This window comes from Glandiceps talaboti, chromosome 21 (genome assembly GCF_964340395.1).
Source record: "Glandiceps talaboti chromosome 21, keGlaTala1.1, whole genome shotgun sequence".
In the NCBI taxonomy this organism is placed as follows: domain Eukaryota; kingdom Metazoa; phylum Hemichordata; class Enteropneusta; family Spengelidae; genus Glandiceps; species Glandiceps talaboti.
The window spans coordinates 5,158,112-5,230,200 of NC_135569.1; the positions used below are offsets into that span (position 1 = coordinate 5,158,112).

The 72,089-nt window shown below is 35.3% G+C and overlaps 5 protein-coding genes across 5 annotated transcripts in view; 4 read left to right on the top strand and 1 right to left on the bottom strand.

Moving 5' to 3' along the window:
• The window catches only part of LOC144451739 (uncharacterized), a 19,842-nt gene extending 11,254 nt beyond the window's left edge, over nucleotides 1-8,588 (top strand). The window contains exons 13-23 of the mRNA XM_078142642.1: nucleotides 2,857-2,958; nucleotides 3,295-3,455; nucleotides 3,877-4,001; nucleotides 4,168-4,283; nucleotides 4,676-4,835; nucleotides 5,390-5,577; nucleotides 6,056-6,169; nucleotides 6,546-6,647; nucleotides 7,339-7,420; nucleotides 7,929-8,056; nucleotides 8,454-8,588. Of these exons, the coding sequence (XP_077998768.1) occupies nucleotides 2,857-2,958; nucleotides 3,295-3,455; nucleotides 3,877-4,001; nucleotides 4,168-4,283; nucleotides 4,676-4,835; nucleotides 5,390-5,577; nucleotides 6,056-6,169; nucleotides 6,546-6,647; nucleotides 7,339-7,420; nucleotides 7,929-8,056; nucleotides 8,454-8,588 (1,413 nt within the window). The remainder of the gene's footprint in view (nucleotides 1-2,856; nucleotides 2,959-3,294; nucleotides 3,456-3,876; nucleotides 4,002-4,167; nucleotides 4,284-4,675; nucleotides 4,836-5,389; nucleotides 5,578-6,055; nucleotides 6,170-6,545; nucleotides 6,648-7,338; nucleotides 7,421-7,928; nucleotides 8,057-8,453) is intronic.
• A 15,028-nt stretch (nucleotides 8,589-23,616) lies between these two features.
• Nucleotides 23,617-40,344, bottom strand: LOC144451740 (solute carrier family 2, facilitated glucose transporter member 1-like). The gene is made up of 12 exons (XM_078142643.1): nucleotides 40,264-40,344; nucleotides 29,971-30,072; nucleotides 29,523-29,677; nucleotides 29,081-29,205; nucleotides 28,428-28,543; nucleotides 27,673-27,832; nucleotides 26,931-27,118; nucleotides 26,279-26,392; nucleotides 25,689-25,790; nucleotides 24,868-24,943; nucleotides 24,355-24,482; nucleotides 23,617-23,913 (listed from the first exon to the last, which is right to left on the bottom strand). Exons 1-12 carry the CDS (start codon nucleotides 40,342-40,344, stop codon nucleotides 23,617-23,619), a joined length of 1,644 nt encoding a protein of 547 aa, XP_077998769.1.
• A 4,447-nt stretch (nucleotides 40,345-44,791) lies between these two features.
• Nucleotides 44,792-52,216, top strand: LOC144451741 (solute carrier family 2, facilitated glucose transporter member 1-like). The gene is made up of 12 exons (XM_078142644.1): nucleotides 44,792-44,851; nucleotides 45,806-45,907; nucleotides 46,371-46,528; nucleotides 47,051-47,175; nucleotides 47,660-47,775; nucleotides 48,410-48,569; nucleotides 48,783-48,970; nucleotides 49,830-49,943; nucleotides 50,319-50,420; nucleotides 51,132-51,213; nucleotides 51,520-51,647; nucleotides 51,980-52,216. Exons 1-12 carry the CDS (start codon nucleotides 44,792-44,794, stop codon nucleotides 52,214-52,216), a joined length of 1,572 nt encoding a protein of 523 aa, XP_077998770.1.
• Nucleotides 52,217-53,878: 1,662 nt separating this feature from the next.
• On the top strand, nucleotides 53,879-69,220 carry LOC144451742 (solute carrier family 2, facilitated glucose transporter member 1-like). The gene is made up of 12 exons (XM_078142646.1): nucleotides 53,879-53,917; nucleotides 55,241-55,342; nucleotides 56,193-56,350; nucleotides 56,828-56,952; nucleotides 63,637-63,752; nucleotides 64,987-65,146; nucleotides 66,042-66,229; nucleotides 66,819-66,932; nucleotides 67,054-67,155; nucleotides 67,546-67,627; nucleotides 68,234-68,361; nucleotides 68,993-69,220. The coding sequence occupies exons 1-12, from the start codon at nucleotides 53,879-53,881 to the stop codon at nucleotides 69,218-69,220; spliced, it is 1,542 nt and encodes a 513-aa protein (XP_077998772.1).
• A 2,505-nt stretch (nucleotides 69,221-71,725) lies between these two features.
• The window catches only part of LOC144451743 (solute carrier family 2, facilitated glucose transporter member 1-like), a gene marked incomplete at its 5' end in the record, with an annotated part of 6,903 nt that continues 6,539 nt past the window's right edge, over nucleotides 71,726-72,089 (top strand). The window contains one exon of the mRNA XM_078142647.1: nucleotides 71,726-71,833. Coding sequence (XP_077998773.1) covers nucleotides 71,726-71,833 — 108 coding nt within the window. The remainder of the gene's footprint in view (nucleotides 71,834-72,089) is intronic.

Sequence of the window (72,089 nt, forward strand, 5' to 3'; positions counted from 1 at the left end):
TATATAATTCACAACTATGGAGATGCATCGATCAATCTACATTGATCTATGTGCGATAGACACCATTCAGTTCTTCTGCTATCATCTGGCTGACGTCACTTCCTTGCAATTGCAATGGTCAGAAAAAAAAGCCTGTGCTTACACATAGGGATGGTTATGGTCATACCTAATCACATTTTCGGGTTCGGTTGTTGTCAGAAGAATACTGTGTACAACATGGATGTACCTTTTTACGGCGATTTTACGACGATACTGTCAGACTGAGGACAGGAGGCCGTGGCATCGCACCCTGTCATCCGATCAGTGTCATATATTATTTTGTTTTCAAATCTAGCCACGAAGGGTTTGTACCCCAAAATGGGTTCGATTGGGTCATGTGAAACAGAAAGATATTGACCATTATTCTCTCTGTGACTCCTCAGTAGCAATCAATTCCTATATCTTTCACATTGTCGGTGATATTCTTATTCATAAATTAAAACGAAGACACATACATACATACATACATACATACATACATACATACCTACCTACCTACCTACCTACCTACCTACCTGTAGACCTACCTACCTACCTACCTACCTACATACCTACCTGTAGACCTACCTACATACATACATACATACATACATACATACATACATACATACATACATACATACGGACAATGACACTTTCACACAGACACAGGGACAGAAATACACATACACAGAGAATCACACAGCTATATTCAATGGCTAATTTTAAAGCTTACGAATGTACTAAATGCCATACGTGGCATAAATCTAATTTCCATTTAATTATCAAGTTTATAAAGTTGACAATAGTATTATTGTGTTTACCTTTCATCTAGTATGGCATTAGTCAGTAGCAGGTTGCCACCCATGCTTTCATGTTATCAATCGTATGGTTGCATCATTAACTAGTATTGGTAAAATGTATCATTACCTAAATCATTCCCAGTGTACCTGCTCAAGTCATATCAATCAGTTCGTTGCGGGTTACTGTTCAGTGTATTTTCTGGTTATATACATGTAGCCACCACACAAAAAACCAATTAGGACCACCACACAAAAACCAATAGGAAACTTAACTGCACATGCTAAATTTTGAGACAGCAAGATTGAACGAATACAGTTTCTTGTTACAGTTTGTTCTAATGAAATTAAACTAATATGCCACCATGCAGCCTTCAACAGGGTGGATGTACCAAGGAGTGTGAGTGAACAGTAATATGCAATGTATAGTACTAGTAATTCTTGGTTGACACTGACACTAAGACTTATCGCTGCATTTATAGGTTAAGCATTTTACACATTTCAGTGTAAAGCATATCTTAACGTAATATATGTTCATCTGTTCGTTAAAACAACGTACGTTATTTGACCAGATGGACCCTACATACGAATTAGTAAACAGTCTAACGAAGATTTTATCGTAACTATGTATACGTTTTCAAAGTGAACATGATTCACAACTGTTCAGGTGTTCTTGAATGGGTAGTAGTAATTCAATACCTGTCCTCTTATCTCTAGTAAGTGCCTATTTTCGTATAGATGAAAATCTCGATGATGACATGCGACACAACACGTGAGTGTATGAGCCTGTTAAGATTAAGAATTCATGAGTGCTGCTTGAAAGCTAAATTAACTCTAATGGTAGTCAAAAAGGATATATAAGACCACCTATCTAATCTAAGACTTTTTGAATGAAGAATGTCTTATCAGCTTATGTGACATAATATACTATTTATAAACATTAAAATCTATGGAGCTTCAACTTTTGGACTTTGTTTTTTCCCCTGCTAATTATAACATTACGTCAGAGTTGTATTCGCTGAACTAAATCTTTGATAAAAATAGACTGAGTCGATTTGTTTCTAGATTCTTAAGACAAATTCATCCCCTTACTGTACAAGGGGAGGGAGGCGGCAATGACCCGTACAGAAAGGCATACTCACTGTCTGTTATGTCCCGCCCCAATGGGTCGACATTTCATCTGGAAAATCACAAATTATGAGGTCAATAACATAGAAACGTCCTCACACTTTAGAAATACCTTCAAAACATCAGAATAAAGGTATTTGACCGGATGGTTGTGGCTGGAAATCAATAACTATGGGCGTCTTCTTAGTCTGAGTACCCCCCCCCCCCTCACCGAGCTAAACAATATTTTAGTTCATATCTGGAATTTGAAATGAAAATGACATGTACTGTATACAAAATGTATCTAAAATAGTAAGCAATTATATTGAGTGTGAAACTAAATACAAATTAACAAGCAATGCAAAGTTGAAGGTTAACTGTGTTTTCAGTAAAGTTTGATTGATTTCAAAAAACAGTAGTCGTTTGTGGATGCTTATAGCTCAACAAAGTAGACATCATCAAATGAAATAAATAATTCTAGCTTCCGAGTAACATGGACATAGCTTGGATGAGATTACTTCGGTTTTCCCAGGTTCCCAGGTTCTTTTAATATTAATAGTCATTCTCATTTTTAGCATTCGACATTATTTAAGTAGGAAACTAGCAGTGTTGCAGCTGTAACTATACAGATTATATTTTACCGCTCTTCATATACACTTAGTAGTCTTTGAAATCAATATCCTTATATAGAATATAGATCTTAAAGTTGACCAACGTTTTTAACATAATTTCGATTATTAGTTGATCACTTTGTTGTGTATACATTATGATGGATGGGGTATTTCATTTCGAAATTCCGAAAACACACAAATATTGCTACCGATATCAAAATAAAACAAGTCATTGATTGCGCCACACTACCCATAGTTCTAAGATGTGATGCACCCTGTACTTTGAAGAGATAATATATCTATTTTCTTGTCTATTTCAGGGTCGTCTTACTTTAATTTTATTCGTAACGTCACTCGTTGTAGCTATTGCTGGATCAGGTACATATGGATATGGTACAGGTGTCATATCAGCTCCCTCAAAGGTGAGTAATCAGCCAGGAAACCTGGTATTAAGATATTAGGCTCAAAATCTTTTACCATACCGCGGGAAAATTGATTCTTTTTGAAAGAGAGAGGCGCTACATGTACGCCAAGTTCGGGCCTTTTGACCAAGATATTATTGAACAATGGTAATATCTATCTAATAAGCGATTTCGTAGAAAATGGTTTTCGCATAGCTCTTATTCAATATTTAAAGAATTTATTAAAATACCCTGTAGATTTTCCTAGGAGGTCTTTCCTCATATCGTAGAAAAAATGCCCCACTTACTATCCTAGTTACCTATCATAGTAACGTCATCGATTTATTTATTCAACAGTACATCCAGCACTTTTACAATGACACTTTTGCGATTAGAAATGGTGAAGAAATAAGCGACAATGGGTTGCTATGGTTATGGTCAACTACAGTTTCTGTGTACTGTATAGGTGGTGCGTTTGGTGCACTCATAGCAGCGCCCTGTGGCGACAGATTTGGCAGGTAAGATTTGAACAGCTGGATGGCTGGTTTTATTTGGTACTCGCTTGGCTTGATGTCGGTTGGTCGGTTAAGGGAGTAAATGTTTAGTTAATGCATAGGTCGTTACCATGGTTACTGAACTTATCATTGGTTTGTAGATGGTAAGTCATTAGGAAGATATAAATATCACTTACAACTCATTTCATGTCAGTGTTCACTCTCTGTCTGTGGCATGGTACAACCCTACAGACACTAAAAAGAAACCGCACATTCTACACTTTGAGATATCAAGATTGAATGAATACAATTTTTTGCGACATTTTGTTTAAATGAAATGAAGTAAAGTTGTCACAAAAGAAGTACTAACAAAGGGTTGGTATTAAAATACACATATTTGTAAATATATGTCAGAACGATAGCATGTTCATTTGATTTTTTTCAGGAAAGGATTTCTCCTCATCAACAGTATATTTTCCATCATCGCATCATTATTCATGGGTTTAAGTGAAGTAGCTACCAGTTATGAAATGATTGTAGTAGGAAGAACTATTCTTGGTTTCTACGCAGGTTGGTATCTGCAATTATGTCATCACTGCATATTTTACCTCACCCAATTAAATTTTAAATAATGTACATTCCTCACATCTAAATTTCTCCTTTGTCACAGATGTACTTCTTTTGAAATCAAAACTATTATTACTAAAATTATTTTATTTTTATTTTGTTCATATAGGAGCAGGCATTACTATTGTTCCTGTCTATTTATCAGAAATAGCACCGAAAAATCTTCGTGGTGCTATCGGAATCATGCATCAGTTGGCTATAACTATTGGTATCCTGCTTGCCCAGGTTTGTCGTCCTTTGAGCACATCACTTACAAGTACAGAGTTTATAAATAACCATAGACGTTGAGAAAAATCTCTCTCCAACATCTTTGGAATAACAGTTTAAATAACATGTACATACTCTACAAATGATGTGGCTTTAACATCATATGTGCATCGTCAAACAATTCCATAGCCGAAAGAAAACAAGAATCTTTTCATTTTAAAAAGAAAAATCAAAAAATAATCTGTTCATCCGTATATTAACACACATAGCTTAAATGCCCCGAGTGTTATCCTGCTATCTTTTATTCATGTAAAGTTTGGTACTATTAAATAAAAAATATACATAAGATTGCAAAGACGAAGCATGTTTATTATATTTTTACCTTCAAACGTCTGGATTTCTGTCTACAGATTTTTGGTATCTTTGTTTTCAATACCGAGGAGACGTGGCCAATACTTCTAGCATTTTCTGCTGTCTTTGCCATCTTGCAATTAATTGTACTACCCTTCTGCCCAGAAAGTCCACGCTGGTTGTTGATCACAAAAGGGAACACAGAAAAAGCTAGAAAAGGTATGTAGTGCCTCTAATATGTCAATTTGATGTGTTTAAGGCCGCATTAGCTGCAAGGCAGTTAACTTTTTCTCAAACTTGTTGTGTATCATTCGAGTGTAAACGTATTTGTATAGATGTACACACAATAAGGTACTATAAATCATAAATCGAACCAAATAAATTTTTGGGCTAGCACCTTAACGTCCGTGCCTGTTGTACTAGATGTGGAGTAAAAGATATCCTTAATGAACATGTAAAATGTCTAATTATTGGTATTTTAAAAATATTCAGTGGAAAGTATTGTTGATTGTCCGGGTGCAAAAAATAATGCTCCAGGTACAGCCAGTACAATTGTAAGAATATTTGTCACCTATTCTTCAATTGATCATCCTTTTACACTTACAAAACATCAATAAAGTCCAGTTTCTTTTTTTGATCTAAAATTTCCATAACTCAAATTCTAATTCTACAGACGTGCATGGGCATACAAATGTAGGTATTTTTTAAATGGTATATTTTACTTGGAATGGTAGATATTTTCGCCAATTGACAGGAATGCATTTTTTCTTCAGCGCTCCGACGATATAGAGGGGAACATGATGTTGCTCACGAAATTCGCGAGATGAGAATAGAATATGAAGAAGAGTCTAAAGAAGAAAAAGTTGGAATAAAAGGGTTATTCACGAACATAAATTACAGGAAACCCATGATGATTAGTATTCTACTACAGGCTGGCCAACAATTTTCAGGAATTAATGCGGTAACATTTGCTGATAGATTAATTTTCAAATGCAATCATACAAGTTTATTTATTTTATCCATTTGACTGATTGATTGATCAATTGGTCGGTCGGTTGGTTGGTTGGTTGATTGGATGGATGGATGGATGGATGGTTGGTTGGTTGGTTGGTTGGTTGGTTGGTTGGTTGGTTGATTGATTGATTGATTGATTGATTGATTGATTGATTGATTGATTGATTGATTGATTGAGCGAGTGAATGAGCGAGGGAATGAATTAGTGGGTGAGGGAGGGAGCGAGAGTTTGACTATTCCAACAGCCAATATAGTTTGATTAACGTTTGTATTATTACATGTAACCCTTGAAACTTCAATTACAAATATGGCGATTTTCCACGGCAAAACCCGGACCAGGAAAATATTGAGACCTTCAAAATGATAAAAACGCATTTGTGTTTTTTCAACTAAATGCTACTCTTAATGATTATTGTTTTTCTCAGATATTCTTTTATGCAACAGAGATATATTTTATGATTTGGCCAAGCAATGTTACAGCCGTGATGTATGCTACTATTGGCAGTGGTGTCGTGAATGTAGCTGTTACCCTGGTTGCTGTAAGTTTGAAAAGTAACACATTTCGAAGTATTCATTTCTTAAGTAATGATGTAAAAGTTATTTCAACAGTAAATATACCATTACTTACTTTTATTGGTTTGAGGCTGGTTGTACTTGAGCCCTATCGTACATGTTTCGTATAATCTCTTTATTTGAAAAAAAAGTAACGTGACTGAGGTCCATTGCTCTTAATGGCCACCGGGCCAAATCATATTTTGCACAAACATGAAAAATGCAATGTTATAGAATGCAGAAAAATTAAAGTATGTTTGAATTTTTAACATCATTTTCCTTTTGTTAGTCTAAACGTTTCGTGTACAAATATTTTAAATCATCATTGATTTTCAATATTCTTTATTTTATGTTATACTATAGATTGCTATTGTTGAGAAAATTGGAAGACGCCCGTTGCTGATATATCCATACATTGTAATGTCTTTGTCTACAGTGATGATAACGGTGTCATTGAACTTGGCTGTGAGTCAACTCTAATAGATATACACCTCCGGTATACATCACACTTTACGTTTCAACATATGATGAAATACATCAAACAACATTTAACTATACACGACACTATACTATACTACACTTTCAACATTTAGTATTTCTGGTCAAAATGGGTGGTGTGTGCAATGGGATCACATGGATTTTCAATCTATTGCAATTAACCTCACTTTTAAAAAAATGGCGGATGTCCTTCATTCTTAAATTGACGAAGCCAATGGTCATGCTGAATTGTGTTTACTTCGATATAAGGGCTGTTTCGTGTTCCACTGACTATTTGCGATTACAACAATTCTGCCAATGAATTATGCAAATGTAGTGCGTAAAACAACAACGTAGGATACATGAACGAAAACTTACCCACAGCTAAAAATAAAAAACAAAGTAATGGCGCCACTTTCATCGTTATAGCTATAACCTTTGACCCGTCACTGTGACGTTATTCTCGCCCGGGCCCTCGCCTTATCTATTAGTGGTCTCTATTAGCTATCAGTCTTGTCTTGTATGATTATTCAGGGTTCTCTCTTTTTCTCACTTTGCTGTGGATGTGTTACTTATCAAAAAGATTCCGTACAATCAGTAACCATTTCTTAAGGTAGCAGTCGCTAGTCGTGTGAGCCCGACTACCATGTTTTTGACCTCTGACCTTTTCATCTTCCAGGTACCTAACGTCAAAGACGCCTGGGACTACATTAGCTTGATCTGTGTTTATGGTTATATTGTCTGTTTCGCAGTGGGACCAGGTAATGTATAGTAGTTTCTAAAGGATAAATTCTGGTAAAATAAAGTTGCTTCCATATTAAACCCTTCCTATTGTTCTCAGTCATCTATATTCCGTTATTACGGTACCCCACGTGTACTTTCTTGACTGTGTTACATTAAAGTACAAAACTGTAGCACAAGGTGTGATAATGGGAGACACACTTTATTACTTTTCAAAATAAAAGTCCCGAATGATATTTGAAAGTACATGTACAATACAAATATGCAATCCATGACAATTTGCGGCCAACCCTTCTGCAACTTTAATACCACATAATACATAAATAACATCACCGAGTTGGAGTTGCTGAAGGTTTTGCTGCAATTTGTTACGTATTGCATATATTGCCTACATGTTATATTCTAGGTGATCATCAAACTATGAAGCAGCCTTCATAATTTTAATAGATTTAATTACTTCTTCCAGTAGGTTGATAGTGATAACTCTTATTATATTACCTTTATTCACTGTGACCATTTCCCTTGTAGGGCCACTTGCATTTGTTGTGATTTCGGAGATCTGGTCACAAGGACCCCGTCAAAGTGCCATGAGTGTGGCAGTCCAGACCAATTGGTGGTGTAATTTTATTGTTGGTATAACCTTTCCCTATATACAGGTAAATGGATTAATAGCTCCTTTAATACCTCGGCTGCAGTTATTAAAAGTGTATATATAACATATTCAAGTAAGATATCAGCATGACATGGATACATTATATGCATTCATGATCATACATTTTATATGTCTTGCCTTGCCGGTCACCAAAGCTGTCAGCTTGTGTGCCACTTAACAGGGCTGTCTGGGTTCGATAATTTACCAGATTGATATAAGAAGGGTGATGCTCAGTTTGACCCTACCAAACGACACAGGTTTCCCTGGTTACTCCGGTTTCTTCCCGCTTTAACACTATGGCACTTGAATACTAAGATACTGAGAGCAATCATGATATTTCTTTCATCTCTTTTATCAAATTATCTATTCAGTATCATTATAATTGTTTTATTTCTTTTCAGGCAAGTATCGGTGCATACACATTCCTTGTGTTTACAGCTCTGTTAACATGTACTAGTATCTTGGTTGTCATTCTGATACCAGAAACTAAGAACAGAACGTTTGAAGAAATCGTATCCTCATTCCGTGTAAAATAATGGCGTGCATAGCCTCAGAGGAGGCAGAAGACAGTCAAAAATATACAAGACTGATTGAGTAAATGACATGTTTATTCAGATATAGTTTACTTTTAACAATAACTTAAAGACCAGTTAAGAACAATCTCTTATATGTCACACTTTTCGGAACAACTTGCTCTCACCAAGTTGAAAAAAATGTCACCCGATTCTATCTTAATAAACCTATTTAAGATTCAAAATTTAATGTATTATAGTGTATTTTATTTATGTGCTTTTTTGTGGAAGCGGAATACAATGAACTAGTGTGTGCTGCTCTTGTCAAAGTATGCTTCAATAGTATTGCTATTACTTACATCTCCTTATTTAAAAAACAAACAAAAAACTTTTCACCACTGGAGGGGGTTGGCCCCCTCCCATTCCCTCTCCGCCAGCAGCAATCAAGCCCTGAGGGCAAGTATCTCAAAGTATACACTGTAGGATCTTAGGGACTCACCAGCAAATAAAATACTGTGAGTACCTGTTCAGAAAAAAGTACACCCCCAAAATATGTGAACTCAGATTATGTCCCTTTAAAGATGACTCACTAGTATTACGTCATAACATGACACTTAGTAATTTGATCAATATTATATCGTACTTAGATACGAATAGATCTACATGTATGCGTATATGAATCCAAGTGTTTGCACGATCAAATTCAAGCCTTGGTATCCACTCAACATCGGAATGCTACCTCCGTTGTCGCCATCTAGAACAAAGAAAAAGAAACATTTTTATTGTTTGAACTTCTGAATAGTCTGTGGTGTGTTTTAGTCAGCTTTGATAACATTATTCATTTCTACTGAGAAATACTAAATAAAAAGATTACTGGTGCTGGTGCTGCTGGTGATAAAGGTGATGGTGATGGTGGTGGTGGTGGTGGTGGTGGTGGTGGTTGTGATGTGTGGTAGTGTGGTGTGTGTCTCTGTCTGTGGCTATATGTGCTTGTGTTTGTGTTTGTGTATGAGTCTCTGTGTATATATGTGCCTGAGGTGTGCCTTTGTGGCTGTTTCGGGTCAGTGTAGGTGTCTGTGTACACATGTCTGTGTCTGATTATCTGTGTTTGGGTAACAGTTTGCATTTGTCTATCTTTATGCATGCAAAAGTATTCATTTCGAATAGTCAAGTACGTATGACATGATGATGAATTACCTTGCTCACATGTACCGATAGCACTATCCCACTGACCATCTCCAGTACATGTTAAAACAGACTGGCCAGTCAGTGAATAGCCATCGTTGCATGTAACCATCACAGTGCCCACTTCTTTGGTCCTGGACAGAGTTCCATTCTCTGGGGCTATCAGTTCTGAACAGTTTGTCCCAGAATCGAACCGAGCTATATTGGAAAGGCAAAGGCCGTGTAAGTAAAACTTGAAAACGTTTTGGAGAATGGATGGATGGATATATATATATATATATATATATATATATATATATATATATATATATATATATATATATATATATATATATATATATATATATAGATAGATAGATAGATAGATAGATAGATAGATAGATAGATAGATAGATAGATAGATGGATAGATAGATTTTTAGGCATACATACAGACAAATAGACAGACAGACAGACAGACAGACAGACAGACAGACAGACAGACAGACAGACAGACAGACAGACAGACAGACAGACAGACAGACAACAACAACAATGACAACAACACACGACTGTTATTTATTATGGAAACAAGTGGTTATGTCACTTATAATATAGTAGATAATAAAAATGTAAACAATCACCTGCAACACAGGTGCCAACAGTGCTACTCCAATCACCCAAGATACATGCTAATGTAGATTGACCATTCAGTTCAAAACCATTATTGCATGTAACTGTAACCGTTGAACCAACGACGACCTCTCCACTCGACAGAGCTCCATTTTCTGGTGCTGTTAACACGCCACAGTCCCGATCATTTCCAAACCCTGAGATATTATTGGGAGAAAAATCGCATAAGTCAAAAGTCATCAGAGAAACATCATTACCACCTTTACTGAGTTAGAAGTATTATATGATATTTTGAGCACTTTTTATGTATTGTGTATATCGTGCATGGAGTCATAAACATAATGTACTTGTACATAATAGTATAGAATTGAAATACGTGACACATTGTGTACAATCATTCTTAACTACAACACTACATACATCATACATGGCTTGCAGTTGCAGTGTGGTTGGACGCAAGTTGCCATGGACTATATCATATTACGTTTTACCTCCCATTCAAGTACCAAAGGTGTCACTCCAATGACAATGTAATATCACCAACGCCATTTAATTGTCATTTCTATGTCATTCAGACTGTTAATAAAGTACAATTGTGAATTAACAATATCACCATCGTGTACTCATACACTACTATAACTCTTTTTACTGTTTTTATTCTTAACGGACCTACCGACCGACCGACTGACCAGTTTAAAGTGTTACGATGAGAAACATAGAAATTAAGTACGAAGACTCTTATAATACTTTATAATTACAAACAACCACAATTAATCTACAGATTATAGAACTGTAGGTGTCGTTTAATACAGTTTTTCCTCGTGTTGTGCCCGAAGTCACTTTGTACACATCTGTATGACTAGAGGCACATTGCCATGGTAACCAAGTATGCAAATCATTTACCTCCTCCCAATGTGCTACAGGTTCCTACATCACCACTCCATTCTCCATCATTGCAAGTTATTAAAGAACCCCCAGGGTTTAACGAACTGTCATCGCAGGTTACGCGAACTCTTGTACCATGAACGACTTCCGTGGTCGATAGAGATCCACCTTCCGGTGATGTCAGCCTACTGCAATCTGAGATATAGACCAAGAGAATGACACTTAGAAAGCTGAGAAATCATTTATCACAGAGCATTTAATAAACCACGAAATGAAACAATAAAGTCGTCAGCTGCAGCAAAGGAGTGCCAAATGCTAATGTGGTCAAGGTCCCTCTATGTCATGGAATGTGTCATTGAACAAACAGTAACAGAAAAGTACAAACAACAAAAACTAATGGAAGAAACTCGCAACCCAAAATAGACCCAAGGAAACACTTGGTATACGACTTATATATGGGATATAAGATATCAATCGATATCACCACTTACCTGCCATGCAAGTACCAACAGAGTCACTCCATTGACCATCAGTACATGTTAGTGTAGTCTCACCAGTCAGTGAATAACCATTATTGCATGTAACAGTAACATGTGTACCAGTTGCGACGGCAGTTGTTGATAGATCTCCGTTTCCAGGTGCTGTTAACACTGCACATTCTCGTTCAGACCCAGCTATATTTTGGGAGAACAATCGAGTACAAAAGAATAATGATGCATACAGAATAAATCTATGCCTTATTAATAAGTGATCATCTTACAAGAACAAGAGTGAAATAAAGCAAGCACATTATGCTTTGGCTCAGGGGGGAGGTTTGTGTTTAGATTAAAGAACTGTTTATCATCATATCATACCATAGTTCTTTATTAGGGAGAACAAATGGTTATCTCACTTATAATATAGTAGGTAATATAAATGCAAATAATCACCTGCAACAGAGGTGCCAACAGTGCTACTCCAATCATCCAAAATACATGCTAATGCTAGAGTCCGCATCCAAAATCAGGACCCCAGTGGATCCCAAATTCAACTTATTACTATACGACTTGTAAATCAATACATCTCAAATGAACATGCACAATTTCTCATTATTGATATTAAACCATTTTTCAGTTAGAATATTATTGGTTGTATAATAAAAAAAATACCACAGGTACAGCCAGTGCAGGTTTAAAGGAACAGGAGTAATAGAGATGGTAGACTATGCACGAAGACGATTAGTAACTGAGATGTTTTGGTAACCAAAATATTACATCATAGCGTGATTTACATGCCAAGTCTGAACACCGAGTGAGTTCTACTATTTGCCAAATATAATTCAACAGCATTCAGAGGGTATATAGATATTTTAATTATATATATGAAACGATAGAGTTACAGACATTGTCATTTCAATATATGAATATCTCACACCCTTCAAAACTGGATTAAACAATCCAAACATAACGTACAGGTTGTGAAATGGCAAACCCCATGAGGGTGGCTCTAGGCAGAAATTACGGAAATTTAATAAAACACGATCAAAGCTTTCTTTCGATGTTTCATTGTCATTTCTATGTCATTCAGACTGTTTAAAGTACAATTATGAATTAACAATATTACTAACGTGTACTCATACACCTAATCTTTTTACTGTTTGTATTTTTTACAGACCTACTGTCCAACCGATTTAAGGTTACGATGAGAAATAATAGACTTAACTGCCAATTCTCTTTTAACATTTTAAGCCATAGACCCTACACGGAAGTAGGGTCTATGTTTTAACAAACAATCACAATTAATCTACACATGAAAGAAACAGAGGTGTCATTAATATCGTTTTTCCTCGTGTAGTGCTCTAAGTCACGTTGTGCACATCTGTATGACTCGGGTCAGTTGTATATGCAAATGGTAACCAAGTGTGCAAATCATTTACCTCCTCCGGGTGTGCTACAGGTTCCTACATCACCACTCCATTCTCCATCATTGCAAGTTATTAAAGAAATCCCAGAGTTAAACGAACTGTCATCGCAGGTTACGCTAACTCTTGTACCATGAACGACTTCCGTGGTCGAGAGAGATCCACCTTCCGGTGATGTCAGCCTACTGCAATCTGAGATATAGACCAAGAGAATGACACTTAGAAAGCTGAGAAATCATTTATCACAGAGCATTTAATAAACCACGAAATGAAACAATAAAGTCATCAGCTGCAGCTAAGGAATGCCAAATGTTAATGTGTGTGGGCCAACATTGAACAAACAGTAAAAAGTACAAAGAACAACTTTGAAAAACTAATGGAACAAACTCGCAACCCAAAAAAAGGCCCAAGGAAACACTTGATATTCGACTTATATAAGGAGTATAAGATATTAAATCGATATCACCACTTACCTGCCATGCAAGTACCAACAGAGTCACTCCATTGACCATCAGTACATGTTAGTGTAGTCTCACCAGTCAGTGAATAACCATTATTGCATGTAACTGTAGCAATTTTACCAGCTACGACCTCGACGGCTGTGGTCGATAGATTTCCATTTTCTGGTGCTGTCAGTTCAGAACAGTGTTGTCCGTTGGGAGCTGAGGAGGACGGGAGAGAAGAAAAGTTACAAAATATAATGAAATTATGAAATAGAGCCAACAAATGATTAATCTCAAATGCACATTGATTTAACTTTAAGGCACCAAACCACACAAAATGAGTTGTCACATTTGTTGCGTTTTCATTTGATGTTATTTATTACGTTAAACACACATTTAAACATACATTTTTAGAAAGTTATTGATCTCGCCTATGTAGAGACGCCAATGAAATATTAAAATATTCACATTCAGTCTTGTGAACTTAAAACAAACTGAAATGGACCATCTTTGTTTAGGAATATACCCCCCCCCCCCCCGGATAGTCGTGTGATAGATATATGACATACACGCCAAAACATTCATATCATCCAGGTCTACAAAACCATTACAGGGATTTTTTTATAGACTCTTTAATATTTGCACAATGACAACATAAAGTTTAACCTTGTTAAAACATATGATGTCTTTCCCCAGCCGATCACAGATCTTATGCAAAGCAAACAACCATGAAAAGAAGGTTCTGGTGACCAGCATACATGGAACATCTGGGAGAAATTTTAGGCCAGCCACTACATACATGTATGTATGTGAATATGTGCTCCTTAGAAGTCAATATTATTTATTTATATCGAAGATGAGAATATTATTTATTTATATCGAAACTGACAATACATACTTGTCTAGACTATTATCATTTCAAAAATTAGTAATTATAACCAATGATGATGAATGGTAATAAGAAAAATATTATTGTCAAGGCATTATTTGAATACTGATGATGAGGTGCAGCAGGTGTTAAATTGTGGAAAAATAGCTATACTATTGTTTGGGTAATGAAAAGGTAGAATTCAATGGGATTCATTTTTTTTATTGGGATGAATAGAGGAATGTGATTATTCAGGGAGAAGCCTGGCACAACAACAACTATCTGCCAATCACTTTTCTCACATTAAAGTTTTATATGAATTACAAACAAGACAGGATACTAGTTTTCACAACAAAACTGTGTGCTTTTTTGGTGGTTTATACATTTGTTGACATTTGTTGGCTCAAGTTATGGGCATTTCCACAAAGGTCATGACGAACGCTGCTTTTTTGATGGTTATAGACTTCAGGAAAAATCCTCCCGAAATTCCAAGCCTTTTTATTGATGGTACTAGAGTGGACCGTGTATAAATACTTGGGTACTAATTTAGACAGAAAACTGAACTTTAAAGTACATATCAAGTTTATTAATAACAAATGTCAGTCTAGAATGTATTGTTTACAGAAACCTAGTTACTCGGTGTTAACCTGGATATTTTAAGACATTTTTTACGGTAGCTTCTTATTTTTACATATGTTTATCCAAAATATCAAATTTCCGTATAAATGGCACTATACGATCACGTGCTTTCGAGTAGAACGAACGATATTACAGTTTCATGCAGGTATTCAATAATCCTGCATGTTTTTGGTATTACACTGCAGTGCAAATACCACTAGTATGCGCGCGCACCGGCACAAGTGATCTGAATATGTGATGATAATCATTTTTAGGACACAACCGAATATTACCTTCTTGTCCATCACATGTTCCTACGTCACTACTCCAATCTCCATTGGTGCAAATGATCTCGATTTCACCACTTGGTTGAGAATTGTCATCACAGGAGACGGTTACATGAGTATCGTGTAAAACCTCATTCGTCGATAGAGATCCACCATCGGGTGCTGTCAACGATCTGCAGTCTATATAACATTTCATTCAAAAAGAATATTATAGAATAGAATTTAATGCAATTGTTTGTATTGTAATAACACTCATTATCTTAACACCAATGAATAGAAGAACGATGATTGTGAATTTTATGAAAACAAACATTCATGTTTCTATAGAAACGTATTACTTTGTATTTGAATTATTTGTATAGCATTTATGGTCGATGAATCTCCATTCATTGATGACGTCACAAGTCGCCCCCAGAGAGAACTGTAATTGAGGTCGATTGTGTACAGCATTTGAAAAAACCCAGAAAATTGAAACCAAAAGCTGTCAGCCACGACAGTACATACATACATACATACATACATACATACATACATACATACATACATACATATGCATTCATACATACATTCATACATACATACATACATACATACATACATACATACATACCTGTAGTACATGAACCTAATTCACCACTCCAAGTATCAGACTTGTCACCATTACAAGTTACTATGGCATCACCGACCGGTGTCGAGCCGTCAGTGCATGTGAGAGTTACTTCTGTTCCAGTTGTAACATCTTGGGTGGACAAACTTCCACCGGTTGGTACTGTCAGCACAGGGCAGTCTGAATACGAAATGATAACAAACGTCCAGGATATCAATGTGGAATCATAAACTTTGGGTTCTGGAGAGTCAATTTAATGATTGAGAGCCCATAATTGTTGATTGTTGCCAAGAAACACGAAATCAAAACCCCTTTTATTGTTCTTTCAGTAGAACGCCATTGCAACATGACTCTTAGCTATGATTATGTATTAGATATACACTGAATATTCATCACTCCTAAAAGCTTAATTTCTTTAGATAAATAGTCATGAATATTTTCACATTGAATATTCACCATTATACATGTATATTTGAAGGAAATAAGCATTAAGAGACAGCCGGACAGACAGACAGACAGACAGACAGACAGACAGACAGACAGACAGACAGACAGACAGACAGACAGACAGACAGACAGACAGACAGAGAAAGAGACAGACAGACAGACAGACAGACAGACAGACAGACAGACAGACACACACACACACACATACATACATACATACATACATACATACATACATACATACATACATACATACATACATACATACACACACACACACACACACATGCGCGCGCGCGCGCGCGCGCGGAAAGGATTGAAATTAAATAAGGACAGGCGCCTTACCGGCCTCTACTAGGTATGGCAATACAAGGAACGTGGTGAAGAACAAGACAATCCAGACTGACCTGTAAAGTAACACAATTCAAGTGTTTACATACTGACAGCAATATAGGTCTAATTGTCACTGTATTTCATTCAAGCTAAATATTTACCTTAATCAAAGATTCTACAGAGCAGAGGATATTTTAAGAAAACAGAACTTATGTTGTCATTTTGCAATTTTTATAATGGATTTATGGTTGAAAATCTTGAAAAGTATCGTCACATTGCTTACCTTTTCATCTTGCCCTTTATTCTGAATCGAACTGAAATCCAAGCAAACATATCAAATGTCATTATTTGACATTTTTCCTGCACTTTCTGGTTCTAATAAAATTGGAATTGACACGCTTGCTTGTTATGAAGAAAATAACAATAGATGAAGGCTATTGAATACTAATAGGTGCAAGCATTAACCATAAAATTGTCAGACAATTCACCAAAGTATTGGTATAAATATCTTGTATTGTATTTGTTTGTCCAACTCACGAAAGTATTGGTATAAATATCTTGTATTGTATTTGATTTTCCAATTCACCAAAGTATAGGTATATTGTATTATATATTTTGTCCATTTTCAATATGTAATCGCGATAAGTATAATAATGATCCTACAAACGTTATCGTGTTTTGGATGGCTGTGTTGACAGTTCAAGATTAATTAAAACTATTTTGACAGTTCAATGAAATCGTCACATGTAGACATTGGTGACTCTTTCTTCATTGAAGACAGTGCACAAAAAGTGGGAATAATACATTAAAGTCATCAACAAGGTGAAACCATCATTATTTTCATAATTAAATTAATGTTGACATGACATATACGTAAATTGTTACAGCTGAACAATTTTAATTTTGGGTTGACATTCAACAGGATGCCCCCCCCACACACACACACATACATACATACATACATACATACATACATACATACATACATACATACATACTAGTTTATACACACATACATACATACATACATACACACATACATACACACACACACACACACACACACACACACCATAGTTGCTCAGTGAGCTCTAGGGTTATGTTCTTGCTCTTTTTACATGTAGACATTGGTGATTCTTACGGACATTTAAAACAGTGAAAAAAGTCGGAATAATACATCAACGTCATCAAAAAAGGTGAAAACATCATTATTTTCATAGTTGAATTAATGTTGACATGCAATATACGCAAATTGTTACAGTTGAACAATTTTAATTTTGTTTTAACACTCAACAGGATTCCTAATCAGTATGAAAATATCAGTCTAAACCCTTGAGGCCTTTATAAAGGTTACTTTTTATTATTGAAGAACATTAACAATTATATTAATTGGGTATTTGGTATGCGAACACCTACAATATAGTTCGCTGTCATGTTTTTCAAATAAAAAGCTCTTAAACTCGGCTTGTGTTGTGTCAATTTAAATTCCTTCGTTGCCATAAACGGCCCATAAACCATACTACCCAAAAGAATAACAACTCAGGCACAAAACCCAAAATACGTACTTCATCACTACCAGTTAGTCTAGCACGATGGTGATCATTGGGTACTATTCAAATGGTGCAAAATGTCGGGCACAATTAGAATTTTCGATATTTGCAAATCACAAGAATACTTGTTGGGTGCTTATCAATTAATTGCGAAAAAGTCAAATTCTCATTATATACGTCAACGAAAACACAGCGGACGACTTTATTATACTTTGCATTACTACCAAACCAGAGTGACTATAGAGTTTCAAATAGACAGCACCGTAAAGATGTGTAAATCTCATAACGTCTTTGTTACATAAAATAATTGTTACTCAAAAACACAGACACTGATATCGTGCAACCATACAAAATGATACATTTTATCTTACTGTGAGCAAACGCAAAACTTGTTTATTTTTGTTCATAGTGAAATAAAATGTAATATTTCACGTGTTTGCGCGCGCTATCAGAGCTCTGTAGTTTGTTTGTGTAACAGAAAATAGTGTTTGAGATGTTAAAAACAGCATGGTTCCGAATTGAAACCCAAATAGTCTCCCGGTTTGGCAGTAAACGTCTAATGCGCAAAATGTTGTAGAAGTTGGACTACATCAAAATGTGATATTCTTGACAACATTATAGAGAAACTCTCTGGTCTATTTTAGAAGTGGAATTAAATGAAGTAACAAAGCGAAGACAGTTAACGTAAAGGTTGGGTATGTTAGAAGTCTGGAGGAAACTACAGTGTATCGTTTACAGGTAACCTGCCATCTTTCAGGTACGACATATTTTTATCTCAAACATTTCAAAAAGTGAAAAAAAAACCATATAGTTCGTAAAGAATGACAAGACAATGACTTGAGAACCATACTCATTTTGCTATGAAGAATCTGCCAGCGGTTCATTTTCAAAATAATTACTATTTTCAATATGATTTTAATTTTATACAAGACAACAGCGATGAAGATATTTAAGATGGGACAATGTGAAAACAAGCGGATGCTGGAGTAGTTCGCATTATGAAGACACGTTCAGCTGAAGGTAAGAAAAATACCTTGCATTTTTGACAAGATTGAAGAAAATAGATTCACTGAATACTCAACATATTTACTTAATTTGATATTCCAAACACAAAATGGAGAATCGTTTCTGAAATGAGAAAAATGTATATCCGAAGGTTTCACACTTACCTGGCCGTTGTATTATCTAGATGCACACAGTCGAACACACGGACACCAAGTATGATTGGTGATACGACCGATGTCAGTATACTATACTTAGAAGGATCGGCTGTGTGCAAAATTCATTATTATAATGAATTAAATTCGAATACAATCAATATTTATAACAGATCTTTCTATGGAAGGTTGGTTTGCTATGATAACAAGAGAAATCGTTAGAAACAAAATTCAACATAACCCACGGCTTCTCATTTCCTTACTGGTATATCTTTTTCACAGACTGCGATGAATGACTAATTGCTAAACAGTGCAATCGATCTAAATGAAAAGCGTGCTAATTTGGCATACACCCCATGGCCAAGTTCGCTGAAAATCAAAGTTCCATCTTTCCAGACGTTTCAATATGAAAGCTTCTTCCTCGTCCTTTTGAAATTGTGACAGAAATTTGGTGGTTCACTGTCTTTTTTAAAGGAAATCGACAGTCTATATTTTACTAAATAGAGTTAACACAATATCTGGCGTCCATATTGGATTCTTCAATTGTTTAGTATATTTGTCTGTTCTACTATGTTTGGTACAATTTTGGCTACGGTTTCGAAAGTTTTTACAGTGATCCCAACCTCCTCTTTTTTATTTCCATCCTGAGAGTTTTATTGACAAAGAATAATCTAAAACAGTTCCCCGACGCATATACTAAGTTGATGGAAGTCGTGGTAAGGACTTTAACTGTAGTATTTAAAAAAACAACCTGTAAGATGGTCACTATGACATGATGAATGAGAACAAGGCATCATTGGGGATGGTTATTATTTACTGCTGTGAGGGAGGGGGAGTCACATGTAAGAATTGGGAGGGTCACTGTACTGGAAAATGGCACATGTACATGAGAGGCTTGGTCAATAAATTGTGCTATATAGAGTGGTTAGTCTGAGTCATATTTTAACAAGGTTGGCGGAGGTACTCCAATTTTAACAGTTCCTAAACAAGTCCTCCGACCCCCTCACCCCCTTTTCCTTGCTCATAAAATGACGACTCCTTTGAAATAAGGTTTCTGTAAGAATACTACCCAAACAGGAAACAACAGGAGATGATCACATTTCGCCATTTATTGGTCTTGTGAACACATTTACATTAAGATAACAAACTTACAAGTAAATAAACATTATAGTAAGTTTCTATTAAACCTGCACAATCAAGATTTTTTGTAAACTTATGTTTTACATAATTTAAGGCTATTCACACCATTTAGCTTACGAAACCACACCTACTAAGAGTCAAATCTAATCACGTGACTTCTGCTTTCAACGTCGTATCCCACGTTTAGCTTATAATGATTAGTAGTCTGTAAAGGATCCTTCCATGTTGGAATAATGTCAATAACTTTGAGATCGACAATATAACAATATCAAGGTAGAATTGACTGCACCCTTGGGACTAATATCTCACTAAAAATCAAGTTATTCAAAAAATTTCAAACTTGACCAGATGAAACCTAGTTCAAAGTACTTTTGAAATAATGGCATACATTATTTTCAAGGACGTCAATGATATTTTTATTTCCCTATAGATATAGAGTTAACAAAATATTTGGCGCCCATTTTGGAATCTGAAATAACTTAATTTATAAATTGTTTTGATAACTACTTCAATTCCCCAGAGGCCATCTTTGTTCACATTACTGTTCTAATTACAGACAATACCTTCATGTTAACTCTTTCCTTTATTACAATGTAAATTGGCAACAATTCCTTTACATAAAAAAGCTTACCTAAACACACAAAAAACATGTCACTATTGCCAAAGAGTTGTGTATTGGTCGTGTATTCGCAAGAATCAAATAAATCAAACATTAACAGAAATTACAGACTTTAATTACAATGACATCAACATCAAAATAACGATAATAGGAAATACACCAAAATTATTTTATTTCATTATTTCACCTACACATTTCAAGTAGCAAACGTTTCCTTCTGACTGACTCACTGTAAAGATTTGAAGCTCCCAAAGACTCGGTCGATTCCTGAGCATTTTGTATAGGTTGAACAACTCAGCATAATTTGCCCGAGGAATAAAACAATTCGAATCTTTAGTTAGTTGGATACCTGTTCGATACATCACATCTTCTTGCAGTTAAATGAATGCAGAAAGATTGTCAACAGTCTCATTGTAGTTATTACTTTTGGACAAGATAAAAGCAGTTGGTATTATAAATGCATCAAATTGATCAATACTTATAAGAACTATCTTTAAATATCAAACCAATTTCTGATTATACATAGAAATAGCCTACCTGTAGTCTTGAAGGGTTAATTCTACTACAATATTTCAGCTAGCCTAACTGCCACTCTCATTTAGTCTTTAGATCAAGTAATGTGTAAGCCATACTCCACCACACATAACAGTTGCAACAAATTAGAATAAAACTTCTCATGGTGACATCTAATTATAGATTCCTGATGTGAGCTGATTTCGATTTAAATATGCTAATTACGATTTCGACCAATCAGGTTATGTGTAGGGATGTCAGGGAAACACTATCGAATCTACAGTCTGTTTGTTGACGAGATGGATGAGCGAAAATTCAAAAAATCAAAACTAACAGTTAGGATAGCTGAAATTGTGTAGTAGCGTTAGTCCTTCATGGCTACAGGTAGCCTATACAGAGAGAGACAAATGAAAGAAAAAGACCTGAATATCTATGAAGCACATAAAATTCATAGGAAATATAATATACGACATGTACACACTGAACATTTATACAAATCATGGTTCATTAATTTACAAATGTCTGATTTGTTAAAAACTCGGTTATATGCATATTCACATCAAACAAAGTCTTTTTAATTCTAAAACTTAAAGTGGCCATATGGTTGAGGATTGGGTATTTATTTTGGGTTTTCAAGTTATAAAACAATTTTCATGATGTTTCCTACTTGAAAAATCAATGTGAAAGAACATTGACCAAGTCTGTGTTTGTAACTCAATACATTGCAAAAAGCTACAAAGTGTACATGTAAAAAAGTTTGTTATTGTACGTACAATAGCAAACATTTTACACATTTATTAATCTTTTGCAATTTATTGACTTACAAACATAGACTTAATCAATGTTGTTTCACATTGATTTTTCAAGTAGGAAGCTACGATAAAATTGTTTTGTAAATTAAAAATCCAAAATAAATACCCAATCCTCATCCACATGGGCACTTTAACAACACAACATAATACAACACACAGAAAGTCACAACTGAAAATGTACATAATTACCTTTCTGAATTTGAATTAGGACTCCAGGAATGGAAACTTTCTCAAATATTTTAGTTACTATAAGTGTGTGTTAAACAATACATCCATATTTTAATCATTACAATGGAGGGGAGTCTAAGCGAGCGCCCACCTACCACTTTGAGGAAAGGTTATAATGAAAGCGTCCAGGGCGCTAACATGATTAAAAGTACGGTATATGTATATTCACGTCAAACAACCCGTAAAAAACCCACTAACACCAAAAGTTACGTTATTGGACCCGTTTTTCAAACAACCAATACTGTTCAAACAAGTACTGAGTGAAAAAGCAATTCTTGATTAATAAAACAAACCATATTTAAGTTTGCTTTGACTAATTGTATAACTACATCTAATCTAGCTAACCCAGTCAGTACAAAAATGGCAAAAGCATACCATAATTTAGACACAATATGTAAATGATTTGTATAACAAAATTTGACATTGTCATAAAGTCAATATCAAGCAAATATAAATTTAAATATTCGATTTAATGAATATTTATTACGATTCTTTCATTTCTTATTTTTCTTGTTTTATTGACGGGTTGAAGATAACCAACTTGAGTCGTAGTGGTCGTAAAACAACGCACATTGTGACGACATGTTAACCTATACTTCACTCTAAAATCTCATTAATTCTCTTTAATATTGATTAATGTAATATTATATCATTTGTTATAATACATTATATACAAGTCGCAGATTCTTTCACTTTTCATTTCGAACGCCCACCATAATTGCATTTCGCAACAAACAATGACGGATGTTGAGAATTCCAAAGGACACATTGTTGGAAACGCAAATTCATATCATTTCTTTGTATTCTTCGTTCACACAGATTAAGAAGGATTTTTGTATTTTGTAACTTTTAGAATGTAAGTCCCTCATTGTCAAACACGTCATCATCGTAGCCCATTTGCTGTAAGTCAGCCGCAGATGGCGACATCGTTACATTTGGTGGAAGATCCCCTAGTGAGGCAAACGATGAATCTCTTCTGAGGAGATCGGCGTACGGTACGGTGTCTATGCGGTCCTCTACACGGAATCCAGCCACGATCTCTTCAAACGACTTGCCCATTGTCTCCGGTACATAAAAGTATGTGAATATTAACGCAATGAGGGAGAACATCATGAAGATAGCGAACACGTACTCTCCCATAGAAGTCTGAAAATGAGATTAAATATGAAAACGAAAATGATAAATATATAGAAAGTGTGGATGGTAGACTATCAGATAGATAAAATGGTACGATTGCATGTGTATGTGTGAGGGGTGTATGTATGTATGTATGTATGTATGTATGTATGTATGTATGTATGTGTGTGTGTGTGTGTGTATGTATGTATGTATGTATGTATGTATGTATGTATGTATGTATGTATGTATGTATGCATGCGGGTAGGTGGGTGGGTGTTTGGGTCGGGTGGGTGGGTAGGTAGGTAGGTAGGTAGGTAGGTAGGTAGGCAGGCATATTGGGCAGGTAGGTAAATAGGTAACCACACGTATATAGATGCCGGACAGACAGACAGACAGACAGACAGACAGACAGACAGACAGACAGACAGACTCCTCAAAAATAAAAGTTATTAATATTGCCACACTTACCTGCAGAATTGGAAAGAAAAACTGAATAATAAAATTACACCACCAATTGACTTGAAGTGAAACACTAGTTGCGGTAGGACGTGGGCCCTGTGACCAGACTTCAGTTACTAACACATACGGCACAGGCCCTGTACAGTGATATCAATGATAATGAAGTTAATATCAGCATACTGTACTGTCGAAATTGTGTCACTTGTTAGACATAATTTGGCTTTTGTACGTGTGTACGAGATCTAAAATGATTTATACTTATCAGGTCAGTCGTCTCATCACTCAGTCGTGTTGTTAAATAGGAAGAGTTGAATGTAGACGTTGAAAATCTAAGATATTATTGAAACATTTGAAATCACTGAATTTTATTAATACTGAAAATTTCAAATAAATTATTGAAAACAATTGAAACATTTGTTTTTCAATGTGTGTGGTGGTTGAAATGTCGTGCTGATATTGTAGCATTATGAACGTCAACTTAAAATTTTAATTCAGCAAATATTGAAATATTAATTATTATACCTGGGCCTATGGCAAAGTTGATGATGTATCCATATACGCAAACCAGTGCCATGTAATTCACAGCCTCGCCTTCTTCCTAATTGAATACAGTTAATGGCAAATAATATTAATTTATGTGTTCACCACCACTTTAGCACACTCTCGGACACAATCCAAAATGTACATCCCGTTTCATGTTAGTGTTCACTGGCTACAGTGTGTGAAGATTGAATGAATAGTTTCTTGCGACATTTTGTCTAAAATGAAGTGAACGAAAAGGGCTACCATGCAGACATCAAATGCAGACATCAAACCATTGGCGTCCGTGTGTCTGGCCCAGTGGAAGTATTTTTAAATGGTCCATTTCATTTGAATATAGCCGGAAATTGCGATGTTGTTTTTAAAGTGTAGCGTGTAATGTTAGACTTTCCTATTGGTTTCTGTATGTTTGTATCAAACAGAGCCAGTGAGCACTTATATGAAACGGGCTGTATTTTTGTCATATGGTATTGCCATAGATATGTCACCCATCTTAAAGGTCAGTTGGTTGTCAGATGCGCATTTCCGGTTTTGTGTTTTATAACAAAAACAATGCGTTAGCTCTTCTTACCCAGCCAGAGTACCAACAATGTCGTTGATTGCTTATTTGCCTGGCGTCAGAATTCATTTTTTTTCAAATGTCTTCAATAAATCATGTCAATTTATGTTCGGAGCCAAATGAATTAATTATGCATAATTAATTAAACAACTTAATTTTTGACGTTCAAATTCATAATGAAAATAGCATAGCAATAAAAAAACAAGAGAGTGTGTCAGATTTGTAGAGATAAAAGGAAACATACCACGATGACCAGGAAAAACACAAGGAAGGCGGTGAAGAACACCATAAGGGCGTAGGGATAGATAAGCAATTGACGTCTTCCAACTTTTTCAATGACTGGTATCTGAAATCATGGAAAGGAGAGATATAATGCATATTCATTTGTTCATAAGATTCAATAAATACAGCTTGTCTCCTTGTATAGGTTGACTATTGCATATGGTCGCAATAAGTCAATTTGAAAAGTGTAACGGTTTCGTGACCATAATGAAAAGCGCCATCTATCAATGTGTGTAAGACTGCAGTCAAAAGTTCTCAGCTATCAACTCATATTGTGTACTTTAGGTAAATTTCTCATTCTGACTTAGATTTATATTGTTCATTATTTGAATGTTATTTAGGTAACTGGGTCTATTTTGTGAGGAAAATCACAGTGTTGTTTTCATATCATGTGAAATTGTATTGTGGAAGGAATACATTGCCTCCCTCTTCCTCCACCTGTAAACACAGCGATGGGCATTTGAGCATCCGTATTCTAGGTTCAATAAGAAGCATGTTGCAACTCCTCCGATCCACTACAGCAACACAGATGTGTTCTAACTTTATACTTACAGCTGCAATATTCGCTAACACATTGATAGTTCCAATTCCTATTGTAGCCAAGTGTACACGGTCATGGTCGTCAGGCCAAATCATATAACAAATTTCAGTTGCATAGAAAAAGAACTGCAAGGAAGGATAATTGGTAAAAATGATATTTTTAAAAACTTTCGAAGCGCATACACTGATGCGTTCATTTTTTGTGATTACACAAATGTTCGACCAACTTCAAATTGCTTGTGAAATGAAGTGACATGTTGTAATACACCCTCCGAATGTAATTTCGAGAATTTATGTTGCCATAGTAATACTCAAATAAGCAAGTTTTACGTAAAAAGTACACAAACTTAATACGTATCCCAGTAAAAATGAACACCACAGCTGGGGTTTGAATCAGATACATGCAGATTATTGAATTGATTATTTGTGGTTGCAAACAATGTAACAGTATTGTTTACACTACAAAACCATTAGCATTTATTATCACATTTCCCATGATGCAACATTCAACATGGCGGGTTTGCCAGTTCCCTATTCAAAAAAGATCCCAGTTGCAGCTAGTGCAGCTTTAAGTTTTACTGAACGATAAAACATTCTTCCCAAAGCATCGCCACTGAAATTTTACAAACGCTTTATTGATAGAAACAACTGGAGGTGTACTTACAGCGTGACTTCCTACCAGTTGATGAAAAGCATGGCTCATTGTACTAATGATAAGGGGCATTCTGTAGTTCTTATTTGAAAATAGTTGTTTGAGAGACACAGGAGGTTCTTTTAGCTCTTCAACGTATTCATATTTTATCTCATCTATAGCAAACTTGACGTCGTCCTCACCAGTGCAAACTTTGAGGGCTGAAACATATGTATGGTTACAATCAGATATCAACCATAATCAAGCAATGCACACAGCTTTTGCAGATGCACTAGTATACTTAGTGGTCATATGAATGACAAATGACTATTTATTTTTGATTTGTACAAATTGGTTAAACATTTTGTTTAATTGTTGCAATTTATTGAGCTACAAACCCAGACTTTGCATATATTGTGTCACATTATTTTTTTTTATGTAGAATCGAATTAAAGATCCAAAATAAATTCCCCATCCATATGGCGAGCACTAGTACATAAACTCTTTAAAAAGTGTAAGAACAAGTTGGTTTTCATTACTTACATACAGCACATCGTGTTCAGTGTATACATTGACTGAGTGTAGTGTTTACCCATGTGTTATGATTTGATTGAAAGCAACGTGGCGTCACTCACTCACTAGACGTACATACATGATTTAGTACCAGTCCGGATTTGCTCCGCCTAATACGCTTAATTAAATACCCGCCCCTAATTAGTGCTTTTACAGTATACAGTTTCAAAACTAAAACATTCGTTTAGCAATTGATACTTACACTTCTCAGCTGATTCTATATCCTTATCAACAACAAGCTGCCAGCGAGGACTTTCAGGGCATATAGGGAAAAATATGAACATGGCGATGGAAAACACACCCGTTAGTGCTAGCAATATATGCCAATTATCTTCGTCATTTAGCACGTATATACTGATAACCTGTAATGAAACGTAAGATGACCTCTAGATGATTATTTTGAAAAACATCAAATATCACACATTTGCAGACTTTCACTTTAAATGAAATTAACCACCAAAGGCGGTACAGTTACAGACTGTGTCCCTTTAAACAAAAGTAACCACCAAGAAACATAAAGCTACAGACTGTGTCCCTTTAAACAAAAGTAACCACCATGGAGCATAAAGCCACAGACTTCGTCCCTTTAAACAAAAGTAACCACCATGGAGCATAAAGCTACAGACTTCGTCCCTTTAAACAAAAGTAACCACCAAGAAACATAAAGCTACAGACTGTGTCCCTTTAAACAAAAGTAATCACCATGGAGCATAAAGCTACAGACTTCGTCCCTTTAAACAAAAGTAACCACCAACGAATTTAACGTTACAGGCTGTGCCCCTTTAAACAAAAGTAACTACCATGAAACATAAAACTACAGCCTGTGTTCCTTTAAACAAAAGTAACCACCGTGGAACATAAAGCTACAGACTGTGTTCCTTTAAACAAAAGTAACCACCATGGAACATAAAGCTACAGACTGAGTCCATTTATTAACCAATGTCATGTAATACTCACTTCAGCTACCAATACTCCTAAACAGATGGCCAAATGATGATTTACGCCAACCGCACCACGGATATGTTTTGGAGAGATTTCTGCCAGGTACAGTGGTATGATTGTATTAACGATACCTAGTAAAAAAATAGAGGCAAACATCAATCACTTATGGTCTGCCTTTTATGTTAATTAAACTTGACATTTAGTTATACAAGAATCTTCAGATTTTGTCTACCGTTTAGTGGTTGGGAGATTTGACATAGAAGAAACATACCATATAATAAATACACATTTCACACAGCTATGACACACACACAACATATACGTAACCACTGTCTAACATATGCGTAACACACACACACACACACACACACACACACACACACACACACACACACGTATGGAGAGAGACGGACGGACAGACAGACAGACAGACAGACAGACAGACAGACAGACAGACAGACAGACAGACAGACAGACAGACAGACAGACAGACAGACAGACAGACAGACAGACAAACAGACAGACAGACAGACAGACAGACAGACAGACAGACAGACAGACAGACAGACAGACAGACAGACAGACAGATAGTATGGAACCGTTTTAGCCATCACCAGCTAAATGAGATTAATACGCTTATAATATTGAGGCTGCATTCGTGTACGTACCGATATAGAAACCTACGATTAGTCTTGCCATTAATACCATTTCGAAATTGTTTGATATAATGCAAGCCCCAAACATCAATGCTGCTGTTAGGTTCCATACATTAGATATCATAGATCCCCATTTCCTGAAATGACAATATAGAATTCGAAGTAACACACTGCGGCAACCGCTGTTCATGTAATGTGTGTTATTTATATCCATCTCTTCAAGGTGACTACCTCCATATGATATTCTCTGAAAACATTTTCTTGCATGCTACATATGGTACAAGCTGAGATAACGGTATGGTAAAGAGCCCTACATAGTTATGTGTGGGGAGGAGATTAATACCAAGGTCAAGATGACAGAAGCTGTATATGAACAGATTAGACATCACTATTCAAATAGTATAATACATCTATGAGACACCCCCCCCCCCCTGCACAAATAGCAATCTCCTACCTGCCCATAATGTCACCAATAGGAGCGGACGCGATTGCCCCAATAGCGCCGCCAATGGCCAAAAATGAGATGGACCATGCGTACAACCATGTAAGCCCGTCGTCAGATATGCCACCATAGCGTTCAGCCGATGAGTTGTAGAAATCGATAATGTACTGGTAGACGGAAAACAAAACAAGGAACATGTATATTTAATTTGTAAGGTAAATAAATTAAAACAAATACAGCACATTTCATTAGAAATGTTAAATTAATAAAAACTTGCTGTAATAAAGAAACACAAATTCGGACGTGGTCGTTATAAGAAACACACATGAAGGTATATATTTTTTAGCATGTGATACCTTCTTTGAAGAGAAAAGATATACTGGTAGTAAATCCTAGACGTCTCTGTATAAATATACATAGAGATTAACATGTATTCCATCATCTACATGACTGTACCTACCGATGAGGGCGCTGACATAACCCCGGTGTTCCATCCGTCCACAATGGAGCCAGTGAGGCAGGTGACAACCGTTGCGTATATTACCATACATGTTAACTTGCCCTGGAACGTAAATTGAACATGTTATGTACTTTCAAAAACATGTATAGTAATTTATACAGTACATTAGGACACCAGCCCCTTTTGTACAAAATGAAAATATATATAAGAATATATATATATATATATATATATATATATATATATATATATATATATATATATATATATATATATATATATATATATATATATATATATATATATATATATATATATATATATAACAACCGGAATAGAGCGTTATTAGCGAAATAAAAATCACAGAAGCTCAACTACATGTTTCAGACGACAGTAAAGATAACATCAACATCACAGAAGCTGAATTACATGTTTATGATGATCTTGTTCCTACAAATTTGGCTAGATTCTGGATTGGGTTGTCCGATAGTACATGACATTAAAATTTAAAATGTTAAAGGTGAAGGATAAACGATAATTATATTGAGCAATAAATTTAAATCTAATATCTTTAAATGCAGGACAAACTAGACAAAAATGACATCTTCCACAAGATTAAGATCGCAATGTTGGCATATACGTTCGTTTCTTGACATATTGACATTTCGTCCACTCTCAATACAGAGATTGTGGTCAGAGACACGAAATTTGCCAAGTGCCCTCCTGAGAAATTCTGTATCAATAACAGAAAGGTATTTCTCAGGCGATAGATTGGTTTTGTAAAGACGTCTTCAAAAACATGGCAACTAAAGTAAATATGATCAGTCTGTATTGTGATTTTGCTATGGTTTTAAACCTGAATTAGCTGTTACTATGACATTGTTTTCATCAAGTTCAAGTAATCAACGATATATTTACTTAAACTTTGTCAATTATCAATCAAGTACTTATACAAAAAATACTGTATCTGTTAATTAGTGGCCAGTACTATCAACAGGTAGTATAGAGACAATTTTAAATCTTGAGTGACAGCTTGCTTTTGAATCTGTATATAACCATGTTAAAACTGCACTAATTGTAACTGTAGTATCATTTTCGACAGGCAACCATAATAGATTCATTGAAAACTGTTTTAAATGTAAATATCTAGACACTATACATATTATCTTGATCAAATTTACTACAGCATCAGGTTGAAATCATGATCGCCGTTGAGGGCGCTGGTTGTAGGGTGCGGAACCAAAATCAAGGTTTTTTGTTTTATTTACTGTACCAAATCATGTATACCACTACAAAATATGTTTACGCACAGATGATACTGTTAACCAGATGTTAACATTGACATTGGGTGAATTTTTTAAAATTTGGTTACCCTGAAGATTGGAAATGACTGGGGTTTTTTGTGTGTACTGTTAGAACATCAGAAAGGTTAACATGTTTTTCGAAATAGAATAACATCTTTTCAGTAGCTCCTGTTAGATAAGGTTTAAAAAAATTAGCATGCCAAAGCATTGGCCATGAACACGAGAATGCTCATATCAAATTCATCTATAAGATACCACTAATGTGAGAACTTGGGATTGAATTGTGAGTCATTGTATGTTGTGTTCCTTATTTAATAAAATATCACATTAGTCTTCCGAATCGTTGTTTTGTAAATTTACAAAATGAAGTTACTTGAGCACAATCAACTTCAGATAGTGACCGATCACAAACAAATTACACAGTGCAGTGGGTTTTCAGTACATATTTGACGTTCTGCGCATGTGCTTGTGACGTGTAACATCATAGACATCCTCGTTCTCTCCCGTTTTGCAGTTAGATGAAAGTTTGTATTGACAATCCAGCGAACCTTGGAACGCGATAACCTATTTTCAACAATTTTAGTGAACACTATTTTCGTTAATGAGATATATCAGCTGATCATATGGTACCAGCTGACACTGTGAACTGGGGGCCATTCAATCAGCTGCTACAAGACCCACACTAAGTACCGCACTGCACCCCCGGGACCTGCACCATAGGTCAACCCAGGCGTTTTTGTGTCAGTAGGCCTAATGTCAACGTTTGAAGCTATCACCTAGCTTACATCTACAATGGTGAAATCTTTTCATCGTCCTACACTCCGACTTTGAAACCAGGTGAGGTCATATAGAACATAAATTTATTAAAACAATCAACAGTTTACGTCTTCCTTCTTGGCACATTAATAAGTCAGATACTTTACCCAGATTTGGTGTCACTCAGCATTAAGATGATATCGCAAGGGAAAATTTGCATTTCTGTTGCAAAATTAGATTCTGAAGTCTTAGCTATCGAAATTAAATAAGGGGTTACAATATATATATCCATTGTGTTTGTTTTAATTTCTTGACGTCTTTTAATGAGTGTGAAGTAAAAGTTAACGTCAGTTCAACTACAAAGTTGATACACCAGATAGAAGACATAGGACTCGAGATGAAGGAAAACGGATTTGAACAGTAAACAAGTCTGTTATTCTATGGTAAAATGTAGACACCAGCAAGAACAATAGACGCAAATCACCCGGGCACAATCCATCGTCTGGCTTGGCAAACGTTTTATCAAGATTGCTACAATTTATCGTCTGGATCAGCCAAAGTATTACTAACGTTGCTACATTTTATCGTCTGGCTCAACAAAATTTTGCCAAAATTGCTACATTTTATTGTTCGACATCTTATAGTGATAAACCACCCACAAAATGTATCAATTCAATCGAGACAATAAAATGTAGCGATGTTAATAAGGATCTGGTTGGAGTCAGACGACGTTCTACTTCACCATAACTGGCTGCGCGCGCATGCCGCTGTATGGCACCATTCAGATGTTTTGATAGTGGGTTGAATAACAAGTATTTTAATACAATTTCTGACGACAAGGGAACATTTAGTTTCCAAATGTCTTAAAGGTATTGATATAAATTGTTATTACCACGTTCTCAAACATATTCAAGATTTATACACAGTGATAGCTTCATGATTGCCATAGCATATTCTAATCATACATTAGCTATTAACAGATTATAATGTGTTCATAGTTATGGCTTTATTTAGCTCAAAATGCTAAGTCTACACTACTACCCTCAGTTTGTTGAACTCTTATCTCTCACCATCTCGTCAGGATATTTATTTGGAGAATTTTATCATTGTCCTCGCATAATTTCGCATCTATTTACAGAGTCTGTCGGCTGAGGTACTCGGGCCTTGCTTTAAGCCAATGTGCTTTGATCCCGATCCTAAGTCTACACCGCCCCTCAGTGTGTTGAACTCCGGTCACCATCTCGATTAAATTTAGTTTTGCGAAATTTATCAATGTCCTTGAATATTTTCGTACCTATTTACATAGTGTATCTGCTAATACTTATACAGTTACGATTTAGTGTTTCGAATCAGATGATATGAATGAATGTGTGCTATCTTTTATCCCGTCAAGATCCTCAAGTGACATCCACAATATTATGTGAAATCACACTTATTTTCTTTTTTAATGTAAGTAGCTCGTCCTGAAGTAAGTACTCTGCCATTTATTTACAGAATATTGGCGAAGTGGAACGAGATGTGTTTTAGTTGACAGTCTTGTCTGGTAATAGAACGCCGCATAATAATTAATATATATATACACTAAATTTTAACACAAATAACTTCACAGGAATGAAAACATTGTCATAAAACATTTTACTATCAAAATAGGTATCGTTATAGAGGAAATTTGCCGCCTTTTTATACGCATAGAAATCGTGTCATCCATTGTAGGTTAGCGTCTCGCTTGCAATTCTCAGGAAGTGCGTGACTCAAAACTTCCACTCGCGTGCAGTAGCAGACGACAGGTTCGCAGGTCAATATTTACCGAACGCTCGGTACAATGTGTGTGATATACTATGGTTTTCACATACTCTGGTTGCACTGGGAGAATTGGGTGATTTCAGTGATAGTGGTGTCCTAAACGGAGCGACATGATGCTATGCTTGGTGGTATAATTTTTCGTTGCATTGATTGAAACATGTTGGACAGGGCTCTAGGTTCCAGGTGCTACCGTTTAAAAATTTCCAAAATTAATAACGTATTTGGTACAAATTCTTGTTCACCAATTACAATATCATTGCTGTAAATCACAACTTATATAATACATTTAGTTACGTACATGTCCTTCAACAAATTTGATAAACATGAATATGATCAATTATATTGTTTCTATAAGGTCGGCGCTAACTTGTCATGGCGCATCTCCACTGCGCAGAATGTATGTGTTTATGCAAATTGTCTTGATTGCCTATTATTTCATTATGACGTAGATACCTTAAAAAAAACTAAACACTTATAGCAAACGGATAAGTATGGATTTGATTTTATATTTCTGGGTGATTCCGAAGAAATAAAACGTGGACCCATAATACCGGTTATCATTCTCACACATTCGGACTGTTATTATAATGATGTATCAATACTCACTTCATACGTCTCAGTTGCTTTTAATTTTCTGTTATGTCAATGTGATATATATATATATATATATATATATATATATATATATATATATATATATATATATATATATATATATATATATATATTACTGTATTCTGTATTAAAAATTGTAATAAATTTGACGGCCATTCTCTTCTATTGAAGAAAAGGAGATAGATTTAAACAACACATATTTAGTTCTTATGGCTCACATTTTTGTAATTGGGATTTTAGGTGATATCAACGTACTTGAATCACTCACATAAATCGTGTCAATTCATTCCATCAATGATAGACTCCAAACACGCTGGAGGAGCATGCGACTTTAATTGAGCTCTTCTGTTGCCCTGGGCAACATTTATAATTGGCACTGTTTTGATAACTTCAAAAGTGTGGTATCTTATGTCCCTACTAATAGCTGAACTCTGATCTCTGACTGTGAGTAAAGAGGTTCTGGGGATCATACCACCCAAAATAGCATCAGAACAACAAGCGCAATGCATTTTCAACATTTAATTACCGGCATCGATACAATCAGTGGCATATTGCGTCCAAGGATTATGTTAATGAGCTTTGCAGTAGAATTTAGAAGCAGAAAATGTGTCATTGTGTGTAGTCGGCAATATATTTATCATGATAGACACGCTGCTTTATATCTGAACATACAGATACCTTATTTTGTTTAATTCAGTGCCTGAGTGTTCCCATTGAAACAGGTAGGGTTCAAAACCAAGGTCATTATTGCATGCCAAGGATATGATGGTATGATGTCACGAATTTCTCAGAATGGAAAGGTCAAAATGGCGATATATATAAATTGAAAAATAAGATTTAGTTAAAAGTTATAGAGATGCTAATTAAGGCAATAATTGCTACAAATCAATAATCAAATATCTTATCAATCAATACAATTCATCTTGTTCGTAAGGTGAACTTCTCTTTTCTTTTAAGACTTCTAATTATAATTAGTACATCCACTTTGCGAGGTGGTGTGTTCCAACTTGAACGTTGAGATAGAAGATTAATTAGATGTTATTCCCCATTAGGGAACTTGCAAACCCGCCATTTTGCATGTTGCATCATGGGAAACGTGATAATAAATGCTAATCGATTTGTATTATGAACAATATTGTTATATTGTCTGTAACCACAAATGATCAATTGATAGTCACCCTGACCATTGTGGGAGGTTTATTTTATCGGTAGCTTCAGATTAGGTAATACGATAACCTCAGATAATCCCATATTCCTTTGCGTCTGAGCATGCTCAGTCTGGATTGCAAGTTCCCTATTATTTCATATTTGTATTCATTCACCCAGGGAAAATGCGACTGACCTAGGGGCCTTTGTCACTACTGTCTAGCGAATCGTAGTGATACAACCCTTAGGTCACAAGTATTTTCCATGCTGAACGAAGAAAAAATTTGGAGAATAACATAATTATACCAGCGCCAGTAATATGCAAAGAAAGTAAATACAATTTTGAAAGTTTTGACTCATTTCGAACATGGCAGAACCGTTTGTCGTGATGTAGAACGACCGATGAGAGTATAGATACCATATTTATAGATAATGTACGATATTCTTTGATAACATTTGGTGAAATCATTTCAAATGCTATAAATTCAACAAAGTAGATTTGTAATACTATACATTAAAATTATGGTAGTTTGACTTGTCGGTTAATCAGTCATAACGTGTTCTAAAATTGGATTTGTCAAAGCCCCAAGCAACCATATTTTAACCACTATCAACATTTTTTTAGAATATAATAATTTACATTGTGTTTCTTTGGAACAATTTATTATTTCAAATTATGTGTGTAAACATATTATCTGTATAGTCTCACTAACACCTAGGGGTCTACAAGATGTATTACGCCAAGCGAAATTTTTGTTCGCCTTTTGTCATTCCGAAACTACAATGATTATTTGCGTGTATATATAGCAGACACTAGCATCACTGCTGGCGTATATTGAAATTAATCAGTTGCATGAACCATCCTCGAGCTCATTTCTACCCACTCTGCCTTTTCTCTTAATAAAGGGATATACTTTTCTCGTAACACTCAAAGAATTGTTTATACTATTTGCCACAATCGTTTATGGCTTCCATATCAAGTGTAAAAGTATACGGTTTTAATTGTTTTGATCATCAGCTCAATGGTAAATAGTAATGACTAGAATGTAAGCAATGTTAGCAGAGCAAAGTAAGTAAATAGTCATTGACTGGAGTGTAAACAATGTTAGCAGTACAAAGTAAGTAAATAGTCATTGTCTAGAGTGTAAACAATATTAGCAGTGCAAATCAAGTAAATAGTCATTGACTTGAGTGTAAACGTTGTTAGCAGTACAAAGTAAGTAAATAGTCAATGACTAGAGTGTAAACAATGTTAGCAGTGTAAAGTAAGTAAATAGTCAATGACTAGAGTGTAAACAATGTTAGCAGTGTAAAGTAAGTAAATAGTCATGACTAGAGTGTAAACAATGTTAGCAGTACAAAGTAAGTAAATAGTCAATGACTAGAGTGTAAACAATGTTAGCAGTACAAAGTAAGTAAATAGTCATGACTAGAGTGTTAACAATGTTAGCAGTACAAAGTAAGTAAATAGTTAATGACTAGAGTGTAAACATAGATGTCATGAAACACTGTCTAGATCTAATAATTCTGAAGGGAATAAACACTTAGGAGTCCTGAATATTCATTGTTTAACCACGAATATATTGTGTCTGCTGACTCCCATAATGCATTGGCCATGGCCCACAGCAAAGATGCCCCAGAATGGTACATAATCAACTTCCTGTTTCTCTGAAATCGTAAGTAATTGTAGGTGATGTAAAGTCATGAAATGACTCTCCAGAACCCATAGCTTAAGAAAATGTCTAGAAAATTTCCTTGAGTTGGTACCCCTTTAAGGATCGGATTTGAATGTTGATTTAGTTGTGTACTTGTCAAGTAATATTTATTTGTCTCTGGCGGACGACAGTTGCATCATAGTTCATGAATAACTAATTATCTCTTTGTTATCTACCATCCAGCAGCAAAGGTAATTCAAATGATTAATGTTAATGAGATGTGGGCGGTTTGAAAACCATACATAAAAAGAACATTCAACCCAACAACGCAATCAATCATTGAATCGTAATCTTAAATTAGAGGCTATCACACTGTGTTTACATTCAATATGTATCCATGCAACACGCAAGTCTAATTACCTATTCTTTATCAATGTTGATATACCAATCATCACTTTATTACACCTGTGCAGTATAAAAGCGTAAAGATATAAAATGCCTACAATCTAAATAAGTTTATGAAAATCTGAAGCCGCTAATGCTTCTTTTTTGATTATACAGTAACTAATTACTTCACACTTTTAACTTAAAGGGGAATACCCCTCTCATATATAAAGGTATTTGCATAAACTTTGTATTCTGGAAAGTGGTGTCATGATGGGTATTTATATTATATATATATATATATATATATATATATATATATATATATATATATATATATATATATATATATATATATATATATATATATATATATATATATATATATATATATATATATATATATATAGTTTTGGTAGTACTGGAACTCTTTCTTGGTTGTAACTCGGAGTTTCACGCATAGTGCGATACTCATTGATACTCATTGATACTCATCGAGTTATATATATATATATATATATATATATATATATATATATATATATATATATACATACATACATACATACATACATACATACAGACAGACAGACAGACAGACAGACAGACAGACAGACAGACAGACATACATACATACATACATACATACATACATACATACATACATACATACATACATACATACATACATACATACATATATTATATATATATAAGTTGTTGTTGACTATATATATACATATACATAAGTTAACAATGGATATTTATGACTCTTAATTCTATGCTTATTTCCTTCAGATAAATAATGATGTAATTTTAGTGTGTATCGAATAAATCGTCATGTCTGCTAAAACCCATCATGTCATGGTGTATCACTGGAAGATAAATAAAGGTTGAAATACTTTCAATTTGGTGTTTCGTGACAATTGAGTGAACATTATGTGATATGAAATGATGAAATGACTCTCCAGAGCCAACAGTTTATGAACCTTTATTTCATGGAGTGGTTTTCCAGTCTTAAGCTTATGAAGTGCTATTGTAGTTGTGTGTTTTTCAACACTCGGCTGTTCAGTCACTTTTGAGAATGTAGTCGGCATTGCGACAGCCATCGCTACTGCTACTAACTCAAAATTCATATATACTGTTTTCAGAACTCTCCGGTTTTTTTTTGTTAAATAATAAAGATTATAAAGGATATTATAGATTATTGGCCATAGAGGAGTACTTTAAATATTTTAAATATTTCATTCTCGTTACATAGTTGAAATGTTATTGAATTAACTATCAAACAAATCAAACACAATGAAAAAGTTGTCAACGTTTTGACTTCCAATAAATATTTTTTGAACTTTCGCCCGGACTTGTTAACTGTACACAGACAACAGGTGATAATAAGACCGCATTTGCGCATGCTCTGACACTTTGTTCGAGGCCAGGGTCAAGAGATACAACAATCTGAGTGGGTGTGACCATTTACTGAAAGGTTAGAATTATAGCAGACGATAAAAATGTTGCAGTGGCATGATTTTAAGAGTATATTCAAGGAGCACAATTTGACATATAAGTTGTGAAAAAATTAAAAATAAATTTAACGGACACCTATCCTGGTGAATAGTAAACAGACATTATTTCATCAAAGTTGAGTTTTCACGAGTATTGATTATTTACAATTATCGCCAATTTTAAGTTAAAAATGTTTTTAAAAAATATAAGAATACGGGAATTAAGTGAATGTTGCTGTATCTGGCGACATTTAACTTTAAAACGGTAAACAAAAAAAACGTTACTCAAAATATTCAGGACGTCCAGAGGAAAATTAAGTCGACGTGAGCGTTTTCTCTTATCGCGTCAAAAATAGTTGTTTTACTCTCTGTTTTTCAAATTTCCTTACTGGGTTTTAAAAATATCTGAATACACAGTATGATGATCTGTCAAAGGAACAGTCGATTCATCGTCAAAACGGCGATGAAAAACTCGATTGCTGTATACATTTTAAACAAGGACGGACGGCTATAATATAAACCTGCAGTTGTTTTGACAACATTTGTATAAAGAAACTTATTTCAAAGGCCAGAGCCAAACACCTGATACGTTTCAATAGCCAGGACTCTTAATCCATCTATATGATTATGGCTTATGATCCTTTTTATCTCTTAATTGCTTTTCACAGTTCTTATTATTCAATCTGATAATACGGCGTGTAATTATCTCCTTTATTTAAACCATAATCTCTAACACATGTATTGTCTCAGTATAAACCAATCATCAAAAAATTGGCTAAATTAATTAAATGTATAACTACCCAGTTAATGAAGCTACATTACTAATTGACATTTGGGAGATTAACTACGGATGTAAGTAGCCATTTTTGAGGAGAAAATCACTGCATGTCTAGTAATTGTAAAAACCGAATTTTCTACAATATTTGGATATTTAAAATCTTTCATTGCGTCATACTTTTACTTTCAATTGCAAACAGCAAGTTAGAGATCTTCCATTGTATATTGTCAATATGTTTTTAAAATGCTTGCTTTTGTTCAAAATACACTTTACAATCAGTCCGTATGATATTATCCAACTGATTCTACACAAAATATACGAAAATATTCACAAAATATTCACAAACTTACCTGTTCTTCTTCAGATTCTGATTTCTCGTCGTTGTATTTTTCGTGCGACTTGCTATATTTATCTAACTCGATGTCAGCCATTTTTATAAAGTTGTCTGCCGATCCTGCTTCGTTTAGTGTATACTAAGCCTCTGTTGAGATGCTCCAACCTGGACACCGAATACATGTACTTATGGAGAGAGGTGAAGAGCAACTGAAGTATGGAACAAGCTAATATTGTCTAACTGTGTATTTTAGAGCGGTTCGCCGTTTTATCAAGACTTATCTCAAGTACCCTAGTTAAAGTAATTTATTCAAGAGGTCTATCAAATGCCATCGTAGCTGTCATGATGCCACTGTGTATCATCACCATACACTATACATACTGTCAGTCCGAATGTGCCCATTACAAATAATCAAATATATTCTTATCATTTTTCATATTTCGTATTGAAATAAATGTTATTATATTATGTAATTATTTTGTTTTACTGCAAATATTTTATCGTATGAAAACGCCAACATGCAGCAATGGTTTGATTTACAGAGTTACATTCTTAACGTATATAAACACGAATTGGAGGCAGTTCAAATAACTAAACGTTTCTGTAAGTTACTGGACAAAGAAGGTAACATTAGGTGATTCAACGATGAGTCAGATATATTAATTTTTTGTTGAAATGTCTCCAAATACATCTCTCTGTTATTGTGAGATTGGGGCAATGCCCAACTCCCTAGACACACACATTGCATGCATACACATATCGGTCGGCTCGTGATAAAGTGACCCTTGTACAGATAACAAATCTAAAATGAACCAGGTGTAAACTGAACACCTCTCCTCAGGACAAGAAAGCAAATCTTTAGATTGTCATGCCATCAAGCCTTGCCCTATGGAGTCTGAAGGAACGGAGACAGCAGCCTCTCGGTAAAATCTGAAACTATGTAACATGACCAAACTAGATATCAATTAATATGCAAATAAATGTCATTAGTAGTCATGGAACGCCCTCGTAATGCCATACCCATGATATATCTAAGTATGCTATTATATGATTTGATATGATTTGATATGATAGAATAGGGTAGGGTAGGTAGGAGTATGGTATATGATGTATGATATGATATGACATGATGTATGATGTGATATAATATATATATGGTATATGATATATATCTGATATATGATATGATACGATACGATATGATACGATACGATATGATATAATATGATATATTAACATTATGTCAACACAATTTTTCATGACATCTTTAGCTAAAATAGATGATACATCATCTAATAGGTAAATATTGTTTGTATGCTAATTTGTCAATGATAATGCAAGTCTATACCACCATATATATAAGACATACCAAACATATATACTACTTGTTTCATAACATTATAAGCTTAAACGGAAGATGTCCCCTATAACTGGTAAACTGTATTCCTTGTACAGATTCTCCAAGAATCTAAAGGATACATACATACATACATACATACATACATACATACATACATACATACATACATGCATACATGCATACATGCATCCATGCATGCATACATACATACATACATACATACATACATACATACATACATACATACATACATACATACATACATACATACATACACATGATACATGCATGCATGCATACATACATACATGCATGCATACATACATACACACATACATACATACATACATACATACATACATACATACATACATACATACATACATACAATAATTGAGTTTTTGTTTTTCTAAAATGTATGACAATGTTCATGATAATTAATTGTTTATCATTTTCACAGTAGTTGTCTTTGATCAGCATTGTTTTTCCTTTCCTATGCTCTATTTCTACAAATAGTTGATAAGGTAATCATAGATAACCTGATTTTAGTGCCTTGATCCTAACAGTACAACGACTTTTACTCTAACATATTTATGTTGACCTGTATTTAACAGTGTGGGTGGCAACCGAACAAGACCATTCGAGAGATTATGATGACTGATGAGACGGAAAAATATACATGTATGACAAAGGTAGGGACGAGGGATAGATAGGTCCATCGTGAAGAGAATGATAAGGAGATAGATGGACAGGGATGGAGTTCTTTTGAAACTTTAAATTAAGATTGATAATGTTGGAAATTGTTACCGTGGTAATATTCAGAGTTCAACTCTTATCTTTTATTGTTGTGAACATTATTAAGACCTATTAGCTGCGGTTCAAACAATTAAGCCTGGTATCTAAGCAACTAGACACATATCACGCTAGTTTTAAACATTAGTACAGTGTGTTCATACCAGTGGTTGGTTATTCTACGACTAGCTTATCGATTCTTGTTATAGGTACGTACCTACTGTGATATATTATCAGCACCGCCACACCCTTGTTAACCTAAGGTTGTCTGGAACTGAGGATGCCCTAGTTTTGACTGAAAGTTGCATAAATTCCTTAAGTGAAAATACTTACACTAAACCTACATAATATATTCTAATGTCATGTTAACGTCAATATGCATGCCTTATATGACATTATGATTATCTTCTGATATCGTTAGTCTAGAATAGTTGATTACATAGTAGGGATTTCTGAACATTTTTTCAATATATCTTTCCGCCATTTCACTTTGAAAACTTTATTTCAAATGCAACAAAGACAGAATAAGCACAAAAATAGTCATTGCCCTAGACGAGCTTAACACAGCGATTCTTTTTTTTCATTATTTAAAAAACAATAAAATTGAAAACTGGATGATCTCAACAAAATTCAACTCAAAGGTTATAGCATCAACAGGTTTGAATAAACTATACTTTTTAATGCAGTTGTGTTCTTTTCTGTGGATGATACCCCGAGTGCACGTGAGTGATCACAACAAGCAGACCAATATGTAAGAAACGCCCTCATTGCACCAAAAGTTCATAACTTCCTTCTAACAAATCTTTGAATTGTGTTATCGTGATAGAAATTCGTGATAAAGTGAGCTTTTGATGTTACGTGGTTAATTAAGTGCTGTACAAATTTTAAAATTTGTTATATTATGGCAGGTCATTGGTTCAGCACCGAGGTCAACCCGAACTTCTGTCGTGTTAAACTGGCGTTAGGCGATATATTTTGAATCTGTTCAAGACATCTATCTCTTGGAAAACCAACACTACATTAGTTTCATGTAAGTATTTAGTGCGCACCCAACAAGAGGAGTAGAGATGAGTTCCAGCATATGTATCTCACTACTAGTGAAGGTGGCATTGTCCAACCGCAAGGGGGCGTCACACTCTACCTCCACCGACTCATGACCATGAGCCTGTCACAGGTATATTGGAAACGGACAATACTGATGCAGTGATGATTTGTTTTAGTATTTCTACAGCCGCTGTAACTTCTCAAGTCTAACTTTGTGTTCAAGTGGCCATATGAATGGTAGAATTGGTACCCATTTTGGATTATGGATTTAAAAAATAACTTTACTGTGGAGTTTTTTTGTCTACTTGGAATGAAATTAAAATAATTTGAGACAAAATATACCAAATTTACTTGTTTATATTAAACTAAATAAATTGCAAAAAAAATGTTTTAAAAATGTTAGTGTAACTTTCTGATCATTTTGTTAGTCCCTTGCATTTTATTGAGTTACTAACAAGGACATGGTCTATGCTGTTTCACATTCAATTTGTTATTCAAGTAGGAAAATGAGGTTTATTTAGTTTCGTTATTAAACATTCAAACGGACTATTACACAGAAATATCAACATCAGTCATTTCGGACCGGAAAAACCCAGACTTAGAAAACAGTATTGTCACCAGGTCAGAGCATAACTTTCAACTGAGGTAAAAAAAAAAAAAAAAAAAAAAAAAAAAAAAAACACCTCCGCAAGGGGGCGCCTGTTAAACGCCCTCGTAAAGAGGCTAGTTATTTAACGACGATGAGAAAATGGTAAATAGTTAGAATTTGTCTACAATTTCTCCGAGTACCACCATCACCACCCTGACCACAACACCCGCCTCACCACAGCCACCGTCACCACTTCCACAAAATTCCTCACCCCCATCCCGTAGACACATCCAAATATCTATGTATCAATATTGTGTAACATTTATTATTCAGAAGTGCAAAATTACTTCATGCTAGGTAGTTTTTCTGATTAATATTTGAGCCAATATCAACACAACATGGACAATTGAACCACTATAGATTGTTAATGAATGACGTGACCTTAGGCAACCTCCCTGTTTGGAGGACAGGAGATTCGAATACATAATAACTACGGAAATATCTCCATTTATTTAACTCGAGACTAGCATGAAGTATCATTCAAAAGTAATTGCTGTGTTTCATTTAATTTGAATCGATGTTGAATTTGGTCAAATGTTTTCCTTTGTCTCTGATCTGATAGATAACAAAGTTTAAATTCAGTGTTTTCGTGTCTAAAAATAATTGGAAATGGGTCAATTTATCCCACACACATGAGTAATGAATTGTGGTTTTTATAAGGGACAGTCAGCGTGCTCTTAAATTTGGGGGTTTGAAAACATGGCGAAGGCAAAAATATTCAAGAAGATGCCCCAGACCAAGCAGAAGGAGGCTAGGGAGGTAAGTGTTGTAGTGTATTGGCTGCGATTACTCATCTGTAAGCTCCACAGCGACGTACTTCATACCTATTTAGAAGAACAGGAACCTCGACGCCATGATTTCCAAGCTGGTATTTTACAATTTGTCTCTGTGTACAAGTGTGTACTATCGATCACATTCTTGTTTATAAAGTTTGTATTGTTAGTTTACAGAATATCGCATATTAGATTTACATATTTAGGTATAAGGATCATAACTAATATGTTTACTTAGCCAACGAATTATTAATTACTTACCTAGGGACACGTAAACAGTGAAAAGGTCGAAGCTGAGGTTACTCGATCATGACGCAAACATTATACAAGATGTGTTATTATCACCTGTACCTGTGACGTTTCATGCATTAACTTTGTAACAAACAAAACACTGCAATACCACTAAGATTTCGTGGAAAACTTGCATTATGAAAGATTGGGTGTTTGATCAGACTGTTGAAGCAGATACTGCTCATTTCATATTAGTGTTCGCTGGCTCTGGTTGATGCAGCACCGAGAGAAACCAATAAGAAACTGCACATGATACACTTTGATTGAATGGATACAATTTCCCTCGCAACATTTTGTCTAAATTAAATTGACCATGCAGACATGTAGACATTGGCGCCAGCGTGTCTGTGTCTATACTAGTGTAGTAAATTTAAATGATTTGTTTCAATCAGACTTGTTTTCTTAATTTAGTGTGGCATGTACAGTTTCTTATTGGTTTCTTCATGGTTGTATCAAACACATCCGGTGAACACTATCAGTATTGTGTGTGTATGTGTGTGTGTGTGTGTGTGTGTGTGTGTGTGTGTGTTTATTATACATATTTGCTGTGGGTGTGTAGGCATATCCGTATGTACGCACTTTGTACATAATTTATACAAGTATGTATAGAAATACCTGTGAGCAGTGTTAATTCACGTCTTAATTTCAGGTAAAGGTGACGTTTATGTTGGTGTATGCCACTATTGTTGTTTCATTTACTGGAAATGGACTAAGTGGTTACAGTGTAGGAGTTCTTGCTGCACCAACTAAGGTATTACCGGTTTTTTAGCGGTTTTTCATGCTATGACACGTGTGTGTTGAGGGAGGGGAGAGGGTGGGGATGGACATATGTGTTAAGATTAGTATAGTGGAAAGGTGATGATGATGATGATGGTGATGATGATGGTGGTGGTGGTGATGATGGTTGTTGTTGTTGTGGTGGTGGTGGTGGTGATGATGATGATGATGGTGGTGGTGATGATGGTGGTGGTGGTGATGATGGTGATCATTATGAGTATGGTGGTGGTGGTGGTGGTGGTGGTGGTGATGGTGGTGGAGGTGAGCTTATAAGAGTTTAAAGAGTATACTAGTATGCTCCATACAACTCTTTACGATTATGATCATAATGCTAAGCAGCGATATCTCACTAGCATGTAAACATACATTCTAATAAGTAAGTCACATGTTCTGTGTCTAAAAATATATTATGTGTGATATGTTCCTTTCAATCTTAGACGATACAAGATTTCTATAATCAGTCGTATACTGAGAGATATGGCGAAATGGCTGAAACAACAATGGATTTGCTATGGGCAACCACCGCCGCATCGTTTGCCATAGGTGGCGCTATTGGCGCTCTGCTAGCGCCACCAATAAGTGTCGTCATGGGCAGGTAAGAATACGTTGCACATTTCAACTGATTAAATTGTTTGTCAGACCTTAAGTTGGTAGAATGTGTCAAAGTTACCAAATGAATAAGGATCTGGCATTTATTTTGGATTTTTTTTTAATTTATAAAACAATTTTATCATGGTCTCCTACTTGAAAATTCAATGTGAAAGAATTTAGACCAAGTCTGTGTTTGTAACTCAATACATTGCAAAAACCTATAAAAAGTGTTTAACAAGTTTGTTATTGTACGTACAAACATTTCACATATTTATTAATCTTCTGCAATTTATTGAGGTACGAAAAAGACTTGGTCGATGTTGTTTCACATTGACTTTTCAAGTAAGAGACCATGATAAAATTGCATTTTTTTTATAAATTAAACTCCTAATAAATACCCAATTTAATACAATGGATATTTTCAAGGAAAAGTAGAATAAAAAATCCGATATAAATTGTATCATTTTTTACCATTAATAACTTAAATTTAGTGTTACTCTTCTTTTTTAAATTACTTTATTTACAGAAAATTTGGTTTACTTCTTATCAACGTATTTGCCATCAGTGGTGCATTGATGTACGGTGCCAGCAAATCAGCAAATAATTTTGAATTGGTGATAATGGGTCGTATTGTCATTGGCTTTTACTGTGGTAAGTCCTTTCCCCAAATGTGACATTCAATCATGAGGGCGAAAGACTAGAAAATAGTTTTGAAGCTGGGCCAAGCTACTCGATTTCAATATTGTCCTTACATAGTAAGTTTACTGCTCAATCTATCCGTCTATTATGCAGTGACAGCAAACAGGACTGTGTACATATTAATAATACACGTAGATTAAGATAATCAAGAACTCAATGTGACGTGACTTCTGAATAGTATGTCGCTTATGGTAAAATGGAAGATATCAGTTTTCATAAGACAAGAAGATGACCCCTGGGTGCCTTTGTTATTTCAAAAGGGCCAGAAACTAACTTTCATGTGAAAAAGTTGGGGAGAGTTTTAAAACTTTGACTATCAAAGATAGATGTATCTTGTTGCACCAAATTGGCGTTTACGGTATCACCCTATGGTGATTTCTATTCGGTATAGTCTTACCCTTTAACACAATACAAGACACATTGGATTTCATTTCAGGCATTCTCCGAACCATTGCGACCTTATTTTTATCAGAAATATCACCAGATAAATATCGCGGTGCTGTAGGGTGTAACCAAAAGTTATTTTTTGCGATAGGTATTGTCATAGCACAGGTGAGTAAATAAAGTATTTGACATTGTATGCATGATTTTTCATTGGTAGTTGCACAGCAATTATGACTGCTGGTGGTGAACTATTATGTTAATATGTAGCAAGTATGCTTATACGCAATTTATCTTTCATTTGCTGCCATATGAGCCTGATTAGTATGATTTTAATCTGAATGGTTTCACCTATGATGATAGAAATGTCATTTGAAGTTATGTGTGATGATATGCCATGTCATGTAGTGTGACGTGATATGACCTGAAATGACGTCATGTCATATCATCTCATTTCATGACGTGGTCATGATGTCATGTCAAATCATGTCATGTCATATCAGGTCATGTGATGCGATGCCATGCGATGCGATGTACGTACGTACGTATGTATGTATGTATGTATGTATGTATGTATGTATGTATGTATGTATGTATGTATGTATGTATGTATGTATGTATGTATGTGTGTGTGTATGTATGTATGTATGTATGTATGTATGTATGTATGTATATATGTATGTATGTATGTATGTATGTATGTATGTATGTATGTATGTTCATTTGTTTATTGTTTGTTTTGATCCGTTGACCTTTTAATTTCAACATTTTACCTTTTTTGTTTCCATCCATATCTGTGCACCAGGTACTTGGTATATTCGTATTGAATACAGACGATACGTGGCATTACCTACTGGCGATAACAGGGTTATTCTCTGTACTTCATTTGATTCTGTTTCCTCCATGTCCTGACAGTCCACGTTGGTTGTTGATAACTGATTACAATCCTGCAGCAGCTAAGAAAGGTAAACATCAGGTCATTGTGTAATTTATTTAATTGATTTCCATCTCCAAGACACCATGCCATTGGACAACGAAAGTCACGTGATACCATCACTTAGCAATCAGTTCAAACCGAAGTAAACGGATCTCCAAAATCCACAACAATATTTCTAATCAATTTTCCCGTTTTCGTCCACCATTTCTGTAAAACACATTCTTCCTATTATAAATTATAGCATTGAAGAAGTACTATGGCGCCTCTGATGTCAACTGGGCTGTGGAAGAAATAGTGCATGAACATAAACAGGAACTAAAAGAAAAACATGTTGGCTTGATAGGTTTATTTGCAAACCCATCATATAGATTACCATTATTGATCAGTGTAACAGTCATGTCATCAGTGCACTTCTGTGGAATTCCTGCTGTGAGTTGAAAATTAATTGCTGTTAAAATTTACTTTTTTCTGATTAATCATATAACATCTATCAATTTATTTATGTCCACGTCATGGATATTGTTATCCACAAATATTGTAAGTGTCGACAAATAACGACACAAAACTGTACTATGGTTTAACAGAGAATTCGTTTAAGAAAAGTTACACTACTCACACACATGCCTTTGCCAACAGAAAACTTCAACTCAGCAGGGAGTATACCAAATACATTTAGGGACTGAAAGAGAAAAGTCAACTATACAGCATAAATTGGGCTATCATCTCCAAAGAAGCAGCTTAGTAATACAATCATGAAACAAAACTATGTAATATGTGATTAACTGACAGACTGTGTGTTACCATTGATGATAAGATCAAATTACTAAACAAAAGATCAGAGTTGGTCTCGAAATGCAGACATGCGTCCCGGAATAAATTCTACCTCGCCAAATACATCACAAATAACTCCCAATAAGAAATAGATTAATCCGACACTCTTGTTACGCAATGTTACAAAAATTTTATGCGAACTATATATATAGACAAACTGTGTCAACCACCTGATGATCGCAATGCTCTCTCTCTCTCTCTCTCTCTCTCTCTCTCTCTCTCTCTCTCTCTCTCTCTCTCTCTCTCTCTCTCTCTCTCTCTCTCTCTCTCTCTCTCTCTCTCTCTCTCTCTCTCTCTCCCTCTCTCTCTCTCTCTCTCTCTCTCTAAAAATATTTATACTTTGTAGGATAGACATTGCTGTCTGACTCCACTTACATCAATAAAGAATTTTGATTTTGGCAGTTGCTTTATAATCTTCTAACAGTTAATAAAAGCAAATATTCATTTTTTTATCCAGATGTACCAATATGCAGGCTTTTTATTTGAAATGGTATGGCCAAACAACCAAGACGCGATAAATTTTGCCATATTGGGAATGGGTCTTGCCGAACTCTCGGCTTCTGTTATTAATGTAAGTCGCTAACAACATAAATAACATGCTAAGGTCAGAGTGTTATTTATTGTATTTCTCTTTTCTTAACAATGGCTTAATTACCAGCCTGATTAGTGATAATGTTTAGAAATAAGAATTATTGAAGGGGAACAGAAGCGAGGCTGATTATAACTTAGATCCATTTTTGTATTCTTAAGAACCGGGAAAATTCTTCTTTTTTCATCAATTCTGTATTGCGCACACGACCTCTCTAAAAGAGAGTAATAAAATACATATCTGGCTGTGTACAGGCCTTCTGTACACTGGAGCGAGACGTTTTAGGAAAAAAAGAAAGTTAGGAGCTCCTAATATCTTTAAGAAATAGCCTCAACATTTTGCTTTTATCCTCTCCAGATTTTTATAATCGACAGAGTTGGTCGACGACCGTTACTCTTATATACATGTGCCACCATGGTATTTTTCAACGGACTGATAACACTTTCTCTTGTTTTAGCGGTGAGTAAATATATCCAAAAGGTATTGATACTATGTAGGCGATTTCGTATAAATGAAAAGAACCTATAAAGATGACAAAAGATTGCTTTCGTATATATTTCTTTGCTTCATACCTCGATGTCATGATAGGCGAATGGTTTGAGTAGCCGGCCTTGATTCTGCAGGTTGCAAGTTCGAGTCCCCTCGCGGTCATTTGTTTCTGAAGTTGAGCCACAATTGTGCCTCAGTCAACTCAGCTGTTTAATTGGGGACCTGGTAGGATAGAGGTTGCTATGTGAATGCTTTGATATATATAATTCCATGTCATTACAGAGGCTGCAATGGGTTGTATGCTCTCCAGGAAGCATACAATGAGGAAGTTAAGGTCGTTGTGCCGCAATAGATCCGTACCAGGAGTAATAATTGGGTGGGGAGAGCACTATATAAAAGCCAACATTATGATGATGATTATTATTATTATTATATAATTTTTGGGTTTCTTTTTGTTTGTAGTTTGTTTCTATTGGTAAAGTGACATATGTACATGTATGTATGTATGTATGTGATCTCAATAATCAGCCCATTGAGTATTTCAATAATAATATAATATTCATTACTATACTCAATGACTATTAATGAATTACTGAATGTTGCAATTCGAAAGCTACGATGTATATATATATGAATTAACATCGCTAATTTTTACAATTCTTTTTTTGACCCACTTTTCAGAATCCAAATCATGCAAATGCGTGGACGTACGTCACTATGGTGTGTATTTACTGTTCAATATTTGCATTCTCTATTGGCCCAGGTATGTATGTATGTATGTATGTATGTATGTATGTATGTATGTATGTATGTATGTATGTATGTATGCATGCATGCATGTATGTATGTATGTATGTATGTATGTATGTATGTATGTATTTTGCAAAGTCGCACATATTTGACGGGTGCCACTTTATCATGCACGTTTCGTGGCCTACATAAACTTCACATGCATGCACGGAAAGCCTTCCAAATATACTATATGAAACATTGGTAACACATGAATGTATATATGTAGGCGTGCAAATATGTATACTCTGTGTAAGTTTCATTTATGCACCTGTTTCAGCAAACATGGGGTTTATACTGCCTCCTGAGCTTTGGTCTCAAGGCCCTCGACCGATTGCTGTTAGTGTGTCTGTCCAAGTATATTGGTGGTCAATGTTCTTTGTAAACCTTACATATCCTTATCTACAGGTAAGTAATTTATTTCGTAACAAAGGTTGATACTAAGAAAGGTGGGCCCTACTGATGACGTGCAAAGTCTGGATATAGATTCTTTTGTTAATGTTGGCATTGAAATAGTCTGTTTACGGCACTGATCTGTGAGTGCGATAGTTCCCGCACTCTCAGCTTGGTGAAAATACTCTCATAAAGAGTATCGGTAGCCATGGATGTGATGACATACGTCAGATTGTGATAATTCAAACGAAATCATTATGAAAATGAACACGTTACACAATAATAATATTATTTATATTATTTTAGCACACGAATGTACAAATCACCTAATTTATTGTTCTTCACAGAGTGTATTTGACGCCTACATGTTTGCAATTTTTATGATGTTGATGGTTTACTACACCGTGTTTACGTACTTCTTGGTGCCGGAGACTAAATTACGGAGCTTTGAAGATATAGTAGAACAATTCCGTCATACAAAGAAAGCAATGAATACGAGTAAGGAAAACGTGCATGATGTAATAGGAATGGACAGTGTAAATATAACTAGTTATTCTAAAACGTCGATCATAAAGTGGGAATGACTTGAAATGATTCGTTGAAAAGATCGTAAAATTGCAGCCGTTTTCATCTGTGATGTCGCTCACCCTCGCCCTCTATTCCCTCCCTGTCTGTTTATCTCCTCTCTGTCTAAGGACAAAGCTCTAGATATTGAGCGAGTGCAATTCAAATTTTGCCGTTATGGTGTCCAAAACTAGACACATACAAACATTTCAAATCTCTTCTGCAGTATGAAAATTATCTGTCAAATATCGATAAGATGATATTTCGAACAACTCTTTGTAGATTTAGAGCTTCTAATCACAATTTAGCGATAGAAAAGGGAAGGAGAGACGGTGTATCTAGAGATAGAAGAATATGTATTTTTTGTAACATTGGTAATTTCATTGAAGATGAATTTCATTTTTGTTTAATATACCCTGTATATCAACAATTGAGAGAATTGTATATTCCACAATATTTCTTTCAGCCTCCTTCGCAATTTAAATTTTATTCTTTGATGAGAACAAATTATGTTCATACTCAGAATAATTTAGCAAAGTTTGTATTTTTTCATTTCCGTTTACGCCAAAGTATGATGGACTAATTTTGGTTGTATTTGCTATTATTATTATGTGGATTTGTATACATGTACCATTGTTGATTGTCACAACAAACCTCTACACTAGCAGTTTTTTGTATACACTGATTTCTGTACGTTAGGCCGGTGGCCACGGTACTTTGAATAAAGCATATATATATATATATATATATATATATATTATCTCCTCTCTGTCTGTCTGTCTGTCTGTCTGTCTGTTTGTCTGTCTGTCTGTCTGTCTGCCTCTCTCTCCCCCCCCCCTCTCTCTCTCTCCCCTCTCTCTCTCTCTCTCTCTCTCTCTCTCTCTCTCTCTCTCTCTCTCTCTCTCTCTCTCTCTCTCTCTCTCTCTCTCTCTCTCTCTCTCTCTCTCTCTCTCTCTCTCTCTCTCTCTCTCTCTCTCTCTCTCTCTCTCTCTCTCTCTCTCTCTCTCTCTCTCTCTCTCTGCATGAGATGTAATTTTAAATTCACCAACAGCCAGCCAGCCACAGTCATGAACATCATGTCTTTCTTAGTCAAACACACATTTCTAACCAATAACACATTTCCCCATAAGTTAGTGTTTATTTAGACAGTTATCTAATGTCCGAATATGGTATGTGGTCAGCTCAGGATGCTGTTTACGTCACTATAGCAGCTGGGGTTCACTTATTGGATGAACAACATTCTGTACTGATTGAGGGACTTTGACCAGACTGTAGTTAGAAACCACAGTTGGCATCCAGACTATTCTCGGGGTAATCTGATTAAAATCCGATGTAGATGTCGGCTAATCGTTCATTGCTATTTTACCTTCGTTATTTTGCCATGAATTGACCTTCGTGGTACATGTTTACGTTTTTATCCTGATGGCCATAAGGATAAAAAACGTAAACATGTACCACGATCGTTATGTTATAACCCATAGACTATGAATATGACGATGGGTAGCCCCGCTCGTGTTTGGATAACTTCACCACTCTGCACATGCGCAAATGACGTGAACTATCGCACACATGCAACATCGCCAAAGTTGGACGCTAGTATTTTTTATTTTAAATCATCGTACAACGGGAATTCTATTTACACTATAGCGTATATTATAATCTAGAGAAGACCAAAAGTCCTCATGACGATGTCACAGACCAATATCAAAGAGGACAAAGAAGTAAGTCGTATTTAAAACTTAACATCAATTTTAGCCAGAGGGTCACTGTCCCGCAAAGTTATGGTAGCTCGTGATTGTCATGGCAACATAGTGTGTTGCTAACTCATTACTGTTTAAATGACCAGCAAGTTTATGATTCATAAATTTACACATATTACAACATAATTTAGCAAACAGCCTATGCACCAAAACAGTACATCAATCATTACAAACAACCTTGAGGTGTTTTTTGTTTAAATAATTTATGCAAAATTAACCCTGCAAATGCAAATACTATCTCTATCTTTGTGTACCCTGTACCCGGACCTCTAATCTGTAACATCTTTAAGTACCTTGTATTTACATTTACGACTTCTATAATCTTAATTCTTATGAATGATCACCCAGTAATGTCATAGTGAACTATCTGAATTGTTTCCTACGTTGCTAGACTAGTAGTGATGAGTTATGGTGATAAAGTCAAATAATTCCATAAGCTCAAAACAGTTTTATGAGCGGTGGGATTAATTACAGACAAGAAGAAACAAACATTTTTTTGGCCTAAGGGATTACTTCATTTAAAGTGGCCATATGGGTGAGGACTGGGCGGATTTTTCATTCATGAAATAATTTATCATGGCTTCCTACTTGAAAAAGTCAATGTGAAATGACATCTGTGTTTGTTTGTCACTCAATACATTGCTATTTATTTAATTTGTAAAAGAATGTTATCATGGCTTCTGACTTGTAAACTCAATATGAATCAACATATGACAAGTCCTTGTTTGTAACTCAATAAATTGCGAATAAATTAAAGTGTAAAATCTTTGTTATTGTATGTACAGTAACCAACAATTTACACATTTTCTATCTTTTGCCAATTCTCACCCATATGGCCACTTTAAACACTTCATGGCTGTATTTTGTTTTCAATTGCATACGCGTAGCACGTTATATAATTATCGACGCACTTTGCCGCCTTTTTCTTACAACTACTATGTTACAGATTTAGTAAAATAGCAGACGAACACCTCTTTCCTACAGTATGAGATGCGGGTCGTGTATTCAATGTTTGCTCGTGGTATGGTTGATATCAATAAATATCGTTCATTCTTTCTTTGAGATAAGACACACAGATGCAATCAATAAAAAGAAACGAAATCCACCAGGACACTGACGATGAACAAAAAAACAGGCAGGTAGGCAGACAGACAGACAGACAGACAGACAGACAGACAGACATACAGACACTCACACACACACACACACACACACACACACACACAGATTTATTTAATGACAATATGACGCCATCTTTTTCTCCTTTTGGTACATTTTACACAGGTAAATGTGACGTTTTTCTTGGTATATGCATCGATAATTGTGTCGCTTGCTGGAATGGGACAATATGGGTACAATGTTGGTGTATTGGCAGCACCGACTCAGGTATGATACAACCTACGAAAGAACACCAGTGCGTTTGCTTAAATGTAGTGAGCTAAGGAAAGATTTTATGCAAAGACAAAATTAGGTGAACACAACAATTTAACTGATAAAAAACAGCGGCTGTCTCTGACGTACGTTCAGGTTACGCTTTTATCAGTTTGTTTATGTCTGTGGAAGTTATAATGTAACACGAACAGTACTCATACGCCATTGTTCTAGCATCATGTAGCATTCTATCAGCAAACAGTCATTAGATCCCTGCTCTTGTGGTGTTTATACTTTGTTAAGTTACCAATACGTTATGTCTCATTCCTCCTTACCACACACTGGTGTTATATCGCGGATTGTAGTTGTTTTGACTGGCATTAATACATTCAAACATATTCTGACAAATGAAGTCACAAAGCCATGTGACAGGGTTTTAGATCAATCGTCTGATTCACAGACGTCCACAATACGAAATCATATCAAGTAGACGGGACTCTTATGTTGTTGTCGACAGTGGTAGTCGGAACTTGGGATAACTAAGAGAATATATGGTGACCACGAGGCAACTCATCGTGTTTGCCATGCCAACAAACAACAAGAAGTACTTCATCCAGACGAACGTTTCGGTTGACATCTGAACTTCAAGCTCACACTTTTCACATTTGCCATTTGCCATTTTTTTCATGAAACTTCTCATGTGCCCTACTAACAGAAGAAACTCTGGGGTCATACATATCTTCATTTCTTCATATTATACCTTATGTCTATATAAACAAAGAAACCACGTTAGCAAAAATGATTATTCATCATTCAGAGATATATTTTTGTGTATGATTTGGTGTATTTCCTTTGATAATTTTAGGCAATACAGGATTTTTATAATCAGTCATACACTGAAAGATATGGTGAAATGAGTCAGTCGACGTTGGACTGGTTATGGGCAATGACAGCAGCAAGTTTCGCCGTAGGTGGTGCCATTGGAGCAATCGTGGCCCCACCTATCTCCGACGTGATGGGCAGGTAAGGGGGTGTCATGGGGGAGGGGGGAGCTGTATATAGAAAGGCTACTCCCCTTCATAAAGCCATCAAACATCGAGACATTCAAATAAATGCATTCCATCTTCATCCAAGACAAAGAGTACCCTCGGTCCAGGTTGGGGAAATTAACCCTTAATAATCATAACATTTATTTTGATCAATTTGGGATTCGACATCTCATGATGACTTTCGCCCCCCCCCAACACCCCCCCCCCATCCCACCCCCAACTGAGCCTCTTATTTCTGGCCATCCTTCAAAACACAAGCTAATAGCATTTGAATTATATGGAAGCCTTGCAACACTTGGACCATACTTTGAGCATGCAGATTGAGTATTGCATCTCGACACAACCATACGAACGTGTGATTCGTGGCATTGTAAAAAGACACTTTTTTTCTGAACGACAGATTTTTCAAGTGACATGTCTACTCCATGGTATATTTTTTATTTATATACAGGAAGTATGGTTTACTGCTAGTCAACGTATTCTCCATCAGTGCTGGCTTGATGTTTGGGAGCAGCAAAGTGGCGAATAATTTTGAATTGGTGATAATGGGTCGTATCGTTGTTGGCTTTTACTGTGGTATGTACGCTCACTTTCAGCTGACTACATTGTCAGACCATGTTAAATTTCAGTTAAAGAAACATCGATTGAGAAAAGTAAATTAAACTACAGGGAATTTAAAATTAATTAGCGTTTCACTCATGGGACACGCTAGTTTTTTTATAGACACAAAAGTCATATTAAAACTTTACAAGATGAATAATTATTTTCAATCACTTAACCAGCAATATATATTTACTGACAATAGGGAACTTGCAATCCAGACTGAGCATGCTCAGATGCAAAGGACTATGGGATTATCTGTGGTTATCGTAATACCTAATCTGGAGCTACTGATAAAAACCCTCCACAATGGTCAGGGTGACTATGAATTGATTATCTGTGGTTGCAAACAATGAAACAGTATTGTTTACAATACCAATTCATTAGTATTTATTATTACATTTCCCATGATGCAACATTCAACATGGCGGATTTGCAAGTTCCCTGTTGTTAAAATACTAATAATTAGACACTGTGCAATCTTAATTAGAGGTCTACTTTATATATCAGAATAAGTTGCATCATGAGTCATTGGGGTGCAGATTTTTAGATGCGGGCCCAAATATCTATAGTGCAGTTACACTCACATGATTGCTACAGACTCATAATTAGAAACCTAGGCAGTGAGGGCTGCATTTTTAAAGGGAAAAAAATCAAGGGCTGGTTGAATTATAATACAGTGGCCTCAGTTGCATTACAATGATATCATCACAGCCAACTTTCTGCAGTCCTGTGGCAGTGCAGGGCTGCTGCATGACTGCAGCAGGACTGCTGCAGCACTGAAATTCAGGACTGCGCGCATGACTGAAAATTCAGGACTGCGTGCATGTCTGAAAATTCAGGACTGCACGCATGTCTGAAATTCAGGACTGCACGCATGTCTGAAAATTCAGGACTGCGCAGCGCGCATGTCTGAAAATTCAGGACTGTGTGCATGTCTGAAATTCAGGACTGCATGCATGTCTGAAATTCAGGACTGCATGCATGTCTGAAATTCAGTACTGCATGCATGTCTGAAATTCAGGACTGCTGCTTGACTGAAATATTTTTGCATCCTTCTATTTCAAGTCAAAGCTATTTTGTGTATGTTGTGTGCATTGATAAGTAGTACACAGAGGATTTTTTATGGGGTTATGGGAATTCAATATCATCATTTCATAGAGTCCAAAAGTATCTATAATCATATTTGCAAGTGTTTTGTGCCTGTAGAATAGTACTTGCTGCAATATTGCGCTTAAAAAACCCAGAAAAATGATGTATTCAAAATTTGTGATTTTTAAGTTCTTGAAAGAGGATGTGCAGGAGGTGCCTTCAAGATATTTGAAATAAAGTCATGGCTGCCTACTTTTAATCACAAAATACATTTTCCGCAATACAAATTTTGTAGTGAATGGTGAATATGTTTACACTTGTGTTCTTCTGTATGAAATATTTTGTAACAATATTTTTGTGGGTGTATATTGACAAAAAATCACACCGAAAATGTACTACTTTGCATAACAACATCATATTTACGCTTACTTAGGGAGTCACTTTACTTGTCCGCCATAGTTTGCAGGTTTTGTATGATATCATGAACAGTAAGTTTTGAGCCAGAAAAACATCAAATTTATTCACTCCTCGGATAATAATTTTGGTTAGTTACACTTCTTTGATACAAAAGAAGAAAGTTCACATATAATACGGATGATTTTAACTGGAACTTCAGAAATTTTTAGACGATTACAAATTGCCAGTCGTCTGCATGCTGTGCTGTCTGCTGCTGTCTGTACAAATTGATCTTCCTACACGGGATGACTGCCACTGACGTATTAATACTTTTTAAAAGAAGAAGCTGGTTGACATATCAACAGAAGTTAGCTTTGGTCATAACTTGCACAGGTGAATAGCTTTATTTATTCCCTCCTCCCCTCACCCATGTCCCTTATGAATCTACTTGTTTCTGTCCTGAATATCGACTCTTTTCACATTCCAGTTTCACATATAATGATAGCTGCAATAATTGTAGCGTTTGATGTGACTTTGAGGGCTTTTTCGTCTGTTTTTGTGCCTTTTTCGTTCCGACGTTTAACCCGAATCAAACGCTACAATTCCTCTAATGCAAATGCAAAAAGACGGAAGCGATTCAGATCTGAATCGCAAAGTTGGGCGGACTTTTCTGCTAAATTACGCCTTATCTGGCAAAATATCGGACATTTCCTAACGCCAACATTAATTACAGCGCCTTCAAGACCAAAAAAGTGTTCAGAGGTACCCCAATTCCGTCAGAATCCCCATTAAATACATTCTTTTTAGTAAGTATATTAAATTTGAATTATTAACAAAATTTAAAGTGGTCATATGGATCTGATGAGAATGGGTATTTATTTTGAAATTAGGCCTAATAACAAAACTGTTAAAATTAAAAAGACAATAGAAAACTGTTGTTCTAATCTGTAATGGTTGTACATCTTATGAGAAGAAACCAATAACACAGCGACCATAGAAAACATTACTTGAACTTGACACTCACATATAAAAAAAAATACTTTAAAAAATAAAACAATCTACCCCCCCCCCCCCACCTATTCTAAAATTGAGTGTAATCAGAACCATACAATTTTTTTTTTTTTTTTTTCATCTTATTATCATATAAATGAAAGGACAACTTTGCTATTTCTAGTACAGAATAGTACAGAAAATGTACATATTTACAACTCAATAACTTAAATAACAGAGTTACTGTATTAAATACATATGAAATGCATTGTATATAAAGTACGTAAACTCAATTACACCATACTCAAGCCAGGTTATTGTCTTTGAACAGAAACTGTGGATAATATATCCTGGCTGTTCTACATGTATGTCACTGGTTTTGCGTTGCCCTAAATATAAGTCAAAACATTCCAAAATGCCATTATCTTTCCAATTTTTGATAAATTATGCTCAATGAGGTATAATTATATTATTGCTCAACATTTTACTTCATTAAGCTGGAAAAGATTTGTGGCCTAAGGGTTTGTCACTACAAGTCGCTAGACGAGTAGTGACAAAGGATCCCATAGGTTACTCATATTTTTATTGACTGAATGAAGAAAAATATTGGGAATAATATATAAGTAATCAGTCCTGTCCCGTCTGCACATGTATCTGTCGCATTCCCATTACAGATAAACACAAATTACTCACTTTAATCACAAGTAAACTCAATTAATAAAACTTTATGGATGGTGATGTTTTAATGTATGGCATGTGTTGAAACATCACAATGCATAAAGTTTGCTTACTTGAGTTTATTTGTGATTAAAATTGAGAAATTTATGTTTATCTAATTTTTGTATGAATCTTTTGAATTTTCTTGCATGTACAATGACAAAACTTTTTGCGGGGTTTTTGCAAGTTATTGAGTTCCCTCTACCATCATGAAATTGGTATATGTTGGTTCACTTTATTTTTTCAAGTAGAGAAATATATTAAAGTTTTTGATACTGTAATCCAAAATTTATTTGTCATCCATTTGGCCACTTTACAGTGACATAAATTAGTCTTGTATTTCTCCTTTTTAGCACAACTGAACTGTGGTTCAGTAGTGCTATAGGGATCGCCCGGCGTCTGTCTGTCTGTCTGTCTGTCTGTGTGTGTGTGTGTGTGTGTGTGTGTGTATGTGTGTAAACAACTTAAACTCAAAAACTGCTGAACCGATTGCCATGATATTTGGTGGGTCCATTACCTTGGGTGTCTAGTTGGGAAATTGTTCAAATCAAAATGATCACATCACAGATGTGTGATTTGGGTCATAAAATGTGATTTTTGGTCAAAAAACTTAAACTCAGAAACTACTAGGCAGATTGGTGCGAAATTCTTAAGGGGATGTAAAGTAAGATTTGTCCATGACGGGATGATTCCAGCAGTGATATGCAAATTAGGGCTAAAAATGTGTCTTTTTGGTTAAAAATCTATAATTCCAAAACTACTGAGCAGATTGGGCTGAAATTTAATGGGAATGTATCTAGGGATGTATGGACAAAGAAATATTAAGCATACCATGATTCCATGAGTGATATGCAAATTAGGTGTAAAAATGTTCATTTTTGGTCAAAAACTTATATCTCAAAAAGTACTTGGTCACCGAGTCTGAAACTTGGTGAGATGTTTCTGCATGTTATTCTTCAAAACATTTTGACAAAATTGGCCCTAGCAACCATGACCACGCCCTTAGCAACAACCAAATGGCAGTATATTTTGGTCAAATAACAACATCATATGGTAGGCAAATGAATAAACATTCAAAAAATGTATGCAAATACCGTAGCAACCATGACCACGCCCATAGCAACAGCCAAACGGTCGTGTATTTCACAAAGATAACAACAGGGATTAATAGACAATTGAATAAACGTTCAAAAAATGTATGTAAATTTGCCTAGCAACAAGACCACGCCCATAGCAACAGCCAAATAATCATGTATATTGCAAAGATAACAGGAATAGAAAGACAAATTTATAAACATTCAAAAAATGTATGCGAATGTGCCTAGCAACAAGACCACGCCCATAGCAACAGCCAAATAATCATGTATATTGCAAAGATAACAGGAATAGAAAGACAAATGAATAAACATTCAAAAAATGTATGTAAATATGCCTAGCAACAAGACCACGCCCATAGCAACAGCCAAATAATCACATATATTGCAAAGATAACAACAGGAATAGAAGACAAATGAATAAACATTCAAAAAATGTATGCAAGTGTGCCTAGCAACAAGACCACGCCCATAGCAACAGCCAAATGATCACATATATTGTGAAGATAACAATGGAGATTAATAGACAATTGAATAAACATTCAAAAAATGTATGTAAATATGCCTAGCAACAAGACCACATCCATAGCAACAGCCAAATGATAGCATATATCGTAAAGATAGCAACATGGTTGGATAGGCAACTGGATAGTCATTCACCAAATGAACACTTATTGTTCGCATGTTAGCATTTTTAAAAACTGTACAGTTGTGCTACAACGCCATTGGCGGTATTTTTACAGTATATGCTACAATTGCTATAGTACTGTATGACAGTTACATCATCTTAATGTGGCCATATGGATGAGGATTGGGTATTTATTTTGGATTTTTAATTTATAAAACAATTTTATCATGGCTTCCTACTTGGAAAATCAATGTGAAACAGCACATTTCAAGTCCTTGTTTGTAACTCAATAAATTGCGAAAGCTTAATAAACGTGTAAAATCTTTGTTATTGTACGTACAATAACAAACTTTTTAGGTATGTTTCAGCTTTTTGCAAAGTATTGAGTTACAAACAAAGACTTGGCATATGTTATTTCACATTGACTTTCCATGTAGGAAGCCATGATAAAATTGTTTTATAAATTAAAAATCCAAAATAAATACCCAATCCTCATCCATATGGCCACTTTAACATTAATTTTGTAATTGTACACTATAACAATACGTTTTCTACTCTTTATGATCAGACTGATATGTTAGGCCTAATAAAAAAAATTGTGTGGTTCCGATTATGCACAATTTTAGATTTTTTATTTTATTTTACTTTATTTTATTTTTATGTGTGAGTGTCTAGCTCAGGTTTTCCATTGTTTTCCAATGGTCTCTGTGTTGTTTATTTCTTCCTATCAGATGTACAGCCATTACAGTTTGGAAGAACAGTGTAATATTGTCTTTTTAAGTTGATGTCAGTTTCTGCATCCACTATTTCTTGTGAGACTTCAAATTTCTTACAATTTTAATATTTCTTTCTCGAATACGTAAAAATAAGTTTAGAGTGAAAAGCTAGGAGGGGTCAAGTAACCGAAACCAAACAATTATTCTTTTTAGGCCTTATATATAGTTTGACAATTTATTTTCCTCCATTCTCTGCAATTGTTTTGTTAAATAATGATGTTCATTGTACATCTTCACTAGTGAAAAATAAGTTCTTGTTTTTTTACTACTTTTGTCTTTAGGGATGCATAGAGAACCTATGAATTGAACAAGTAATGGAGATGAGGCGCAAAAGAAGAGCTTGACAAGAAATTGTACAAAGTTTTCACACAGCTTGAAGAACTATAATTTGATAAACTTATGTATCGGCCCATTTATCCGTACATCTTCCTGAACATAACAGTGCGTTCTGCCATCTACAAGAATCTAAGGCTTTTTTACTGTCACAATAATGAGCTCATATGGGTTATGCAGTTACAGATACTGCACATTATACAATGCACAAGCCAAATTGAACAAAAAAATATGGAATTTATACCCTGGTTGTTCTATAGCTATGTCACGACAATGTGTGTCTTATGTCCAGCGTGCATCTACGTCACTGGTTCTGTGGTGTTCAAAATATAAGTCAAAATGGTCAAAATTGCCTATTACGGTACTTTCCCTTACTTTTCTTTGATATTACTAGACTAGTTATATAAAATAATAGTAGTACTGGTGTAATTATGTTGTTCTCCAAAAAAGTTTCTCCATTCAGCTGGAAAATACTTGTGACCTAAGGGTTTTGCCACTCGTCTAGCATTTTATGACAACTAGTATTGCAAACACAAAACACTGAACAAAGATAATGTCAACATTTCTAACACCTAATGTTACACAGTTTTATATATAGGTGGGGGCTAACGTTACACTTTGAATTTCATTTTAGGCATCGCCATGGCTGTAATTCCATTATTTTTATCGGAAATATCACCAAATAAATACCGAGGTGCTGTAGGATGTAACCAGAAGATTTTTCTAGCAGTAGGTATCGTCATAGCCCAGGTAAGTCAATTTTCAATCTCATTTACATACTTAACTGGTAAGTCAATTTTCAATCTCATTTGCATACTTAATTGGTATGTCAATTTTCAATCTCATTTACATACTTAGTTGGTATGTCAATTTTCAATCTCATTTACATACTTAGTTGGTATGTCAATTTTCAATCTCATTTACATACTTAGTTGGTATGTCAATTTTCAATCTCATTTACAAATTTAATTGGTATGTCAATTTTCAATCTCATTTACATACTTACTAAGTATGTCAATTTTCAATCTCATTTACATACTTAATTGGTATGTCAATTTTCAATCTCATTTACATACTTAATTGGTATGTCAATTTTCAATCTCATTTACATATTTAATTGGTATGTCAATTTTCAATCTCATTTACATACTAAGTATGTCAATTTTCAATCTCATTTACATACTTAATTGGTATGTCAATTTTCAATCTCATTTACATACTTAATTGGTATGTCAATTTTCAATCTCATTTACATATTTAGTTTGTATGTCAATTTTAAATCTCATTGACATACTTAGTTGGTATGTAAATCTTAGCTGCATAATTTGGTAGTTGAAAGTAGAGCCTTTCATCACCATCATAATAGTCGTGATGATTCCACTGTTTATAATACAATGGGAGCCAGTTAAGATGACAGAAAGTCACTGTCAATAAACATTGCTCAATATTATCGTCTAGCTCAACAAAAAATTGTATATTCTATTCCACTGAAAAGTCTGAACGAAGTATATGTTCTTACAATGCAGTGCATTGGATTTTATGATGATAATCTGTTTATATAACAGTACCTCAAGGAAAGAAAATGTAGCCAACGTTAGAAAGATTTTTATTCTGGGTGATGAAAAGAAGCTGTTGTAAACTTAGCAAGTTTTTGTGAAGCCAGACGATGACATGTTGCAGTGTTAGTAAGAATATTGTAGAACTAGACGGTAAATTGTAGGAATGTTCGTAAAATTCTTCAGACTATAAAATGTAGCAATATTAAGATCATTGTAGAGACAAACGATAGAATGTAGTGTTTTTATTTCGTGCGAGACAAAGATTTGTTCCACTTCAAATTGCTTCCATTGTATATTTATTTTGTGTTGGTTCGGTGCATTTTATTTTCTGATCCATACTGGTTCAATTTGTGCTTTGTTTTGATATTTGTAAATTAATTTTTATTCGCTGTTTTCATTCACTTATGTTTACACTTATACACCAGGTACTTGGTATATTCGTATTGAATACAGACGATACATGGCATTATCTGCTGGCAATAACAGGGTTACTCTCTGTACTTCATTTGATTCTGTTTCCTCCATGTCCTGACAGTCCACGTTGGTTGTTGATAACTGATTACAAACCTGCAGCAGCTAAGAAAGGTAAACTCATAAGGATAGAGATTATCTGACAAATACAATAGAAGCCATCTTAAACAGAACGCCGTCTGCATTTGCTATACCTTGTCATCTGCTCAAAACATTTTACAACTGTTGATTTCAGACTGTGGACGAACCTATTACAAACAGGGAAAGTAAACAAATGAATTGGATTAATAAAAGACAATGTAACGAATAAGGTTTTTTTACGTCTCGTAGCAGATCTGGCGAGATATGCAAATATGCCTAGCAACGGTTATTAAGCACGTATGCTAGTAAGATTTTGTATGACGTTCTTTTTCTGGTTAACTGGGTCGTATTGTAAGTAAAACGAACAAGCGTGAAAATAATAGTAGATTGTATTCAGAGTGAAGTGAAAACTGAAAATATTATGACATGTACAGTCTTTTTCTAACCATATTTCTTTTCCATTGAATCATAACCACAACGAGTCAATACAGAACTAAGATGCACAAACAAAACTGATTACTAGTACAAATGGAGAACTTGCACTCCAGACTGAGCATGCTCAGATACAAAGGAATATGGGATTATCTGTGGTTATCGTAATACCTAATCTGGAGCTGCCGATAAAAACCCTCCCACAATGGTCAGGGTAGCTATAAATTAATTAATCGTGGTTGCAAACAATGTAACAGTATTGTTTACAATACCAATTCATTAGTATTGATAATCAAATTTCCCATGATGCAACATTCAAGATGGCGGGTTTGCAAGTTCCCTATTGGAATACTACGCGGCACGGTATTATAGTAACAGGTCGATTTTCCACCACCTTTTAAGTTTTATGTAGAAAATGATATACTGTACTATAAATATATATCAAGCTTTTTAAGTTTTGATAATTTCTCTTTGTTATTCATCTTCCCATTTTAAGCTCTAGAGAAGTACTACGGTGCTTCTGACGTCAACTGGGCTGTTGAAGAAATAGTTCACGAACATGCTGAGGAATTGAAAGAAGAAAAAGTGAGCTTCCTTGGTTTGTTTTCAAACCCGTCATACAGGATACCTTTACTCATCAGTGCTACAGTGATGTCATCGGTGCAATTTTGTGGAATTCCTGCAGTGAGTAAAATAAATTCAATTTCGTTAAACCTAAGGCCTAAACAATTCTTTCTGGTCAGGGCGCGCTTCGCTTAAATACCCCCACCCCCACCCCCTGATCTCTTTTTGTGTCACGTTTTGACCAGCCAATGCAGTCTGCAGATCCAAGGGAAAACACAAAAATAACCCTCCCTACATTAATTGCTACTTCAGTGAAGACAACTGCAGAACCAATTATGAACAAGCAAATGACATCTGCCAAACATACACACTTGCTGTAAAGTACTAAATAAAAAGAATAGTAATAAGGAAATAAGGGAGTCATATTTTACAAAGCAGCTGTAAATGGAGGGCCATACTTGAAAAAAAAAAAAGAACTAGGAGAGGGTCACATTATTATTACCTAAGTTTCAAGCATTTTGTGATTTGGGCATCCCAACGCTGCCACAGTGCTACATCCCACTGCGGCAACATCCCAAACAAAGTCTGAATGAAGGATGAACATGGGTCATTCATATACCTCCCTCCGAGCTGTGCCTGTTGGGGGCTAATAACAATGTATGCTAATAACAATGTAATAGTGTTTACACACATGTAAATTATTTGACAGATGTACATATATGCTGGTGCTGTGTTTGAAATGTTATGGCCGGATGACCCGGATGCAGTGAATTATGCCATATTAGGAATGGGTCTTGCCGAACTATCTGCGTCCTTAATAAACGTAAGTGTGATAAACTTCTCATGAAACATTTAGATTTAAAGAAAAAAATATAATATTAGACCGAATTTTTTTTTAATTAAGGAAACTTTATCAAATCAATTGTATTTGTTGTTGTTTGTAGGTTTTTGTTATTGATAGAGTTGGTAGACGGCCATTACTTCTATATACGTGTGCCTTCATGGCTTTCTTCAATGGACTTATAACACTTTCACTGACGTTAGCGGTAAGTAAATGTAATTCTACACGATGTCTTCCTGTGACATAGATGTGTTCATGTGACATAGATGTGTGTCTGTGTCTGTCTCTGTGTCTGTGTCTGTCTCTGTGTCTAGATCTGTGTATGTAGGGGACAGTGTTTGCCAGACTACAGTACATGTCAAATATCACCCTATGACTTGTCAATTGTGATGTATCAAACTATTAACTTGAGAAATACAGTAACATATAATCATTTGCCTCAGCCTTTCTTTATGGTAGCTTAGTATTTCTTTGTATCTAAGTAATTGACACCGCCTTCCTTTGGGAGTATCACGTGATTGGAGTCAACGTTAATATAGTTTCTTAAGTCTTGCCTTGAAAGATGACGTCGAAGGTTACTCAATTCCAATTTCAGAATCCTAACAGTGCAGATGCATGGACGTATGTCAGTATGGTGTGTATCTACTGTTCAATAGTAGCGTTTTCTCTTGGACCCGGTATGTATATGTATGTGTGTGTGTGTATGTATGTGTGTGTGTACGTTCGTGCGTGTATGAATGAATGAATGAATGAATGCTTGCATGCATGCATGATGTATGTATGTCTAGATCTGTCTGTATGTATATGTATATATGTGATTATGTATCTGTGTGTCTATGTGTATGTATGTGTGTATGTATGTATGTATGTATGTATGTATGTATGTATGTGTATGTATAAATACATGTATGCATATATGTATGTGTGTATGTATGTATGTATGTATGTATGTGTGTATGTATGTATGTGTGTGTGTGTGTATGCGAGCATGATGTGTATGTGTCTATTTATTTATCTATTTATTTAAGGGTGTCTATGTGTGTCTATGTATGTATCTATGTAGGAAGGTAGGTAGGTAGGTAGGAAGGCAGGTAGGCATACTTGTTGTATGTATATCTGTTGGTTTGTTGGTTGGTAGGTAGGTAGGTAGGTGCATGAGTACGTGCGTGTGTGCGTGTAAATATGCATTACATTGTGAGTGATTTTCTTTACATCCGTCCACGTATATTATAGTCTTTGCTACTCCACTTTCTGATCGAATAAGATGCCACATTATCTTTCAGCAAACGTATCTTTCATACTTACTCCGGAACTTTGGTCTCAAGGTCCAAGACCGATAGCTGTTAGCGTTGCTGTTCAAGTCAATTGGTGGTCAATGTTCCTTATCAACATGCTATTTCCGTTTCTACAAGTAAGTTACATCCATTATTTTTGAAATAATATGAATTATATGTTGATCAATATATACAATGTTCAAATGCACAGTTTAAGACCCAATAGTATCCATAAATTAGTGTTGATTGTTGAACTATTTCTAAAACCAAAGAAAAAAGATGACTTAAATATTTGCTACTAAAAGTATTGTATTTCATAGCAGACTGGATTTGTAATATTAGAGATAGTAAGTGCAGATCACTTTGTGCCCAAGTCTAACTTTATGACACGACAACAACACTACAGGTAATACTTCAGAATTAAAGGTGATTCCACTGTGTGCTGAGAAATTGCAATTACAGTCAGCAGGATACTTTTTGAACCATTTACTTCATTAAAGTTCCCAAATTTCAGGAACACTGTGAATGAATGTTTGCTCACATACGTGCTCGCCCAGGGCTCGACATCACAGTATAATCAATGACGTGTTTCTCTAATCATCCGTAGAGGGCAGCAAATTCATTTATTATTTCGCCAAAATGAAGCCCGGGAGTGAGTAAATATAGAATCAAATATGACCGCCCTTATGGGTTGTACAGCAATACATAGCTTGTGTAAATTTGTGTTATTACTTGTTATAACAGTTTGGTTTCCTTTACATCATACAGGCTGCTATGGATACCTATATGTTTGCACTATTCATGGTATTTATGGTTTACTACACCGTCTTTACATATTTCATGGTACCGGAGACAAAACTAAAGAGCTTTGAGGAAATCGTAGCACAATTTCGTCACACTGGGAAGTCAGGGAAGGGGCATACTGATGATGTAACTAATGACATCGAAATTACTGATCTAGATATTTCTAAAACTTCGACTACAAAGTGGGAATAGTTACATATCACTGACCTAATATTATTCCTTGTTACAAAAATAGTCACATAAAGGGCTAAGTCAATATGAGTCGAAGTCGGGGAATGGTGAATCTCTCAACCCAAGTCTTGAGTTTTGTCAGAATCAGCTGAGTGAAGAACAATGTTGAAGATTGAAATAATACTATCTTTGTAAACTCAGGCGATAAATGGCGATTTTGAACTTTATAAATACGAGTCGAAGGCGGGGGAGGGTTACTCTCCCGTTCAGTGAATGTGAAGGGGAAACATGTCCTGTAGCCTTGACATTATCATTAATTTTCTTGTCTGACTGCTTTTTTCTGGTGTTATTGTGATTTTCCGAATATGAGACTGAAGCTGAGGCTCAATATGAGACTGGCCTCATATTGTCCTCCAATGTGAATCTGATTCTGAATCTGAGACTAACTTTATACACGTTACATATATTCTGTTTGCTCTCTATTACAAAATGCGTGTGTTAACTTTTCAACGTAATTGTATTGTGTATGGTATGTAGTTATTAACATAATGGTGTAAGTGTTGAGAATTCTGAAGTGGTATATAAATCTACGCCCTAGTACAGAGCAAGCAAGGCAATAAAGAAACAAACACACACACACTCACACACAGACATGGAAAAAACAAAACACTGCAAGAACGTCGGAAGAGCTAACGGAGACAAAAACACAGTGCTCGACAGTCTTGATAAGACAGAGACTCGCGAGGATGGTGACAATGTGCAGGTGGACACGTCTGGGAAATCGGTATTTGCTATATTTTATTTCATTTTATTTTGAGGGAAAATATTGGAAACCTTCGTATAAGGTAACTGTCGTAGTCATGGGTTCGACCAATTGTAGGTGTATGGGTTTCAGAAAGGGGTTTTTTGATTATATTAAAATCTATTTACATTTATTTATGTGGAAAATGTTCAGTTAAATTGAAATACCGATAATAGGTGCATCGTTCATATACTTGTAGTACCAACTTGACTGCAAGGTATGAAACCATGGCATGCAAAGTTTGGTGACTTACTTTGCAAACATATAAGCAATGAAAGCCATAAAACCCAGACATAGCAATATGACTGTCCTACACAATCATTTATAGCGTTCATATTAAGAGTAGACGTAAGCTGTTTTGATAATAATTTGATTATGAACCCGGTACATATGTCACCATAATGACAGACGAGACAACCCTTGTCTGCTCTAGGTGACCAATCTGCAAACACTATTAGCAATCAAAGCAAGTGAACAGTCATTGACTAGAGGGTAAACATAGAATCTAATGTGATGTCGTAAAAAGTCGACTGTGGAGTGTAACCACAGTTGTGAGGAGATCATGAACACTGTGCGTAGTCGGTTGTTCCTTATCTGTCAACAGTTGTAGGACAAATGATATGTCTATAATTTCAAATTGTATTAAATGTACACCTCAGAGTGGCACACAGTGGATGAGCTTTTTATGGTTGCATAATATGGATATTTATGACTTTCACATAATTCACCTCAAAGGTGTTCAACTTTAAACCTTAGTACCTGAATTTTAGTTCCCCATAAATAATTATCACCATGTAGTATTGGTCCCGCCTAATGTAAGCATAAACTAGTTCCACTGACACTGCATTGTAAACGCACATATGATATGGAGGTAGTGTATATCTCACTATTATTTTATGATTCTAGCATAATTAGAACATTCCCATGTAACGTTTGACAAACCTTTCAGCGGCCATGACCTTTTATTTGTACAAAAGTCACATATCAAAGTCTTTATGACAGGTGTTTGCTGCTGTTACAGTCTGGGAGCACACATACGAGAATGTAAACATTCCTCAAGCCCTACGTTAGCAACAAGAGAATGGCTGATTAACTTCTTTATGCCATACACGAACTAACTGTGCCCATAATTTCATGTGCATGAACAACTAAAAGAGCAATAAATGTATGGACTGACCCAGTAAATATAGCAATGGTACATTACAGCTACCACTTCTCATGCCGTGCATTTAAGATTGAATGGGCGTTCAACAAAGCAGGATTAGATACTGGCTGGTTGTGTACAGGGAGGTCGTGGTTACCAATAGTTGTCTGTCTATATGTTTGTATGTCTATCCCCCTGCCAACCAACCGGTTTCCTCCCCCTACCTGTCTGCCGACAGAGAGATAAGCAAACAGACAGGCAGGGGTTTGTGGGGGTGGATAGCGGGATGTATGTCTGTCTGTCCGTATGTATGTATGTATGTATGTGTGTCTATCTATGTATCTATGTATGTACGTAAATATGTCTAGGTACGTAGGTAGATATACATGTATGCAGGTAGGTGTGTGTGTGTGGTGATGTATGTCTTTGTTGTCATGACATCGATACAATGGCTGCTTGTTCAAATGATAGTCAGCATGTGCGTTGAGGAAATAGTTATATCCTTAGAAATATTAAATATAATTAGAATGGAATTTAGATCGAGTCGTAAAATTGTTACTCTGTCATTTCACTTTTATTTCCCAAGACACATTTGACATTTTGGTTGGTATATGCATCGATTGTGGCGTCTACGGCTGGATTCGGACAGTTTGGTTACAACGTCGCGGTGTTAGCGGCACCTACTCAGGTACTGAAAGTATTCTTTGTTGTCTGTAGGCACTTCAATTATACAAGTGTATTTATAACTAATTTGTATGGATAATATCAATATATTGCCATGCATTGTTATTCCTTTTTCCTACAGTTCCTTTTTATTCTATTGTAAGTATGGGCGCCTCTAGCGAAGGATGTATATTTATTATCAGCAAGTATTTACAATCATTGAAATGTTATTATTGGATATTGCAAATCATTTCCAGGAGAAATCGCAAACATTAGTATAA

What these genes read in the sequence shown, in the direction of transcription:
- LOC144451740 (XM_078142643.1), bottom strand. Translation starts at nt 40,344, where the DNA reads ATGGCTGACATCGAGTTAGATAAATATAGCAAGTCGCACGAAAAATAC. An exon ending in TTATGTCAGCGCCCTCATCG is followed by an intron (nt 29,678 to 29,970) that starts GTAGGTACAGTC and finishes TCCGTCTACCAG; the next exon opens with TACATTATCGATTTCTACAA. An exon ending in TAGGAGTATTGGTAGCTGAA is followed by an intron (nt 27,833 to 28,427) that starts GTGAGTATTACA and finishes GTTTCATTACAG; the next exon opens with GTTATCAGTATATACGTGCT.
- LOC144451741 (XM_078142644.1), top strand. Translation starts at nt 44,792, where the DNA reads ATGGCGAAGGCAAAAATATTCAAGAAGATGCCCCAGACCAAGCAGAAG. An exon ending in TCCTGCAGCAGCTAAGAAAG is followed by an intron (nt 48,570 to 48,782) that starts GTAAACATCAGG and finishes TATAAATTATAG; the next exon opens with CATTGAAGAAGTACTATGGC. An exon ending in TGCATTCTCTATTGGCCCAG is followed by an intron (nt 51,214 to 51,519) that starts GTATGTATGTAT and finishes CACCTGTTTCAG; the next exon opens with CAAACATGGGGTTTATACTG.
- LOC144451742 (XM_078142646.1), top strand. Translation starts at nt 53,879, where the DNA reads ATGACGATGTCACAGACCAATATCAAAGAGGACAAAGAA. An exon ending in TAGGTATCGTCATAGCCCAG is followed by an intron (nt 63,753 to 64,986) that starts GTAAGTCAATTT and finishes CTTATACACCAG; the next exon opens with GTACTTGGTATATTCGTATT. An exon ending in TGCTATTTCCGTTTCTACAA is followed by an intron (nt 68,362 to 68,992) that starts GTAAGTTACATC and finishes TACATCATACAG; the next exon opens with GCTGCTATGGATACCTATAT.